This window comes from Cyprinodon tularosa, unplaced genomic scaffold (assembly GCF_016077235.1).
Source record: "Cyprinodon tularosa strain WSP-4 unplaced genomic scaffold, ASM1607723v1 ctg626, whole genome shotgun sequence".
NCBI lineage: Eukaryota > Metazoa > Chordata > Actinopteri > Cyprinodontiformes > Cyprinodontidae > Cyprinodon > Cyprinodon tularosa.
The window spans coordinates 248,308-320,396 of NW_024039370.1; the positions used below are offsets into that span (position 1 = coordinate 248,308).

General features: G+C 40.9%; 1 protein-coding gene across 1 annotated transcript; it reads right to left on the reverse strand.

Annotated features, from left to right (window-relative positions):
• Positions 1 to 26,192: 26,192 nt before the first annotated feature.
• Positions 26,193 to 27,051, reverse strand: LOC119798485 (extensin-like; the record flags this gene model as incomplete). Its single annotated transcript, XM_038307979.1, has 1 exon — positions 26,193 to 27,051. A coding segment is annotated over one exon (720 nt), but the record flags the coding sequence as incomplete, so codon positions are not given.
• Between the last annotated feature and the right edge of the window lie 45,038 nt (positions 27,052 to 72,089).

Genomic DNA, 72,089 nt, shown 5'->3' on the forward strand with positions numbered 1-72,089 from the left:
TTAACTAATTTCATATTTTATCACTAAATAGCTTAATACAGACATAATATTTAGTGATATGCAGCCTTATTCTAGCGTAGACTTCTTCAGCCACAGGACTACGACGAATAGGCACATAAATAACGCTAAATCCGGCAGTATAGGGGAATCAAAACCATTTCTTACCTCGAAATAGTCAGAAATACGTTTCTGCTGCGTATTACTAGCCATGCCTAAATGAATGTGAGGTGGCGGAAGCTTCTGGGGGAGTAGCCTAGTTTTTTATGAAATATTAAAATAATGAATCATTAGTTTATATCTTATACACAGCCCATCATTATAATCCCATGTCAAACACAGTCTTTTAAAAAATAAATACATAAATAATTTCATGTTTTTAAGTACAATATTATGTTACTCCACAGCCCCCCACCATGGGGGGCTGATGCTATGACGAGCGAGGCTGCAGCCCCCGCAGCACCCCCCTTCCCGTGCCACTGGGACCAGCCCCCGGAGCTGACGGTTCAGTTCGAGTGTCCTCCTTTTCAGCAGCCCAAATCTGGTCACCCTACAACTACGGTCCGTCAATTTTACAGAAAGAAATTTATTTCACTTGCACCCCCTCCATGCTTCTCTGTTTTCGTATGAGAAGAGAAAGAACAAAATGAATCTCTATTTGGGCACTAAGCGATTTTCCCACGATGGCCGATTGAATTTCAAAAATGTTTGATTTTCTCCAGACCTGACAATTTCTGACGGAAAGGTGGTTTTGAGAGGCTAAATGCCGCTCGTTACCCCCTGTATACTACTCTATGCATGATCCATGATCAGGCTGAAAATCGGCTTAATCGAAAAATTCTCGCATGACTGAAAAAACAGCCAAAAAAGGGCAAAATATTGTACAGTGTATGTTTGGTTTAAGTCTCCTAAACACTGAGATTTCAGCATGGGTGAAAACTTCTGTGTTGTCCTACACACCCCGGCCCACTTACACCTTTTTTCACTCCTGGAGGAATGAGCTAAAACACCAGGTAAATATCGCTAACAAGCTTTTAAATGAATTATCCAACATGATTGACCCAGATTGGTATTTTAGCAATTCCATTTTTAAAATCTGAAATGATACAGGAGTAATCTACATTTCTCTTACAGCATAATTATTCTTAAATACAACAAATTTAAACGCATGCTTGTTTTGAGGGGTTGCTTTCAAGGAAAAGAGTCGATGCAATCAGCTGGTTTTCTTAAATAGAAAATCTGACTTAACCAATCTGACGATATGATCTAATTGAATTGTCTCTGTAAAGTGTCTTGAGATGTGTTGTGAACTGGCTCTATATAAATAAACTGGATTTAATGATATAATTTTTATTTTAATTAAACCACCTAAAACAGGAGCCTAAGAAAAACAAGTTATATATCTTTTAATGTGTTAGTAAACATATAGCTTCACATATACATGTAAATGTATCTGTCTCTACCTTGAAAGTGGCAGGAATCACATGTAGCACCTTTGGAAAATGGAGAAAACAGAATTGTAATCAATTTGAATGCTGCCTACAAAGACCATCTTGGTCCTTTGTGACAATGCAGAGGTGCAATGGCTTCTGTAACACGTTGAAGACAGCTTTCATCCCCACACACTCGTATGTCAGAGCACGTCTGTTCTATTTTTACATTGCTGTTATCTTTTCCATACACACTGACATCCAGTGTTTGTTTTTTTTGTGTTTTCATATCTTTGTTTAAGGAAGTAATTAATTTCTAAAACGTATGGCATTCCATTCTGAAGACATGCTCACTCATTGATTATGTTTTAGTATCTTCTTGTCTGCTAAAAAGTATTTGAATGAGAAAATAAATAAATAAATATATGTATATATATATATATTGGTTCATTATATATAATTAAAAGTGGGCAAAAATTTGATAGAAAATCAGTCTAACTTCTTATTAGGATCGAAAATAAAGATCTCAAAGAGCCAAAAAGGCCCCACTTGAGGGTCCACGAATTGCAGGTTTCAGGCCGACCAACCGATTACTGATCTTTAAAAAGCCTTGTCATTGAATTGTTGTAGGTGTTGATAGCTGTAGGCAGGAAGTATCTTCTGTAGTGGCTTGTATTTTATCAGGAGAATCATTTGACTGAAGACAATCTGTTGTTTGAAAATCTTCTAAAGAAGACTCAAGTCAGTTTGTTTTTATAGTGCCATTACCATCACATGCCATCTCATGGACTTTTACAGAAACAATTCATCAAGTAGATTGGTAAAAACTAAGCTTTCCATCTAAGGAGAGAGCTTAGGGCATCCAGTCATTGACTTTGTAGGATTTGTTCCTGAATGAGCTTTAGGTAGATCAGTAGACCTTCGGTTGCATTGTGTAACTGACTCTACAGCAATCCCTCACACAAAGCATGTATGTAGCAACAATGGAGAAAAACTCCCTTTTAAAAAGAAGAAGAAACCTCCAGTAGAACCAGGCTCACTGTTAGTGGCCTTCTGTTGAGGCCGACTGGCGTTCAAGGAGACAGAAGCAGAGATACAAAAGGAAGAAAGAATGACTGTAACATAAATTCTTTCTATCTTAGAAAGGGTAACGGTTAACTAGTGCTTCTTTCTTTGAAACATTCAGTTAAACAGATGAGTTTGAAACATTACTAAACACTGCAAAACAGCCCCAGCTTCATCCTCTATAATAGATGTTGTTGATAGCAGCAGCCCAGGTGACACTTCCCGACAGGATGGCGTCACAGCCAAACAGGAAATGACAAAAAGAAGCAACTATGACAAGAAAATGAATAGAGAAATTACAAACCTGTACTTTAGAATTGGAGAATAGAAAAGTGGTCCCCATGTCAACCATACAGCAGCAAAACTACAGACAAAGCTGAATGTGTGTAAGTGGTAATATTGTTAAAATTTACCTTTAACAGTGCACTTTGATATCTCTCATGGTTAAATTACCTGTTAGGGCAGCTTGGTGTGGACTTTAAACAGCAGGAAATGGCAAGTGCAGAAACACACAATGTTTTTGCACGAACAGCTAATTACTTTTGCCATTTACTGACATTTTTATAACTAAGTTCCCATACCTGCATTCTGCCATGATATTAATCAGAATTGCACTGAGCATGTGTACATGTAAAACGAAATACCTGCAGTTTGCAACACAAGTTGTGGGGGGAAAAAATAGAAAGGACAAAGATAAAAAAAAAGGACTGGTTTAGGTAATCAGCAACATTAGCATATGTTAAAGGAGCTGTCTAATAAAAGTTAGAGAATCCAGTTTATATTGAAAAATGAAAAAACAAAAATTGATGGAAAATGTTCAGAATATGTGTATGTGGGTTAATAACCTGTAGAATAAAGTACAGTATATTCACACGTGCATTGAAGATTTCAATAGTTTACAAAGATGTGTGAATACAAGTTACAACTCTTCACCAAGAGATAATGCCCTAAAACAGTAACACTTTTTTCATGATAATTCTTCTTTCTATGGAAACTATTAGATGAGATGCTTTGATATTTATTTGCATGCATAGCAACTGCCTTAATCCAAACTAACAATGTAAAACCTTAAAGGTTTGCATCTTGGAGCCATCTTCCCCAGCTGCTTTTTTTTGGCCTTTTATCACTTTTTTTCTCTTTAGGTCATGCAACATTTTGTCTATCTGCAATACGCAAAGAGGGGGGAACCACACATTAATCACATGGACAAAGAAAAAGAAGGGTGCCATGATCGCAGCCCTGATGAAGTGAGTAATCAGATCAGCTGGGGGCTATGATCAAAACAAAGGGAGAAACGAATCAAGAAAAAATTGTGAAAATATTATCGTGAGTAAATAAAATGATTTGATAAAATGGGCATTTTAAGAAAATGTGTTCAGAAATGAATGTTTGACAAACTTTTCAAGAAAAACAAAAGTTTTCATAGTAATTTATAAGGTGTACACAAAAGTTGAAAGATCATTATTACTGTGTACTTGTCTCCATAGAGACAAGGGAGAAAGAGCAAAAAGTGAACAAGAAGTTACTGAAAAGGTACAGTTGAGAGAATGAGTGACGGCAGAAAAGAACTAAAACCTGTTTAAAATCTACAAGAAAAAAAAGGTATTTTCCTTCAGTAGAAATCCTTAAAACAGCAAAAAAAGAAAAAAAAAATTACCTGAACTAAGGGACTCAGCAATTTCTCCATGACTGAAACTCATCCCGTCTCATTTAAATTAATTATTCTCTTCTATCCCTAAAGGGGTCAGGGGAAATGTGGGAGTCCAATTTGCATGTAACAGTTGAAGTAGAAATATGATCTGAATTGTGTAATAATGTCTGAATGCAACAATTAGTAGATACAAACTAACCCATAATAGCTTTATTCATCAAACTTACATTGCACCCCAAAAGTTGGATAAATATACCCAATGCTCTAAGTGGCATAGAGGTTCATCTCTGCACAGTACAGGGAAAACACTCTGGGATGACCTTTCCAACATTTTATATAGGCACTTCTGACACTTAAAGTTTCATTAGACCCTAAGACGCATTTATTAGGGGACTTCACAAATGATAATTCACTGTTAAGTAAAATCATGCACAAAATTGTGAGTGTCGCTAAAAAATATACTGACTCCCAACTCCAGATTGTTGTGGCATTATTGTTGAAAGCATGGAACATGAAATAAAAAACAAAACAAGTATTACTTTTAGAAAGTAAAACATGCAATATTTCTTGCCACAATAATGGAACAAACCTCTCTCCATGGTTGCTAAAAGGATCTTAGAGATTAATACTTGTGTCTTCCTTCAAAAGATAACCTACTCTCAACAAAGGCCTTTTTAAAAGCTTTTGTTAAGATTTGTGAGCCTTTGTTTGTGTAGGAATCAGACCACGACATCTGTTCGACTGTATAGTTTCATATACTATTGTGTGTGTGGATCTGGAAATGGGTTGGAGTTATTAATTAACTCTTACCTTTTATTGCAATAAATAAACAAATAGGAGCTCTTAAAAAACTGTCGACACAGACATATGAAAATGGTTCAGAAACCACAAATTTGTATAGGAAGATGATCCACAGGCATTTCAAGGCTGGACTATTGTAATTCTTTACTATCAGGAAGTCCACAAGCTGTAGTTAAAAGCCTTCAGCTGATCCAAAATGCTGCAGCCAGAGTTCTAATGAAAATTAAAAAGAGAGATCATATCTCTCCTATCCTGGCTTCTCTTCATTGGCTTCCTGTTAAATCCAGAATAGAATTTAAGATCCTCCTTCTCACATATAAAGCCTTAAATGGCCAAGCTCCATCTGATATCAGAGATCTGATTGTTCCTTATGTTCCTAACAGAGCACTTCGCTCTCAATCTGCAGGTTTACTAGTGGTTCCTAGAATTTCTAAAAGTAGAATGGGAGGCAACTACCAGTTTTAGTCCGTGAGGCAGACACCCTGTCTACTTTTAAGGTTTAAAACTTTCCATTTTGATAAAGCTTATAGTTAGAGTGGCTCAGGTTATCCTGAGCTATCTCTATAGTTATGCTGCTATAGGCTTAGACTGTTGGAGAACATAGGGACCCCTTTTTCATCATTCTGCTTCATTCTATCTCTTTTCTCCCACTTTGCGGAATCTGTTAGTTCAATCTCTAACGTTCTGCTCTCTCTGCTTTTTTTCATAGTAGCTTCATCTGGTCTGTTCCTGTTTGACTGTGACTCCATCCTGGACAGAAATATCAGCTGTGCTGCTGCAATCAACACCTTTGTTTATAGATGTAGGTGTTTGGCCTGTTTTTCCAGTGTATACCTGTTTCTCTGACTAACTGTATGTGCTCTCTTCTTTCTCTGACATGGGATGAAGAGCTTTACATTTGCCTTTTGTATCTCTGCTTCTTTCTGTATATCTTATTCTGGCTCCTTGAACCCCAGTCAGCCTCAGCAGATGGCTGCTCACACAGTCTGGTTCTGCTGGAGGTTTCATTCTGTTAAAAGGGAGTTTTTCCTCTCCACTGTTGCTAGAAGCATGCTTAGTGTGAGGGATTGCCTTAAAGTCAATGAGTCGATGTAATCAGCTGGTTTTCCTTAGATAGAAAACATTAAATCAATTTGACTTGATCTGGTGAACTGTAAATTGCCTTGCGATCACATGTGTTGTGAATTGGCACTATAGAAATAAACTGAGTTGAACTGATTGTGTCACATTGAGCTCTTTTCACTATTCCTAGCACCAACAGAATGCCAGTGACCCTCTTCTGGATTAAACTGTTTTATAAGCTATTATATTTTATCCTTATCCAAGATTGACAATAATTCCCATTTCCTCTATATACTTAGGTGATTTTTTCACTGACAGTACTCCTTATTTTACTAAGAGATTTTGTATCTGTTTAGTATTTTGTCCATTTTTTTGTTGATGTAAGCAAAAGGCATAAGTAGGGCACATCTGAACTGCTGACATATGTCTAACATCTGGGCAGAGTAAGCTGGGTTAGTTCACAGATAGAAAAAAATATATATATATTTGTGTCTCCGAGGAGTTGGGAAATGTTCAGCAGTGAGATCCTCATTATAACTGCATCTTTGACTTGTTTGTCTTTTAGGAGAACTGCAGAGTAGTTTTATTTTGGTTTCCATTGTTCCATGAACAGGAACCTTAGGGGAATATACAAGCTCCATAAGGTAATGTAAGTCGTCATTGTGTCATAAGTCCATCATTTTCAGAGTTTTCCTGCCAGGGGCGTCAGCAGAATACAGTGCTTACCTATAGCAGAGCACAAGGGGGCATACAGTAATTAAAATTGTGTTGGGCAGGAAAAACCATGGAGTCATGAGTCATTCTTGTGGTGTAAATAAATCACATTCTTTCAGATTGATTTTGTTGTAGTGGTCCTAAAGTCATCTGAAATGACTCTAGCTTAGCTCTTGTAACTAAAGTTTTTTTATTTTGTAAAGTGCCCTTCACATTGACATGTTTTCTCATGAGTTTGTTCTCTGCTTCAGTACTCTTTTTAGTTCAATTTATATCTCTATCACCTCAGCATAAACAGACTATGTTGGACATAAAGGCAGGAGGCTTCCTCTTGGCAATGTTGGAGGACACACCACAGACCAATCCCAAAATGTTGCCGATGTTACTGCAATGTTAGTGGAGATTAGTGAAACCTGCTACAGTAAGTGCATTTGTAAGATGTAGACCAGCATCACATATTTACATTTATTGAAATTTGTTTATTATGATATGTAAATGGCCAAGTTAAATTATTCTGACTTGTGTCCGCCACTCAAAGTGAAAAATACATCATGTTTGTCTTGATTTTTTTTCTCTTTTTATAATAAAAAAATAAATAAAAATAATTTGGTTCAGTTTTTTTACATAAAAATTGCAAATGTATACAATATATAGACATACAGCCTAACAATTCGTGGAATCATTAGACAGCATGGGATTCATCCCCACTGTATGCTGATGACACTCAGGTATATCTGTCTATAAATCCAGATGAAACAAACCTTTACATACAGGCAATATAGCACTGCCACATTAATACACGAAAGTCAATTTCTGCACATCTATTGTTATCTGAGTTTTATTAACTAACAAAGGAAGACTCGGACAGAAAAAAAAATCACTTTTTTTGCAAACTTTGCTCAGCGGGACTTCACAAACAAGTCCATACCTTAGCCACGTCCAATTCAATTTTAAAGCCACACATCGAGTTAAAGCATTCAAGCTATCTGGGGAAACATCGGCTACTAAATGAGGAACGTAATTATCTGATCCAGATAATATTACCAAATCCTGAAAGTTCCTTTATGTTTCTGAAATTCTGTGTAGTTAAATGTTTCATTGCACACACAGTATACCTTGACTTCATTGAGTATTTTCCATTTTTTTCTCTACATATTATGATCACAAGGGTGAAATATGACATTTTAATTTGTAGGATTGTGGCTTAATTTACCAAACAAACTTGAACTAGTTCATTTATAGGTTTGTGAACTTTTAGTTAATTTTCATCTCTGTGAACTGAACTGTGAGCTCGTTCTTTTTCAATTATGAAGTGGCACACGATTACTTACCAGTGTCTTGACTTTGGCTTCCTTTTCTCTAGTGATTGGGTCATAGCTCTATGGATATCCTTCCGTTGGATATCCCGTGCATCCTGTTCCTTGAACTTCCCTTACGGTGTGCATCTCACTCTCATCTGACTGTCAGTCTTCTCATTTCTACTGAAAAGAAAGTAACCAACAAGCATTTGAACACTATTCTGTTTGTCAGTCTTTGTCTCAGAGAATTAGCCTGGAAACCCTTCCTCTAGCAGTAGTAAGGTCATGCCTCTCTCTCTCTCTCTGAGGTTCCCTCATTTTCAGCTCTTGAAACAATAATCCACTTACCTCTCCTCCTCCGTGCCCAGTAGGGATGGGAATCGAAAACCGGTTCCTGTTAAGAACCGGTTCCGTATTTTTCGATTCCATGGCATCGTTTGGCAGCTCACTGAACGATTCTTTTTTCGATTCCCGCAGCACCAGAGCCTAGAGCGCCGGCTCTGGGGAGCACGACTTACGTCACGTTTTTTACGTAAGTTACGTAAGTTACGCAAGTTACGCAAGTTACGCAAGTTGGAAGAACTATTCGAGGAGGAAGACAACGAGCTGCGGTCACTTTGTGAATCAAAGCCCCGTCTTTCCTTAGCCCAGAGGGTAGATCAGGAAATCCAGCTCTATAAAAGCTTGCCCTCCATCCCCTGCAGGGATAGCGCCACACTGTGGTGGTGGAACAAGCAAGATGTGCTGCCCTTGCTATCTGACTGGCTGAAAACTACCTCTGTGTGCAGGCTTCCTCCACCCCATCTGAGAGGGTGTTCTCCACGGCTGGAGACACCATAAGCCCTGAAAGATCCCGTATCCTTCCAGAAAAAGCAGATATGCTCATCTTTCTGCAAAATAACTGTTAATTTTCCCGACTACTGTTTTATAATTAGTATTTTTTGTTATTTAAAATAGGTTATTATCCCATCATTTGTTATTAGACATTGTTGGTTATTAAGTTTGTTCTTGTATATTTATTTTTCATTTAAACACAGATGTTACTCCAGTTTCACATTTCCTGTGGACATCTTGATCTTGTTGAGTTTGTAAGATTGTGCAATAGTTAAGTAAACAAAGTTGATTCTGATAATCAAACTGTTTGTTCTCCTTTTTCCCCCAAATTGGAATCGAAAAAAGAATCGATAAAGAATCGAATCGTTTCATAGAATCGAAAAGGGAATTGGAATCGTGAAAATCTTTTCAATTCCCAACCCTAGTGCCCAGAGAGACCCCTAGGGGAAAATCTAAACATCCAACCTCTTCTCCAACCACTTTCAATAAACCTGTGAAGCTGCTGTTTCGATAATGGTTGCCTTCTCCATAGTCAATGATGTAAAAAACATTACACAGAACAGATTTGTCACAGCATCACAAGTTGAGTCAGAGCATGGAAAAAAAGGGCCTCCCAGTGACTGAAAAAGCTGAGTTGAAACACTTGGTTTATTCACATCGTGCAGACTAAAAGTTGTTGACTTGTCATTTCAAAGTGAAGCATGTGCACCCACATTCACATTTAAACTTGTTACCAATGGCGACGGTGTGGCATTTAAACCATGTCCTCCATCACATTAGGCTCAAGCTGGCCGTCTGAAGATGAGCTGATTATAAGCGACCTGAGGGAATTGTGTTCAGTAATGGCATTGATTTGTGTTTGAGCGAGTGTGTGGATGTGTGGATGTCACACACCTTCACAAATATGCTCTAGCTGTGACTCCATCCATCAGTCTAATTACAAATGAATCCAGTTAATTCTTCATTATCATTAACCTTGACAACTCCCCCCTCTCAACCCCCCTAAGAACACAACCATCTGGTAATTCTTTCCAAACTTGCTAAATTTAAGTATTTTAAATCTCGATGCATGCAAACACACAACACCAAGGAAAGAGACAACAAGCCACACTATCTCCTGGCATTTCCAGCACTACAGAGGACTAATGTTCATCTCTCTCTCTCTTTCTCTCAGAGGAGGAAAGCAGAGCGATAAAAGTCGGAGCCTCACACGTCTACCTTGGTTAATGAACCCCTGCTGCTGGATTCTTGTTAATGGATTAGTCCATTATGATTAGTTCATGATAGCTGCGATGCCAACTCTCCGCCTGACATTTGTCATTTTACATGTGGGATCGAGCCTTCCTCATTACTTTGCTTCAATCAATCGATGAAGAGAAGCGGCTCAATTTGAACCTGATTGATGAAACAGAAGATAAATGTCTTTAATTCAGTTATTTTCAACATATTGTGCTTCTTGCATAAGCTGATCTGCAGATAAAGAGATATAACACATATCAAGTTATTCACTATGAACTAAAGATTCTGTTCTCTGTATTGATTATCATGTAAGAATTGTTCTTGACAAGACCCTTTTGTAAGCCTTAAAAATGTGAAGTTAATTCATGTTTAGCCCTTTGAAGTCCTTATGAAATCGAGCGTAACCAATTTCTTGGAAAGTAGGTGAGATTTTGGGGGTTCTATACGGGGCCAACAGGAGCCAGTGCCCTTGTAGAACTGGTCCTGGCCCAGGGGCAGATCCAGATGGTGGTCATGCTCAACCCTAGACCATCACTGGCCGCCCCTGTGGATGTAATTCACCATCTGTAGAACGAGTGTGTTATACCTTAATGTGGAATGTCGGCTTTACATTTCAAAGTTGATATATTAAACAAAAACTTGGAGCAAAAATTAAGGCAATACTGTCAGGGCTCCAGTAATTTGAGGCAAAAAAAGCAGTTAGATTTCTCAGGGCGTTTTGTTAATAGCAGACTCAGGTAGATGCCGTTGGCCTCTAAGGGAGGAACCTCTGTGGGTGGACACAGAGGGTTGGTTATCACATGTTTCTGGAAGTGGATGATGACAAACGAGTAAGTCACTAACCTGGTCTTGAAGATGAGTCTGAGTCCAGAGATAGAGAATGGTTCTCGCTGCCTTACTGCCAACATAACAAAGTGGTCACTGCAGAGTGAGGCACAAACACAGGGGTATCGGAGGTCAGAGGACAGGCCGGAGACCAGAACCAAGCAGAACCAAAATCATGACAGCTTCAGGTAACAAATTGTTCATTGTCATTGGAAATTACAATTATTTAAATTAGTACAGAAACCAGTAAATTTGTAAAATGTTGTTGCTGCTTTTTCTTCAATATGATAAGGAGCAATAAATGGAAAAGAGAGACAAAAGTGGGATATTCGTGAGATGTTAAATGTCTTAATACAGTTTCATCTACTGTAGTCATATTCAACACAGCTACATCTGTTCAGCAAAGAAGTACTAATGTGCCATATTCCTCTGTCTCCATTCCCTGATGTATGACGGTTTAAGTATTAATTACCCTTTCTCATGGCTGCATTTTATTCACTGGATTGTCTCTAATTTCAAGCTTGTATTAATGAGATGTTCAGTATCTGTTTTTCTGTTTCTTATTTACATCTTCAAAGCAAAAGAGGCAACAGCCTCTGTTACCATGGACACCCCCACATCCCCCCTGAAGCTACTGAGTTACTCGTCTTATATAGGAATAAGTGTCACATAAAGTGACAGATCTTCATCAATTTGATAACTCATTATCTTTTAGAACAGCTTTTATATTAGAGTATATTTGACACATTATGAGAATGAAAATGCACAGATGAATATAAGGCATGGTGTAGTATTCTTCACTAGTTTATTTTAAATAGCTTTTGAAGGCAAATTACCTTATGAGAAACCTTTACTTTGTCTAAAATCAAACTATCAGAGATCTTTGTAGACCCCCATGAGTCTGGTTGTTGCCCGGGCAGAATTTTAAGATGCATTAAAATCATATTAAACTGTTCATTTGATTCAACTGTGGGTGTATAGTACAGCATATTGCAAAATTTAAAAAGAATCTGAAATCCACACAATCCACAAATAAAACTGTTTTAATTTGATCAGTGCTTATTGATCACAGTGAAAAGAATTGACGACTCTTATGAAGATATTGACTGAAGTTCAGCTAAGGGACAAATACCTTATTTTTTAAAATTACAGAATGTTGTACATCTCGAATCAGTTCCTTTATATAGCACCAATTCCCTACATGTCTTCCCAGGGAATTGTATAGAGAAACTACAACCAGATCAGATAGTCAAGATTGGTTAAAAGTGTTCTATCTAAGGCAGTGTTTTTCAACCCACGTCCTGCATGGCACGCTGCCATGCATGTTCTACATTGTTCCCAGTTTTTACACACCTGGTAACAATTGATAGCTGATTAGCAAGTTTTGCTAGCTGCAATCATTTGAATTAAATGTGCAGACAATGTGCTTTGAGTTTTCAGAAACTATTATTACTGATGTACATTCTGAAGCTCTAGGTATGACTATGAGAGAAACTGGACTAAGCACAAAACTAACCCAACTCTAGCATCTATGTTTAGAGGTTTTGTTAGCAGAAGCCCAGCTGATGTTTTCCTCCAGCACAGTTTCACAGCAAAACAGAAAAATGCCAAATGAGGCTACTAGTATAAAAAAAAAGCAGAGAGAACATAAAGTGAGCGGTTGTACCAATAAATACTACAGAGTAAGAGAATAGAAATAGAATCATGCAGAATGATGAAAAGTGTTCCTTGGGTCCTCCAGTAGTCTATGCCTACAGGAGCACAGACTACTGTGTCTATGCTCCTGTAGTCTGCTCAAAATAGCCATTGTTAGATTTGGAGTAAAACACTGGAAGCCTAAAAGCCTAAGACCACAATCTAAGCTCTAAAGGAGGCATAATATTTTGAGGTTATTTTCCTGTGGGGGGATCGAGTCTACTTCCGTTGCAGGATTAAAGGCTATAATAATCACTTATGGTACGTTTACACCAGATGTGTTCTGGGTATTAAATCATCTGATTTACATTTAAAGTAATTTTATACTCACTTCCAGCCTCTATAAACTGCAGAGGGAAATCCCCCACTGGTTGGCAGCTGCAGAGGGTTCCCCACTGGGGATTTCAAGCACTGCCAGCCACCGGACAAGAACTGCGTATTTTTAGTGACTGCACAGATTATTATTGGAGGTAGAATTTCTTGCTTAAAAATGTGTTAAAACTGTTTTTCCAACTTATCAAAGTAAGTAAAGCCAAGATAATCTCTAGCTTGAAGATACAGAAGAGAGCACAAGTAGGAGATTGGAACCAACCAGAGCATCCAGAGCATTGAAACGTCAAAGCAACTTCTGTATCTGAATCAGCATCAACATTTTATCGTTTAAGTGTTTTTGACATACATAAAGCATTCACTCTGAAGGCAATATTAGACTATACTTCATACGAGGTAAGATCAAATCGATTTTGTTCAACTCCCTCCTCTTTGACTCTAAATTACTGTATAATTGTAATGTCGGCATGATGAACATACAGTAGCAGCCGCTGATGGCCATGTGTCTAGATGAGTCAGTAGCCTTTATTTTCTCCTTGTCCAACTTGGTAAAGTGCCATCTGACCATCAACAGCAGGCAAGGCGACCCCAAAATTTCAGTTGCCAGGAGTAAGACATATACTCAGTAGTAATCTATTTTTCTGGTACATATGATATAGTGTAACAGAATCTCATCTGGGACATTCTCAGTCATTGGATGTGCAGAGGGAGTTCTTCCAAGCCTTTGGGTCCTAGCAATGAAATGAAAGGCTGTTGTTTGGGTCCAACATGGTAAGTTCTGTAACATGCTACAAAAATATGTCATAGTAAAAGTCTCCTTCTCAGTCTGTGCATATCAGTCTGCATATCCTGTATAATGACTACACCCATTCTGTATGAAGATGATTCAGATGAGACAACCTTCAGTGTTTCGATCATACAAAGGCAGTACTTGGTGAGAGGTTCGGTCTTCTTTGATACTGTCACCAGTCTGTTATCACTGTGGCCCCCAACTCACTTATTGGACTTCTTTTCCAGTTCTGTGAGTGAATGCGTTTTCTTTCTCAAAGTGACTAATGAACTTCCTCAAATGATTTGTCATTCCTACGAAGTGTTTCTCATCCCTCACTGACATTTCTGGGCTCTAGTATTGTAGTGATTGCTTTCACCTTGCCATGCTCTGCACCTGCTCCTTAAGCCTCTAAGTACTGTATATTAGAGTAACTTTAATTTAACATGCAATCATCACCTAAAATATTTGATCCTTCCTAAAGCCACATGAACAACCTTTGCAGTCACTTATCATGTTCAGTCTGTGTAACTCACCATATACAGTAGCAGCCATTCAAAATGGCCCTTCCCAGTCAAGCGCAAGCCGAATGGCAGCCCGCTTCCATCTGGAGTGACCCCGTCCTTCTTGTGGGCTTGCATATTCTATTACTCTGAAGCACACTTTCACTGAATTACAGGGTCTGACCAGGAGCAGGCGCTTCTCTTTAGATCTTAATGTCTACAAATCATGACAGAAAGAATAGTTTATTACAGAGATTGATGATTAAAAAGGAATCTTAGGGAACAAGCCAAGGGCCCATCAAGGAAACTGGGGAAATTCTGAATGGCTACTGTAAGAACATGACCAATGTAACAGATGGTACCTTCAAAACTTTCTATAATGTGTTGTGTTAAACAGTTGATAATATTCCAGTACATATAATATTCCTGTATGCCAGACCTCAGACAGTTGGGACAGTTCTGCTGAAAAATGTAAAAATTAATGCTATCAAGAAAAATTATTTAGGGAGTTGTATCTGCCAGAACCCTGAGGTGTTGTTGAATTTGAAAAGGACTGCGTCCAGCCAGCTGATGTATCTCTTTTCTGTCATGTTGACTCCTAGATCAGTGCATATATTTGTTTGTTTCCTTTACCTTTGAGAATGACCTTAGGACATGCACACCATTCTGTGGGTTGCTAACTTTAGAGATAACACAAGAAAGGGAGAGATATCACTATTGAAAGAGCAAAATGTTTTGTTCCCACTTGAAACACAATAGTGTACTCAGCCTTCCTTACCAGTGCTTAGGCAACTGAGAAAGTCCTGTTTTACTGCTTTCTGTGATCTTCACCAGTTGTCTGTCTATCTGATGTAGTGCTATTGATCCTTTGCAGCTAAGCAGCTTAATCTTTTTAACACATACATATATTCGTGCTGTGTTCCATATCTGTTCATTAAAGTTCCTCAAAATATGCCCGCTATATTTAAATGTTGTCCTCCAGGCCCTTAAGGCAATCATTGCTTTAGTGATTTTGCAATGACACTGAAGCGGTTTGCAGCCGAGTGTGAAGCGGCCAGGATGAGGATCAGTGCCTCCAAATCCGAGACCATCGTCTTGAGCCGGAAAAAGGGTAGAGTGCCTTCTCCGGGTTGGGGACTATGTACTGCCCCTAGTGGAGGAGTTTAAGTATCTTGGGGTCTTGTTCACAAAAGAGGGAAAGATGGAGCAGGAGATCGATAGGTGGGTTGGTGCGGCGTCTGCTGTGAAGTGGGCACTGTACCGGCTGTTGTGGTAAAGAGAGAGCTGAGCCAAAAAGCAAAGCTCTCGATTTACAGGTCGATCTACATTCCAACCTTCATCTATGGTCATGAGTTTTTGGTCATGACCGAATAAATGAGGTCCCAGATACAAGCGGCTGAAATTAGTTTTTTTCCGTAGTGTGTCTGGGCTCTCCTTTAGAGATAGGGTGAGGAGCTCAGTCATCCAGGGAGGACTCAAAGTAAAGCCGCTTCTCCTCCACATAGAGAGGAGCCAGATGAGGTGGCTCGGGCATCTGATTAGTAAGCCTCCTGGATGTCTCTCTGGTGAGGTGTTCCAGGCACATCCCACCGGGAGGAGGCCCAGGGGGAGACCCATGACACGCTGGAGGCACTATGTTTCTCGGCAGGCCTCGGAGTGCCTAGGGATTCCCCCGGAGGAGCTGGTGTAAGTGGCTGGGGAGAGGGACGACTGGGCCTCCATACTGAAGCTGCTACCTCGCTACCCGACCCCGGATAAGCAGAAGAAGATGGATGGATGGATGGATGGATGGATGGATGGATGGATGGATGGATGGATGGATGGATGGATGGATGGATGGATGGATGGATGGATGGATGGATGGATGGCAAAACAGCTTAACAATGTAGACCTTCTAGGAGGCTGTAGAGTCTAAAAACTCTCCATGATAAAAGAGTCAGTTTTGTAGATGTAAAGGAAATTAAGTTTTTAAACATATTAATTGGACCAAAATAAGGATAAATGAATTAGATAATTAAAATTAAAATGATAACGCCCCTATGGTTCCTCTTCTATCAATTCTGGATAACTGAGTTTTTCTGCACATCCTCTCTCTGTCTTGTGTAGTACTATTTTCTTGGGTGGCTGATCTTTTGAAAACTAAAATGCAATGCTTTTTTTCTTTTCTTTTTTGTGGACCTCCTATTGGTTTGTAAGGTAAACCTGAAAGCTTTAAGAATTTAGATATTTGAGTTGCTTTAATTAGTCCTAAAATCCAACGGGAGATTATTACAAGACACAAAGCAATAATTACTTAACTTCTGAACAAAACATGGACTAAAACTGGGACTAAATCAAGTGGCCGAATTAGAGCAAACAAGGGGTAAAACTAATTAAAAGACCACTGGGTATAGAGAAAACAAACCATTTGATGTCAATTTTGTGTGATCGTACACCCAGTCTCCACCTTGATAATTTAAGCTAGCTGCTGTATATTTTATGCATATTTACTCAAGTAATTGATTGCTTAAAATCCTCATTAATTTACATTGTGAACTATCTTAGTCCAGATAAGATAAGATAAAAACGACATACCTTGTAATAACTGCTCAGAAATCCCGGTCTTATTTAATATCTGGCACAAGTCCTTCAGCTTTGCTGCTGTCAGGTGGGCTGGTGCAAAAATACAGACTGGATATGAACCTGGCATGTCCTCTGAGTTAGCATTAAGGTTGTGTTAGAAGCCTGCATTTTTATCATCATGGTATTTTTAGATATGAATAAGTTGAATGGAGTTGAGTGTTAATGTTTGTCATTTTTCATTATGAAAAATTGATGAAATGGTGTGAGAGCATGTGAAAACATTGAGATGTGTGAGTCTCACGCCTAATGGGGGAGAGTTGACAGCCCTATGCTGGTCAATTTGGGACTACAGGCATCTGGAGAAGAGCTACAGACAAGCTAAAGATATCCCTTATAAAACCCAAAACAAATAAGGGTGTGTACAGTAGTAGGTGTTCGAAATGTACCCACTTTCCTTGATGGGTCCTTGGCTGCTCCTTGGCTGGTCCTCTACAACTCCCTTTTCATCAATCTCTGTAATAAAATATTCTTTCTGTCATGATTTGTGGACAATAAGATCTAAAGAGAAGCATCAACTCCTGGTCAGACCCTGTAATTCAGAGAAAGGATGGAGTCAGAGTAAAAATTATGCCTTGAAAAGAGAAGGCCAGTGGCTGGAAGTTGGAGGGGATTTCGTTGGGAGCTGCAGGGAAATTGGCTGGCATTTTACTGGGAAGGGCCCTTTTTAAAGGCTGCTACTGTAGTTCTGCATCTTTCACACAGTGTAAACATGATGAAAAGTATCTTAGTTCAGCTTAAATCCCAAGATGTTATAACAGCATCCGAGAGTAAAAGGGGTTGAAGTCAAATGTGTAATTCAAAATGTGTAAATGATGAAGAGGTTGCAATACTTTTAAGACGCATTGCATTTAATGTTTGAAAATCTTCCGAGAATGCCCTTAGTTGCATTGTTCCAGTTGTTTAAGCTGCAAAACTCTTGAGACACCTAATTATATGTTCTGCCTCAACAGACTGAATATCTGTCAATAAAGAAAAAAAAAACACTGCACTCACCACTGGTACAAACTGATAAAAGTTTTAACACCTGCTGTCTCGCCAATAAGTAGTCACTGTTCTACACACCTTTATTGCAGATATGTTGCGTGAGAATGAGATCTGCTCTATTTCTATAGAGCTTATATTCTTATTTTATGAGCATCTTTCATCTGACAAAATTAACCACAGGGCACAACCATCTCTGATAGATATCACAGGTAAAACAGACTCACTCGCTGTCCTGTCAATTTCTGATCATTGCAACACTGAGTTGTGACAGAATATCTGTTCAATAAAAAAGCATTGGATCATCAGGGAGTTAATTTAAATGCTATCTCAAGATTTTCCCTGACATGTGTTCTGAATTCCTCTAGAGGGGGTAGTGTTGTTGGACTTTGAGACAGACAGCTAAACAGGTTACAGTAGCAGCCATTCAAAAGTCAATCGCCAGACAAATGGCAGCCAATTTCCCTCCAACTCCCATTAACATCACCTCCAACTTCTAGCCACTGGAGTGACCCTTTCTTGCACATTTTTTTACTCTGACTCCACCCTTTCACTGAATTACAGGGTCTGACCAGGAGATGAAACTTTTCTTTAGATCTTAATGTCCACAAATCATGATAGAAAGAATATTTTATTACAGAGATTCATGTTTAAAAAGGAATTGTAGGAGCCAACCAAGGAAAAGCCAAAGACCAGCCATGGACCAGCCATGGACCGGCCAAGGACCTGCCAGGGACCTGCCAAGGACTAGCAAAGGACCAACCAAGGACCTGTCAAAGACCAGCCAAGGACTAGCCAAGGACCAGCCAAGAACCCATCAAGGAAAGTGGGAAATGTTTAATGGCTACTGCTGTATGCAGCTGTGCAATATAGATTAAACACATGTTGCCTATTTCCAACCAATGTACATTTGGGCCAGTTCATCGCACTCTAATCGAAGCCCACTACAGATGCAGGGCTAGGGCCACTTAAGTTGATAAATGTTTTAAAACACCTAACAGTACTGTTTGATTTACACTTTTTAGGAAACATTGTGTTTAGTGAAAACTTGAGATTTCTAGGGATAAATGTTCCCTTTAAGCTGCATGCTTGTGAAATAAACCTCTACTTCTGTGTTCTCAGTGCACAAAATAATCTATGCAGATTATAAAATAAAGTCCAATTGTTTAACAATTAAAAATCAACAATGAAAATACGAGACACAATTCAACAAAAAAAATGGCAATTTAAGTCAGTTTTGTTAATAATCTAGTGATATTTAACATGATTTTTTATTTATGGATATTTATGAAATGCTTTAACTATTATATAATTTACATTAGTAGCAATACAAAAAACTGTGTAATTAAAGAGTCACAAGAAGAAACTAAGAGTTGCAGGAATTTCTACTGTTTTACAAGCTACAACACAAATGTCATGGTTTTTAAGTGCAGAACTACATGAAGACCTAACACACATACAGAACTAACACAGAAGGCAAGAGCAGTTTCAGAGGTTTATTAAACAAAGAGCAAAGAACACGAATACTGGAAGCTGTGGCTCGGTAGAGCAGACGGTTTATCGCCGCAGGCAGGACTTGATCAATCTGCGGTGAGAACAAAAGTCAGACACTGAGATCGGGAGAACGAGTGAGGGGAAACGTTAATTCAACCTACCACCGGATGAAGGAACCGGGCCTGGGGAGTGGAGAGACGGACTCAGTGCAGAACCTTCCAAGATGTTGGCTGGTGACCGAGATACAGGTGGGTGGGTGATGGAAGTCTGTGAGGAGGGGCCCGAACAGCGGCTGAGGAGGAATCCGGGGGCAGCTGATGGAACCAGAGGGACTTGACAGGGTCTCCAGCCCGGCTTGGTACCACCAAGAGAGCTGGAGGGATTGTTCGGAGGTGCATTCAGAACAGTCGGAACCTGAGATCTTCCACTGAAGATGTCAGAGCACGAGGAATCGCTGGAAAGGTTTTCCATAACAAGAAGTGACCTGGGAAACACAGGAGACTAGGGTTAGTGCAGGAAAAAGGCAATCTGTCACAGACATAAGCCTCTAAGCGTACCAACAAGGTTAACACTCTGGCGTCCATCAACTGTCAGAGCGCTGCTTATGTAGTGCGGCCACATGCCGCTGAACGAGCCACAGGAGTGTACCATGCCCACCTGTCAGCTCCAGCCACTTGCGGAGAAGGGAGAGAAAGCGAAACCCGGCAGAGTCAACAATGTCATTGTGCAAAAATATAAATGCTTTAATGCTAACAAAAAGTTATGTCTGAGAGGTGTAATGTCAAATTATTTCAGAGCAACTCCCCCACCCTGGCTAAGGCAAGACTCTTACATATAGCATATTACACATGAACAGACAATTTTTAGCTTTTTCATTGAATACAATTCAGCTTATTCATATAGCGCCAATTCACAGCAATTGTAATCCTAAGGCTTTAAAGTTTTCTATCTAAGGAAAACCAGTTGAATGCATTGACTCATTGACTCAAAGGCAATTCCTCACACTAAGTATGCCTGTAGCGACAGTGGAGAGGAAAAACTTTCAATAGGAAGAAACCTCCAGCAGAACCAGGCTCAGTGTGAGCGGCCATCTGCTGAGGCTGACTGAGGTTCAAGGAGACAGGAGCAGAGATACATAAGGCAACTGTAAAAAGCGACCTGTCCAGGAAACACACAGCCAGGCAGACGAGCTCAGAGCCAGTTCCCATGTCAGAGGATGAAGAGAGCACATCCAGTTAGTCACAGTCAGAGAAACAGGACTACACTGAAAAATAGGCCGATCTCCAACATCTATAAACAACAGTGTTGGTGGCAGCAGCTAGGGTTGCGCCAGGAATTTTTGGGCCACATGAAAGAAATTGATATTACTGCTGGATTCTTTTTTATTTGAAAAATATAGCAGGACAAATCTTTTCTTTTTCTTTTAACTAAACGATGTTTTTTAAAATAACAATTTTTATTAAAATATGTTTATTAAAATATGTTATTTTAATAAACGATGTAGCTCTCTATAACCTGGGCTTACACACACACACAGACGTATGTATATATATATATATATATATATATATATATATATATATATATATATATATATATATATATATATATATATATATATATATATATATATATATATATATATATAAAAGGTATACATATATACCTTTTGCCTAAGAGTGCACATCTGATGTTGCTCACACAACAGTGGTCCTCTGTGTACTCAGGGGGCTTGTATGTATGCCCAGACACATGGAAAATTAAAGGAGAACACTACAAGGGAGTCTTGCTGTGGCTTGAGGGGAAAGATGTCAGGTCACAGGACAACAACCTTTCGGTAAAGAATGAACTGTTGTTTAAAACATGGTGATACATCTTTATGTTATGTTATTTCCACTACCAGCCAAGCATGGTTAAATTAGAAATAAACTCAAATTTAAGCATTTGCTGTAGAAGTGAGGAATAGCGTAGGTTAAGAATTGTTTCTGAGGATGTTTTAGTATGGTATATAATACATTTTAGTGTAAATGGATTTTGTGCAGTCATATATTTTAGAAAATCATTTATGAAAACACCTTTCTCTGACTGTATCGGGAATCATTTGCAGTCTCTAAGCTGATGGGCACATACAGGAGCATGAAGAGATGGCTGTTGAGGGAATGAACTGACTAGCAGTGGTGAAATATAGATGTCAAGACCCATTTTTTATGCAAGGAAAGTAATGCTTGGAAGGGTGCTAATGTTAGCCTGTCTTGCTATCACTACACCCACCATAACTCCACCACACGGAGTGATTCTAACCAGCCAGATTTGAAAAAATCACTAAAACAGTCTATTAGTCTGGAAAGGAGCTAGTAGAATCCAATATCAAAGGTAGGATAAACACAAACAGCAGAAATTCAATTCAATTATATACTGACACATGTAATATATTATTTAAATGCTTGTTATTCATCATCATATATGAACTGAAAGTCTAAATCTTTGTTTGCTTTGCTTTAGAAATACCTATTTCTGATTATATAGGAGTCGGTGTGTGGAGATCTTTTAAAGAGGAGGAGACGCCCCTTAACACTTGTCTTGTCTCAAAAGTGGGGTAAGCCATCTTGTATGGTTTGGCTTGTTGGAGCAGTAGCTAAGGTCAGCTAAGGACTCAGTGCAGCATATAACCCAGTGCAGGTGGTAGACTGCATCCCATGTAAGTAGCACCAACAGCAATTCTTCCTGCTGAAGAAGGGACGGCCTTCTAGCCTGATAAACCAGTCTAAATGTGAGATCAAATGTGTAATTTAGTCTGCCGCAGATGAATGAGACATCGGAAGATTGTTGATGAGAACAACCCCTTGTTTTTCAAATCATGTCAGTGCCCAATGGCCAATGCCCTGACCAATGAGTGTAACTGACTGTGACGTAGTAAGTGCAACAGAAATCTGGTGATGGTGGTGGGAGGGGTGTAAAGAAAGGCCATGGCCGTTTCTCAATTCACTCATTTTTGCCTACGAGTTTGTTCTAGCCTGGATCAATGCCCCAGGCCCTAGAACTAGCGGGAAATATATGCACAGCTCTAGAGCACGTTTGCACGGTATGACTGCTAGTTACAGCTGGGTACAGAATGCATGGGCTGGGGTTCTTTTTCTTTCACCTTTTCTCACTCATTGCACTCTCTTAATTTTCTGTCTTCCTTTTCCTTATTCGTCTGCTTCTTCCCTGTGGTCCACACAATCACAAGCACACGGTTTGATGCTACCTGGGTCTAGGTATAACTATTTATTTAGAGGCATGTACTTTTCATCTTCTCACTCACACCTATGGTGAATGTAAGGTTTGTGACATGGAATGTGCATGGGGCTGGCACCAGAGAGAAACAGCTTAAGATTTTTAACCAGCTTAAAAGATTAAATGCAGATGTTGTCTTATTGCAAGAAACCCATAAATCAGCGGCATCTATAAGTGATCTTAACTCCCCTGAGTTCCCTGATGTGTTTGCAGCCTGCTATAACTCGAGACAGAGAGGGGTAGCTATTTTAATCCACAAAAACCTCAGTTTTACTTTATTAGACAAAATTATAGATCCTGAAGGCAGATTCATCATAATTAAAATATCTATTTATAACCAAAAGTTGTGTATTGTCAGCATATATGGTCCAAATGTTGACGACCCCTCATTCTTCCACAAAGTTTTTCATTCACTTTCAAAGCACGGGGATTGTTCTCTAATTATTGGGGGTGACCTCAACTTTGGTCTAAATGGAGAAATGGACAGGTTGAGTACAACAGGGACCCAGCGCAGTTGGCAATCATTAAATGTAGTCAAACAATACATGAGTGATTTTGGTCTTTGCGATGCATGGCGATCTCTTCATCCTAACAGTAAGGAATACACTTTCTTTTCCAATGTCCATCATTCCTACTCTCGTCTGGACTATTTCCTAATCAGCAGCTCACTGCTGTCTGATGTCTCAGATGCTGTAATCCATCCTATTGCTGTCAGTGATCATGCTCCTGTTACTTTAACCCTAATAAATAAAAAAATAGCCCCACAAAACAAGAGCTGGAGATTAAATACATCACTGCTTAAAGATGAAGAGTTTCTCAAATTTTTCAAGGAAGAGTGGGCATCATACTTGGTGTGCAATGATTTACCAGGAACATCAGCATCTATACTATGGGAGGCAGGGAAAGCAGTGATGAGAGGTAAAATTATTTCATTTTCATCTCATAAAAAAAAGTTAGAACAAAAAAAGATCCAGGAATTAGAGGGGAAAATAAAGTTACTAGAAAGCTCGCTAGATGAGGAAAAGTTAGGGGAAATCCGTAAAATAAAACTAGAACTAAACGAATTTATTTAAAAACAAAATAAATTTTTAATTCAAAGACTTCGAATTGACAACTTTGAACATAGCAATAAGTCAGGAAGCTTCTTAGCTAACCAGCTAAAAATAAACAAAGAAAAAACGACTATATTTGCAGTTACAGATTCAATTGGTAATACATTACAGGATCCGGAGGATATTAACAATGCCTTCCAAGATTTCTATAAATCTTTATACACATCACAGTTAAATCCATCAGATAATGATATCAAGCGATTTCTGGATAAAATAACTCTTCCTAAATTATCAGAGAGTCAAAGAGCGACCCTGGACTCACCGCTGTCTACAGCTGAAGTTCAGGAAGCATTAAAAAACATGCCAAATAATAAAGCTCCAGGTCCAGACGGGTTCCCTACTGAGTTCTATAAAGAGTTCTGGGACATTCTGGCCCCAACGTTCCATAGAATGCTGCAGGAAACTCTAGATAATGGCAAATTTCCAGTTAATATGAATTCTGCCACCATTAGTCTCCTGCTTAAGCCAGGCAAAGATCCTATGTTTCCGACCAGCTATCGTCCCATATCCTTAATTAATGTGGATATTAAAATAGTCTGTAAAGCTTTAGCAAAACGGTTAGATAAAGTCACTCCTCTCATAATCCACCCAGATCAAACTGGTTTCATTAAAGGGAGGCAGTCAGCTGCTAACACACTGCTGAATTTAATAGATTATTCCTACAGCAAAAATCTTAAATCCTATATATTGTCCTTAGATGCAGAAAAAGCATTCGATAGAGTAAACTGGAAATTTTTATTTGCTACTCTACATAAATTTGGCTTTGGCAATTCCTTTATAAATTGGTTAAAAATATTATACAGCTTCCCAACAGCCTGTGTCAGGACAAACAATCAAACATCTTCCAGTTTTTGTCTCCAGAGGGGCACCAGACAGGGATGCCCACTCTCCCCCTCACTTTTTGCTATTTTTATTGAGCCTCTGGCTGCTACAATCAGACAAACAAATATGATTAAAGGTATAAAAGGCATGAAAATGGAGCATAAAATTAGTCTTTACGCAGATGATGTATTACTTTATCTCCAGCACTCAAACACTTGCCTCTCTCAAGTGATTAGTTTACTAGAATCTTTCTCAAAAGTCTCAGAATACTCTATAAATTGGTCTAAATCTGTAATACTACCAATTAATTGCTCTCTACAGAATCCCTCAGGTCTACAATTGCAATCAGGAAATATCAAATATTTGGGAATTACTGTGTCATCTAAACTAGCTGAGTTACCAAAACTCAACCACACCCCTCTTTTAATGAAAATAGAAGAGGACCTAGAAAGATGGAAATCGCTTCCGATCTCCCTTTTGGGTCGGGTAGCCTCAATTAAAATGATGGTCTTACCCAGAATTAACTACCTATTTTCAATGATCCCAAATAAACCATCAACCGAATGGTTTAAATCTCTAGATTCTTCCATCTCTAAATTTCTTTGGAAGGACAAACCCCCTTGTATCAGCTTAAAAACACTACAGAAAACTAAAGACAGAGGGGGACTAGATTTACCTAACTTCCAATACTACTATTTAGCAAATAGATTACAATACATCTCTAAATGGATAAAACATAATCCCTTAGATGAGCCCTGGATAGACACAGAACAGGATATATGCAGTAATATAATAATCTCAGATTTGCAGTTTATTAGCTCTAAGATCAAACGGCACCCATGTTTCAAAAATATTAACATCAGCTCTTCCCTGACAGCATGCGTGGGAATTTCTAAAAATAACGAACTCATCACTTATCCCGTGCAGTCGTACACCCATCTGGAATAACCCTGACATTCTACAAAACAATAATGTGATAAACTTTCCGTACTGGAAGAATAAAGGTATTACATATCTGGATCATTTGTTTGAGGGTACGGAGTTTATCACATTCGCTAGATTAAACTTGCAATATGGCATTAACAAAAATAAATTCTTAGAATATGAGCAAATCAAAGCTATAATTAGAAATAAATTTAAGCATATTGATGGAGGTTTAATAATTCCAACTAAAATATCAGAGTTTCTAGAGTTAACCCCCCCCAAACTACTGTCTAAGTTATACAGGACACTGACTAAACTGGATGATACAATATCTCTTCCTATTACTAAATGGGAGGAGGATTTATCAGTCAGCTTTGAACAAAACATCTGGGCTCAGTTATGTCTAAGAACTTTTAACATGACCAGAAACCCCAATTTACAATTAATACAATACAAAATCCTCCACAGAGTGCACTATACAGGTCAAAGATTATTCAAGATGGGTTTTGCGCAATCTAACATCTGTCCACAGTGCACAGGCAATCGACTTGATAATTATTTTCACGCGTTATGGTTATGCACGCCGGTTCAGAGATTCTGGGTACAGGTATGTAAGGATCTATCACTGTGCCTGGGTTGTAAAATCCCAATTTCCCCTTCAGTTTGCTTGCTGGGTAACTTTGAGGGAAGCTCTATGGGAAAAAAATCGGTTTGCTTGGCATTCACTGCATTATGTATCGCAAAGAAAACTATCCTCATGAATTGGAAGAGTAAGGATAAACTCAACATCAATCAGTACAGAGATCTGTTGTTGGATCATATTAATCTTGAGACAGCATCTGCATCCCCATCAGACCGATCTCTCTGGGCTCCCTTGATCGGCTCCATCACTTAGTGTAGTGGGGGGCTATGGGGTGCGTCTTGTGGGGCGCGGGGGCTAGTTCGGGGGTCCTTGGGTCCTGGGGGCTCGGGGGGGTGCTCGGAGCGGGGTGCCTGGCGGGTCTGGCCCGGGGGACTGTTGCCCCCGTCGGGGCGGGGTCTGGGGCGCCGCGGGGGGGTCCTGCGGCGGCCGCGTGCGGTGCTCTTGGGGGGTTCCGTGGTGGCGGACGTGGGCTACTGGCCTGGTGGCTGTGCTGCTGCTGGGTGGGGCTGGGCGCCGGGCATCGGTTCTTTTGTGGTGCTGGCCGGGGTGCTTCTGCTCTGCGGGGCGTCGGGGCGTGCCTCGTCTTCCGGTGCCGGGTTTCGGTGGTTGGCCGTGGCGCTTGCCGTGGTTGCGTCGTCCGGGGGGGGCGTGGGTGGTCGCGCCTGTGGCCGGGGTTCGTGTGTGTCTGTTGTGGGCTGGTTGCGGGCGTCGGGGGTCCCTTTGGAGTGCCCCCGGGTCGGGGTGTGGCTTCGCTCTGTTGGGGCGGGTGCCGGTGGCGCGTGGTGCGGTGCATCGTGCGCGGTTTGGGAGTGGAGGGTTGCTCGGTGTTTGGCGGCGGGGGGGGGACGGGCCGTGGCCGGCGTGGCCGTCCTCCTCTCGGCGGCCTGTGGGCGGTGCGGGGCCGGAGCGGGGTGGGTCGTGCTGCTTTCGCGCCGGGCGCGGCGGGGGTGGTGGGGTCGCGTCTGCTGCTTTCTTTTTGCTGCTTGTGCCGGCTTCTGGCGGCTGGGGCGGCCTTGCTGCTCTGGCTCTCTGGCGTGCGCCGGGTGGGGCTGCTCTGTCCTTTGCTTTGCCTTGCGGCTGTGTTTGCTGTGGTCGGTGGGGGCGGGGTGGTTTCGTTGTGTTTTTGGGTGGGGGAGTCCGCCTGGGGGCTTGGTTGGTGCCGTCGGTTCGTCCGTGTCGGCCTTCCGGTGTTTTTTCTGTTGGGGCTGCTCGGGCCCCCGCATGCCGGCGGTGCGCTGCCGGGGGGATTCCTGTTCGGCGGGCTTGCCTGTCTCCTGGGAGGGCAGGCATGTTGACTTTTCTGGGGAGGAGCATCTGGGTGGAGGGGTCCTCGTGGTGTGGCGGTGGGTGTTGGGCACTGGCTTGTTTGCGACCGTTCTTCTCCGGTGAGGGGGAGAATATTATAATTTTTTTGTTTTTGTTTTTGTTTTTTTTTTTTTTTTGTGTGGGAGGGGGTGTGTGGGGGGGGGGATCGGGGCTTGGAGTGGGGCTCGGGATTTGCGCTTAGCTGTGTTGTGTGGCTTTCTTCTTCTTCGGATTGGTGCTGTGGGACCGGTGTCGGGGGGGAGTCGTTCGGGGGCCGGGGTCGGGGTGGGGAGTGCTGGCGCCGGTGCCGGGGGTTTTTGGGCATTGCCCGGCCCACTGCGGGGTGGGTCTGGGGTGGCTCCTTGGGTCTGGGATCCCTGGGGCGCATTGCCCTTGGGCGGGGTCCCCGGTGGGGGTTCGGGTTCTGTGGGGAGTGCTGCTTGGGTTCTGGGCCGGTGTCCGCCCGGCTGTCTGTCCCTGCTGCCACGGCCTCTGGTGGGCCGGGGTGCCTCGGGGCCTGCGGGGCTGGGGGGGGGGCATGGACATTAACACCTATGGCAAGTGCTTACCCCCTCACGGGTTTGCACTCTGTAAGTGGGGGAAGGGGAGGGAGGGGGAGTAGGTATGATCTCGGCCTGGATGTCTTCTGTCGCTTGTGTGGTGAGTAGCTTGATTGTTATTGTAGGGGAGGGATTACATCTCCGGAGGGGGGGTGGGGGGTGGTGATAGAGGGAAGAAGATCTTTGAAGGGCTTTGGGTCTGGCTCCCTGTCTTGGTCCTGGTCCGTGCTGCCCCCTGGTGGGGCTTCGTCCGGGGTGGGGGCTCTGCGTGTTGCGCGTTGGCTGGCCGGCTGGGGTTGTCCCTCCCCTTATTCATTTATTTATTTATTATTATTATTTTTTTTTCTTATCTTCCTTTTATATTTTTTTATTTTTTTTATTTTATTTTTTTTTATTATTATTATTTTTAATTTAATTAATTAATTTATTTATTTTTTTTATTTTATTTATTTATCTACTTATTTTTTTTTTTTATTATTATTTTTCTGGATGGACAGGACGGGGGGAGGGTGGTGGTGTCGGCTCCGTGCCCGGCTGGCTGGTGGGTCCTGCTGCCGGTCCCGTGCCCCCGGGCTATGGTGGTGAAACTGGTGGGGCCCCCTTCTCTGGGGGGGCTCTCGGGGAACAGGGGTGCCTATTGGAGTCAGCGGGGGAGCTGGCTCCCTGGGAGTGCAGCAAGCACCCCAGTCCTTTGCTCCCCATCCCCGAAATCCTCCCTCTGCCTGCTCCATCACTCGACCACACATGTAGGTTTTTGGGGAGGGGGTCGTTACTGGAGGGCCACACCTTCTGATGACGTCCCCCACCCCAATTTTATTTTGCATTTTAGACACTTCCATCTACATCATTTTCACAACACACATCTATGTAGGGCATTTTCGGGGGGTGGGGGTCAGGGCCACCGGGGGGGGGGCTTATTTTATGGGCCTCACCACGGTCGGCCTCCTCCATCCCCTCTCGCATCTAGACATTGAGGGTTGAGGGTTGTCGAAGGGGGGGGGTGTGCTGGCACCGTCTATCTCCTGGAGGGGGGGTGGAGTGTGCCGGACACCCCCTCTTGGTACTCCCAGTTTTAATTGCATCTGAGAGCAACACGCAACAACACCACATTCGAGCGGGCGCAGTGAGGATCGGGGTCTTCTCACACCCCTGTTCTGGGGTGCGGGTCTTGGGTCCTGTTTTGGGCTCCGGTTTTTCCGCTCGCACTTCTCCTCTTGCCTATTTATTTTAATTGTAATTATTAATTAATTTATTTATTTACCTATTTATTTATGTTTTTTTTTTTTTTTTTTTTCTCTTCCTCGGTGGGGGGGAGCGGTTGCGGGCGGGTCGGTGTCTGGTGTCCGCTGTCGCATTATCGGGGGCTCTTTTTTTTTTTTTTTTTTTTTTTTTCTTTGGGGGGTTTGGCATGTCTGTTTTCTCGGGGGGCGGGCGGGCCTGCTGGGTGGGGGTCCTGCTGGCGGCGCGCCGCTGGTGTGTGGGGGTCCGGGCGGCTCCGGCGGGGGTAGTGTTGGGGGGCCGGTCTGGGCGGGCTGGCTGCGCTGGCTAGGTATTCGGGTGGGTTTTCCCTCCTGGAGGCATGGCGGGGCTCTGTTCCCGCTGATCGCGGTGGGTGGGGCTGCGGGGCGGGTGGGGGCCTGGAGTGGCTATGGCCGGCGCGTGGTGGGGGGCCGGGGCGGCGGAGCTGCTCTGGCCGCGTGTCAGGGCCTGGTGCGGGCTGCGGGGGGGGCGGCGGACGTGGCTGGGCTGCTTTAGCTTCGTCCGGTGGGGGGGCGGCGCGGTTCGCTCCGCTCTGGCTTTGTGCTGCCCCTCGGGCTGCTGGGGGGGGTGGTTGCGCCGGCTGCGGTCTGCTCTTCTTGCGGTTTTGCGCCGGGCGGCTTTTCTGCTCTCGGGCTGATTCTGTGCGCGGTGTGTTTCGTTGCGCGCTGTTGGCATCGGTCTTGGTGGGGTGGGGCTGCGCTTTTGGCCGGGTGGGCGTTTTGGGGGGGGTCCCGCGGCGCTCGTGGCCGGTTCGCGGCGGATGCGCATGGGCCCCGGCCGGGGACGGGGCCGCCTGAGTGTTTTCCTGGGTGGTGCGGTCGCGGTGGGTGTTGCGGCCGGTCGCCGGGGCTTGGTGCGGGGGGGCGGGGCGTGTTTCGGTGCTCTGTGGGGCTGGGGCGTTTCGGTCGGCGCCGTGGGGGGGCTTGTGTTCGGTGCCCGGCCCTACTTCGGGGTGGCCGGCTGCCGGCGGGGCCCGCGGACTCGTCCCCGCAGCTCCCCGGGGCGCCGGCATGGCGGTGGCTGGGGGGCTTCTTCGTGGCTGTCTCTCCTCCTGCCTTGGTGGGGTCTGGTTTCCGGGGCTGGCCCCGCCTTGGTGCCTTCGCTTCTGGGGTCCCCTTGGGCGCCTGGGGCTTTGGGTCTCCCGGCGCTGGACTCAGTGCTCTGGGGGGTGCGCCTCTCCGGCTCTCCACAACGACTATTGAGCATTTTTTTCTATGGTTAAAACTTTACATGCACAAGTTCACCCTCACAAACAACTACAGGTGCTAGGCTTCAGGTACTTAGAGATTCACTTCCAAACAGAAACCCCACATTCATATCTTCAGGTAACACAGAGTACATGTCAGACTTAATAATATTACTTTAGCGATAGTTTCAAGGTGTTGCTTTATTGTATATCTCGTACCATGTTTTTTGGTTGTGCTGTTCTTTTTTCTTTTTTTTTTTTTTTTTTTCTCCATCTCATTACAGGTGTTGAAGCAGACTGAAAATGTTTTGTCATTGTCTCCTTCCTATCTCCTCTTTCTTTCATCTTTTGTCCTGTTTTTTTTCTTTTTCTTTTTCCTTCTTCTTCTTCTGTTTTTCTGCTCTACTTACATTGCAGTGTCCATATGAACTGTAAAACTCCCTGCATAATTATAATAAAGCAATTTATATACATGAAACAAGTGGAGCGGTATGGCAATTGCGATACCGCTACACTTGTGAAAGTAAAATCTGTTGGGCTCCTTTTGGCATCAAGACAATTATTCTTACTGCCACCTTGCCAGACAGGACACTGTAAAAAAAAAAAAAAAGAACTAGCGGGCCAATCACAACACGGAGGGATGTTTTGATTTTCTGGAAACAAAGTGGGTGGGGTTTTGAGGGCAGGGCAACAAAGCTGCATGACACTGGAGAAAGCACAACAAGGAAGATGGCAACAACTATTGAACAGTTCTCATTTGACTCAGTTTTTGAATCAGTTTTGGAAGGATTAGACTTGGGGTTTTCGTTGAAACGTGAGCAGGAAGAGGCTCTACACACATTCAGTTTTAAAAAGGAGGTATTCGCTGCTTTACCGACATGTTTTTCGCAATATTGATTGACAGCTGTCACACTATGCTTGTAGCGACAGTGGAAAGGAAAAACTCATTTTTAACAGGAAGAAACGTCCAGCAGAACCAGGCTCAGTGTGAGCGGCCATCTGTTGAGGCCGACTGGGGTTCAAGGAGACAGAAGCAGAGAAACAAAAAGCAGCTGTAAAAGGCGTCCCTGTCCAGGAAACACACAGCCAGGCAGACGAGCACCGAGCTAGCTCCCATGTCAGAGGATGAAGAGAGCACATCCAGCCAGTCACATTCAGAGAAACAGGACTACACTGGAAAACAGGCTGATCTCTAATATCTATGAACAAAGGTGTTGATCGGAGCAGCACAGCTGATATTTCTTTCCAGGATGGAGTCACAGCCAAATAGGAACAGACTAGGCGAAGCTACTATGAGAAAAAGCAGAGAGGGCATACTGTTAGAGATTGAAATTATTATGATCCTTTTGATTTTTGGTCAGAGGTTAGTAAATAAAATACATAAAGTCTCTGCATTTGTTAGCTCAATCTGGGGAGATACTGTACAGGCTCTACTTTATTTGTTGGACTCCTTGCTGCAAGTACAAAGAATGATGATCTCAACAAGGCAGGTAACTGTGGTTTTTCTTTTAGTAAGGTGATTATTGGAGTTTCTCCTAACCCTAACCACCTACTGACCACAGGAGAAAGGGACCAGGCTCCTGCTACCCTTCACAGATTGATCGATGAATGGTTTAATGTAATCTGCTTTGCATTGTTTGGGATGTTAATTGTTAAAACCTTACTTTTGTAAATCTAATACAAGACATTTCATACTGGTTTTAGAAAGTGGATATCTGCAGAACACAGGCCAGTACCACTGATGTGAAACAACACACTCGTATGTAACTAACCATGAAATTGAAAATGGTGCTTATTGTTGAAAATAAATAAGCTGGTAAATGCTTGCATTAATAACCTCATAATGTTAAAGTCACATGATTAAAGCAAGAATGGATTCTACCTTTTTCTGCAGTTTTTATTTAATTGGTGCTGAGAATTAGCCTGAATACCTGAGATTGAAAGCCCACTGTTTAGAAGTTTTTTTTTTTCTAATTGTGTCATAACAAAAAAAAAGAAAAAAAAAGCGGTTAAGCAGCTGGAGAAGAAGTAAATGTCTAGTTTTATTTTCAGTGATTCAGTTACGGTGTCACGATCAGTCTTTAACAAAAGGTTGAATTTTCTTAGATTAAATACAAGAAAATTGGTAAATATGAGCCTCTTTGAGTCACTGAGGTCTGATTTACTCATAAGAGGGTATTAAAGATATTGTGAAGGATTTTTTTAAAAGACCCACCCTCTCCACTTTGAAAAAATAATGCGTGTGTGAGAGCATGCACAAGCCCATTTCTTCTAGTGCAAGCTGTATTTAAAAGTTGCTGTTCTCATAGCTCATATAGCATGCTGTGCCCAAACGTCCTTTGTGACCCCTAAATCCCTCAATCACTATACAGAGTGGGGAATATATAGGGGACTTTATAGCGAACTCAGTTAACTTACTGTTCGGACAGATGATCACTGTTTTTTGCTCCATTGGTCACGTAACTCCTCCTTCCCTGTGCGATCTTAATTAGTTTCCGCTGTTGAGTAGCAATAGCCTATGGCAACAGAGGGCCGCTGTGACAGCAAATCCAATGTTTTGCGAGGAGAGCTTTTAGCACAAAGCATTCTGGGATATATCTACCTCTTTTGAGGTCTTTCTTTTATTCTCATACAGAAAGGTGAGCTTTAATGACTGTCTGAAACCATAGCTAACCACATATATACACCTGAAAGTGCACATATGCAGAAAAAGATAGCTAACGGGGCGAGCACGTAGGATGGCCTTACGTAAACCTATCACCAGAGCGATTGTGTATTAGGAGGACCACTTAATTAGATGATCCAACTGGAAATGCAAGATCATCCTTTATATCTTTAATATATCATGGTTAGGAGAGAAATCAGTTTTCTAATCAATTCATATGGATAAGGTTAAATGTACAACCTTCCAAAGTTATTTCGGATGTTTGTGTGTTTTTCAGTAAAAGTTGAATATAACGGATAGGAAGCTATGAGTCTCAGTATTTAGGCGTGGATTTTTCTCTTTTTTTCATTAATAGAGAGACAGGCTTGAAAAGTTCTGTCTTGGCAACTAGCATGAAGTTTCCTAGAAGATGTTTCACCTCTAATCCAAGATGTTTTTCAGTTCTAACTATTTGTGGGGAGCACTGAGATTAATATACTGTAAGTGGAACAAATAATTATGGGTGGAAAAAAACTAAAGGTGGCTCTGATCCCTCCCACTGGATTGGCCGTGGAGGTCACCTCGGGGTTTTAATGGTCGTAAGGGGGTTCTGATGGCTCGTTAATTCCCTGGTCAGGGTGGTTTCAGTCACATGCCTCAATGAAGTGTAAATCAGGTGAGGGCGGGTGAGAGGTGAATCTTCAGAATATTGTTCTTAAAAATGCTTTGTAAGTAGGTGAAAGGTAATGTCTAAGACCACCCCGTCTGTTGAGAGATATTTTATCCAGGTTAACAAAGACGGCTTCCTTAACCCCTCGCTCAAGCCATCTTCCTTCCTTGGCCAAAATATGGACAAACCAGTGTCCTTTAGCCTTTAGCTGAGAGCAGTCCTGAGGAGTCCCCCACCCACGTGTTCAGCTCTGCGCCTGTGTAGCGCTTTCCTTTGTCACTTTAATTTAAAGGTCTTTGCACTCTTCACTACTCTCAACGGCATAAAGCACATTGAGGACATAGGGACCCCCATTTCATCATTCTGCTTCATTCTCTCTATTCTCCCAATCTGCACACAATGTTAGTTCTTTCTCTAATGTTATGCTCTCTCTGCATTTTCTCATATTAGCTTTGCCTCATCTGTTCCTTTTTCCTGTGACTCCATCCTGGAGAGAAATATCAGCTGTGCTGCTTCCATCAACACCTTTGTTTATAGATATTAGAGATCAGCCTGTTTTCCAGTGTAGTCCTGTTTCTCTGACTGTGACTGGCTGGATGTGCTCTCTTCATCCTCTGACATGGGAGCTGGCTCGGAGGTCATCTGCCTGGCTGTGTGTTTCCTGGACGGGGCCGCCTTTTACAGCTGCTTTTTGTATCTCTGCTTCTGTCTCCTTGAACCGCAGTTGGCCTCAGCAGATGGCCGCTCACACTGAGCCTGGTTCTGCTTGAGGTTTCTTCCTGTTAAAAGGGATTTTTTTCCCTCTACACTGTCGCTACAAGCATGCTTAGTGTGAGGCATTGCCTTCGAGTCAATGAGTCAATGCAATCAACTGGTTTTCCTTAGATAGAAAACTTTCAATCAATTTGACTGTATGATCTAGTTGAACTGTAAAGTGCCTTAAGATGACTTGTGTTGTGAAATAGCACTATATAAATGAATTGAATGAATATATATATATATATATATATATATATATATATATATATATATATATATATATATATATATATATATATATATATATATATATATATATTAGGGATGGGCCGATTTATGAAAACCGTCAGAATCGTTCGGTTCGACTGTCTCGGTTCGGTTCGCGTGTGTTTCGTTCGGTTCATGCGCTGCTCCTTTTTCTCATAGAGGAAGCGATTACACTCCAGAGCAAAAGGTGGCGGTACTGAGACCAAAGCCAACCGCCAGTAGTAAACAAGAAGAAGAAGAAACGAAGCAGCTTAGCCGGGTGTAGCAGAAAAAAAATCAGTTGTTGTGGAGAATTGTGTCGGACTGGCGAGTGGGAAAGAACAGGAGTTGGAAGACGTGCCAGCAGCACTTTATAGGTCTGCTGTATGGGACCACTTTGCATTTAGAGTGACCTACGATGTGGCTTCGTCCGCTCCCCTCTGAGTTCCTTGGAGATGGTAGAGAGCATGTAACCTGACAACAGCCAGATGCATGTGGCGGAGCGAGACATGAGCGAGACATGCATCTGGCTGTTGTCAGGTTAGAGAGCATGCGCCAGATGATTCAATTCAAAGCAGCAAAACATACGGAAATGATCCAGGGTTTCCGCGGATCATTTAAAATAATTACAGTCCATTATTTTTGGGGGGATTTTTTTCATTAATTTCATAATTTTTTATGGAATTTCGGTGTAACAATCAACATGTATCGAATCGAACCGAAAACCGTGACCAGAGACCGTGAATCGAACCGTGGATTTTGTGAATCGTTCCACCCCTAATATATATATATATATATACACTCACCGGCCACTTTATTAGTTACACCTGTCCAACTGCTCGTTAACACTTAATTCCTAAGCAGCCAATCACATGGCGGCAACTCAGTGCATTTAGGCATGCAGACATGGTCAAGACAATCTCCTGCAGTTCAAACCAAGCATCAGTATGGGGAAGAAAGGTGATTTGAGTGACTTTGAACGTGGCATGATTGTTGGTGCCAATCTGAGTATGGGCTGGTCTGAGTATTTCAGAAACTGCTGATCTACTGGGATTTTCACGCACAACCATCTCTAGGGTTTACAGAGAATGGTCCGAAAAAGAAAAAACATCCAGTGAGCGGCAGTTCTGTGGGCGGAAATGCCTTGTTGATGCCAGAGGTCAGAGGAGAATGGCCAGACTGGTTCGAGCTGATAGAAGGGCAACAGTGACTCAAATAACCACCCGTTACAACCAAGGTGGGCAGAAGAGCATCTCTGAACATCTCAGAATTTGGCGTCTACAACATGAAAGCATGGATCCATCCTGCCTTGTATCAACGGTTCAGGCTGGTGGTGGTGGTGTCATGGTGTGGGGAATATTTTCTTGGCACTCTTTGGGCCCCTTGGTACCAATTGAGCATCGTTGCAACGCCACAGCCTACCTGAGTATTGTTGCTGACCATGTCCATCCCTTTATGACCACAATGTACCCAACTTCTCCTGGCTACTTTCAGCAGGATAATGCGCCATGTCATAAAGCTGGAATCATCTCAGACTGGTTTCTTGAACATGACAATGAGTTCACTGTACTCAAATGGCCTCCACAGTCACCAGATCTCAATCCAATAGAGCATCTTTGGGATGTGGTGGAATGGGAGATTTGCATCATGGATTTGCCGACAAATCTGCGGCAACTGTGTGATGCCATCATGTCAATATGGACCAAACTCCCTGAGGAATGCTTCCAGCACCTTGTTGAATCTATGCCACGAAGAATTGAGGCAGTTCTGAAGGCAAAAGGGGGTCCATGGGGTACCTAATAAAGTGGCCGGTGAGTGTGTGTATATATATATATATATATATATATATATATATATATATATATATATATATATATATATATATATATATATATATATATATATATATATATATTTATATAACTATTTTGTCACCCCTCTTGGGGTGGTATGTGTCATCCTCAAGTTCAGGTCCTGGGAGTTTGAGGGTTCTGCTCAGTATCTTAGCTGTTCCTTGAACTGCACTCTTCTGGACAGAGACCTCTGATGTTTTACCTGGAATCTGCTCTAGCCACTCTCCCAACTTGGGGGTCACAGCCCCCAGTGCTCCAATTACCACTGGCACCACTGCTTATCTTACTTTCCTCATATTTTCTAGCTCCTCTTTCAGCCCTTGGTATTTCTCAAGCTTCTCGTGTTCTTTCTTCTTGATGGTGCTGTCGCTTGGGATTGTCACATCTATCACTACTACCTTCTTCTGCTGTTTGTTGATCAACACCATGTCTGGTTGGTTAGCCATCACCAGTTTGTCAGTCTGGATCTTGAAGTTCCATAGGATCTTAGCTCGGTCATTCTCAACTACCTTAGGAGGTGTCTTCCATTTTGACCTTGGGACTTCCAGCCCATTCTCATGGCAGGTGTTCCTGTACACTATGACAGCTACCTAGTTATGGCGTTCCATGTATGCATTTCCTGCCTGCATTTTACACCCTGCTGTTATGTGCTGTATTGTTTCAGAGGCATCTTTGCACAGTCTCCAGTGGGGGTCCTGCATGGTGTGGTAGACCCCAGCCTCTATTGATCTTGTACTGAGTGCCTATTCTTGTGCTGCCATGATTAGTGCCTCTGTGCTGTCCTTCAGTCCAGCCTTTTCCAGCCACTGGTAGGATTGCTGCGGCTTTTCCCTCCATGATGGTTCTCCTTCATCTTTCTTTTCATCACTTTCGGTTTTCTCCTGCCTGAGGTATTCGCCAAGCCATTTATCTTTGGGGGCCATCTTTCTGATGTACTCCTGGATCTTAGTTGTTTCATCCTGGACAGTGACACTCACTAGCCCTCGGCCTCCCTGGTTATGCTTGGTATACAGTCTCAGGGTGCTGGATTTGGGGTGAAACCCATCTGATGAATGGCAGGGTATATGTATTGATGGCCTGGCTCTTGCTTTTCCCATTCAGCTGACTTTTCAGGACCTGCCTTACTCTTTGTAGGTATTTAGCTGTGGCGGTCTTTCTTGTTATCTCCTCGTGGTTTCCATTAGCCTGTGGCATCCCAAGGTATGTGTAGCTGTCCTGAACATCTGTAATGTGGCCTTCTGGTAGTTCAACCCCCTGGGTTCTGATCATCTTCCCTCTCTTTGAGACCATGCAACTGCACTTGTCCAGTCTGAATGACATTCCAATGTCGTTGCTGTAGATCCTGCTAGTGTGGATCAGTGAGTCGATGTCTCGCTCACTCCTGGCATACAGCTCGATGTCATCCAGGTAGAGGGGGTGACTGATGATTGTTCCACTTCGGAATTGGTATCCATAGCCAGTCTTTGTAATGATCTGGCTGAGGGGGTTCAGGCCTATGCAGAACAGCAGTGGGGATAGTGCATCGCCTTGGTATATGCTGCACTTGATGGTGACTTTTGCAGTTGGCTTTGCGTTGGCTGCCAGACTTGTTTTCCACAGCTTTATTGAGTTCTTGATGAAGGCTATTAGTGTCCTGTTGATGTTGTACATTTCCAAGCATTCCTTTATCCACCTATGTGGCATTAAGTCATAGGCTTTCTTATAGTCAATCCAGGCAGTGCACAAATTTGTCTGCCTGGTCTTACAGTCTCGAGTGACTGCTCTATCCACCAGTAGCTGGTGCTTGGCTCCTCTGGTGTTACTGCCTATTCCCTTCTGGGAAGAGTGCAAGTATTAAGAGTAAGAGCCATGTGCCTACTCATCTTAGCAGCTATGATGCCTGACAGGAGCTTCCATATGGTACAGAGGCAAATTATTGGCTGGTAGTTGGATGGGATTGTTCCCTTCTGGGGATCCTTCATGATCAGAATTGTCCGTCCTTGTGTTAACCATTCTGGGTGGGTCCTCTCCATCAGCAGTTGGTTCATTTGTGGTTAGTTTTTTTATGTCAGGGCCTGGTGCTGTCCAGCTCTTCATACCTGCCGCTCTTTCTTGGACGTCTGCCGTTGTAACGGTTACTGGTTCTTGTTGTGGGAGATTGCTGCGATCTGTTCTTAGATACACTAGGCACTGAGCCTTCTTCTTCTCCTATATGTTCCTCCAGTACTGTTCAGTCTCAGCCCTGGGTGGAGCTGATCTTGCCCAGATAGCAGGCGACACAGCGCCAGATCCGTTTTCAGACCGGCAGATCCGCATAACACATCTGTTTTACTGCCTGCCCCCAAATCAGAGAGAGCGAATCACAGTCAGTTTACAGATGGTTTGGAGCCGGGGATATGGACTGAGGCACAACCAGAGAAAGGCGATAGAGACAGTACTGCGGCTGGTGATTATGAAATTAAAATCATATCCAAAGTTGATTCCTCATTAAGGTAAGCCAAAGTTGTTCAAAAAGGCATGTAAGAAAATATATTTTCTTTAGTTTTGTAAAATATAAGTGCCGTTGACAGCTTTGAGGATCAAAAGTTAAGCTAATCTTTAATTGTGTTCATTAAAATCCATCGAGAGTTTGTGTGCTTGGTCTGTAATAAAAAAAAAAATAGCCATAGTAAAAAACATTTCACGTTCAGACTCAAAAAATTAACAGATTTTATCACTTAAACGTTTAGCATTTATGGGGTTTTGGCTAGGTGACTGCAAAGCCTATTTTAAAACTATCATGACAAACCCGTTTTTAAATCAGTTAGTGACTACAACTCTATGAGCATGTAGATCAAAAAGCGTTAAGAGATTAAATGTAAGATAAAACAGCGTTGATACAACGCAAATTTACCAAACTAGTGCAACTACATCTCCCATCATGCACCGGACAAGATGGCGCTAACAGTTGACTGTGTCTGCTAAAAAAAACTGTTCACTGTCCAATGCGGGTGGGAGAGTTTACATGGTAGGGGTTTGTTACACCTGCAAATCAATAATATAATGAATTTTGTGGGAGATTAAATTCTAAAGAGCGATCTGGGAGGAGTAGTTAAAAAGAAAATCAGCGATGTGGCTGTACGCTGCACTGAGTTGTGTGTGAGTTACATGTGTAATAGAAACTACAAGTTATTTCACATGTAAATGTTTAATAAAGACTTCAGATGACAAACAACCATAAGATACAAACAAAGTTTCAACTTTAACTTCCTTATCACATAAGCATCTTAATTTTTCCCATGCTTATTATGAGAAGAGTCTAACTTATAAACTATGCAATGGTTAAACAGAGGGAAAGTTTAAATGTTTTAAGTCACCCATATTGTTCAGTAAATAATCAGCTTAAATCCAATACATCAGAATTAACCAATAGTTAGTAACTCTTTTCTAATGAATAGTCTGCAGCTTTATTATTGTTAGTAGTGGTAGTAGTTGTAAAATATATTATAATGTTTATCTTTTGTCTCAATGAGTTGCACATTAATTAATAAATGATGTGTATTTTGTCTTTATAGGAGCTGTAAGGAAGAATCCTGCATCTGCTAGTGCAGCAGATACAGAAATTGACAGCTTTTCTATCTGGTGGTTCACCCTAGCTTGTGACCGTGCAGGTGGTCGCAAAGAACGGCAAAAATCATAATCCTCATCTTAACAATCTTGATCTTGTGCGAGTTGTGATGTTTAGAGATGAGTTTGTTGTGTGAACACAGCTTTCAAAAATAAACAATCAGTTTAATGATTATTAAAATACATTTATACATTTCATATTGTCAGTTATTTAAATAAAAATGGTTAAATAAAATAAATAAAAAATAAATGGAATAAATATGGTTAAATGATATGTTCTCATAATAAATCATTTATTCAAAAAATGCTGTTATGTTCCTTTTTTCTAAAGATGCTTTTAAAATGCTTAACTGTTTTTATTCTTTTATTTTCTTTCTTAATATCACTAGATTTAAAAAACACTCATAGTTTTTGAAAGGTATTTCTTCTGTTATTAATATTAAACATTTAGAGGGTTTAATAAAATGAGGCCTGCAGTGTAAAAGTAGCCAAAGATTCCTTATCCGGTGCAATTCTGGTGCAGAATCAGAAGATTAGAGGCACATCTGGCCCAAATCCAGAGCAGATCAGGGAAAACGGGCAAATCATCTGGTATGGATCCGGCCCGTAGATGACCCTCATCAGTAAAACGGGTTCATATCGGTATTGGCCCGTTGTGCTAAAAGACACTGGCCCAGATGCGTTGCGCAGATTTGGTCCAGATGTCATGATGAATCTGGGCTGGATCCGGGCCAAATACATTTTGTTATCTGGGTGTATTATTACCCTGCCACTGTGAGTACACTTTGGATGGGTTGGTGGAGAACATCTGGTTTATTCTCCTGGCTTCTGCTTCTCCCTTGTATCTCTTTAGGCGGGTGGCCAGGGCGGTGAGTCTTTGTTTGGCAGTTTCTAGAGCCTTAGGAATCGACAGCTTGTTGTGCTTAGGTAACCTCTTCCCTACACCTTTCTGTAGGTCAGAGAGCTGACCTAAAGCTCTCTTCGTGTTGCCTTGATCATTGCCTCCAGCCCTCTCCTCCATGGGGGGTAATGCTCTTTGTGGCCTGTGGTGTTTATCTTATAGACAAGCATCTCTAGGATCACTGTAGCTATGGCGTAGATCAGCTCATTGGTCTCAGTTATGTCTTTAGTAGGGATAGTATGTAGTGCTGCATTTACATCTTCTAGAAGACTTTCAGAGGGTACTCTGTCATTCAGCCTTGGCAGTCTTGGTCGTCTTACTAGGGGATCCAGCTTGGCTACGATCTGCAGTCGTAGGTCAGCCGCCCTTACGTTTAGTGGGCTTGTTGTTGTTATTGGGGCTTGGGATGTCTGAGTGTTGTTCACCTGTTGTCCTGACTCCCCCTTGCCGCAGCATGTCTGTTGTACCTCATCAATTTCTAGTTGTGATAAGAGCTGCCGTTTGCGGATGTTAGAACACTAAGTTAGGCGTTGCTTCTTTGTTAGTGTCGATGATGGATTTCAAGCATCAACATATCCCATAATCTCTGCATGTATCCTCTCTCACTGTGGTTGCTTGTATAGTAGCATTTCATCAGGTCCAAGTTTTCTGCTCTAGTCCATGTATGTCTTGTTCCAGTAGCCCATTTCTCATCAAGTCCTGGAGTGTGTGTGTCACACTTTCAGCTGTGAAACACATCCAAACCAATAAGAGGAACAGACTGGATATAGAGAACAGCCTGATATCAGCTGTTTTTCACACTGCTCTATCTGAGCTCATCAAAGCAGCCCAGGGGTCTGGATGAAAACAAAGTAAACTTAATTAAGTTAGTCTGACTTTAATCTTTGTTCCCAATTCATCGGGATTAAATATGATTATAAGAAAGTAACTCAGAGGAGCTCTGGTTTACAAATACAGGTGAATATTTAATTTTGTATTTATTTTCTTTACTAACTTAAATGCAATGTATTTGGTTTTTTAGATGGAAAGCAAAAAAGCCTAATAATAAAATGCTCAAATTAAAAGATTAAGTAAAATAGTTTTTATTTTAAAATCAGTTATTGTACGTTTGACGTTTGGACAGTCATCAATACTTCTGACTGAGAAGAACTCATGTTAAGACAAAATTCGCAAAGCAGTACACAAGTCAAAAAGGTTGGCAAACACTACTTTAGAGAAATAATCTCATGTGGCACTGAAGGTGTTTGTCGCAGCAGTAATAGAAATTAAAACAATATGCAGAAACCTCTCTTTGACAAATAGGAATTCTGAAACTTATTGGATTGGAGGTAGAAAGATATCAAAGAGAACTGCAATAAATAGCTTAAGTGCCAAGTACTAATACAAAAAAGATCACTTCCACTTTCACATTTAAATGAGTTGTTGTTAGTTTTTTATTTAAATATCTAACTTAATTAAAGAAGTTCTTGGAAGTGTTGAAGATCATGGAAGTGCTAATCTGCATTAGGACCTAATCAAATAGGTTTCTAATTTTACATTAGACCTTTCTGATAATGAAAGAACTCTCTATAAACTTCTTGCAATGTAGTTGTTTTATGTATTTACAGGTTAATGAATGTAGTTAGGCTGTTTTTGGTGTAAAGTCTGATGATTTGTTCTAAGTGATGCTTTGAGTTCCTCTGCAGCCTTTTTCAAAGCCACTTTCAAAGACCCGTCAACCCTTGACAGGATTAAGCCAGAATAATGCAAGCAGAAAATGACAGAATAAGTTTTGTGACATGACATGAATGTGAAAAATTTAGCTATTTCTTTCCCAGCAATTACTTTTTGTCCACTGAGTTGGACTAAAATTGTCCTGAGGATTATCTACATCCCAGGCATAAATTGCTGCAAAATATTACATATTATTCCAAATAGTTGCTGAAAAGACTTTCCACCTAAAAAAAGCAATACAAATGTTTTGAAAACAAAATTTTTTTAAAATCTGGTTTTAAAAATTACTGGCTTACAGGAAAAGAAAAGGAAAGCAGCTAAAAGGAAAGCAGCGAACTTCTTTGCAGTTTTTAGCTTATGCTATGGCCATATTGAATGTATTGATGCTCAGTTCCAATTCTCCACCAGAAGAATGTAGACATTGCACAGTAGCACCATATTTAAAAGAAGGGATGATAAATACGACTGTCACTACAAGTCTTCAATAAAGCTTTGTTGGAAAAAAAATAAAAACCGAATAGTGGATGCCTCTGTGTTGTTATTAAAGCATTGAGTGATGGAAGCTAACGTTATTATGACCACAATGTTAAAGAAGAAGTAAGGTAAGGAAAAACCAGCACAAGCTTTGAAAGGGATCTGCAGTATATGTATGATCTGGTGAACTGTAAAGTGCCTTGAGATGACATGTGTTTTGAATTGACGGTATAGAAATACACTGAATTGAATTAAATAATACCTCTAGACCAGGGGTCCCGGATTAACTGACCACGGTCCAGATCCGGACCCACCTACTGGCTAATCCAGACCAGACCTGATTCAAAGCATTTCTAAATTACTGCATGTTGTGCGATGACAGTATCTAAACGACACTTGTGCCACTTCTCTTATTAATATGGTAGAGCCGTCCGGAGCATCTGGGACCAGACTAAATAATGATGCAAATAAGCCAATGAGCTGCGTTAGTTTGGGTCACTGCAGTGAACCACGACACAGCAGGCAAACCTGTGGCAAGCCGGGCGATGGGAAAGAAGAAGACGAGAAAGTGTGGACTGCTGTTAGAACTGCTGTGAACTGGTGAAAGAAAAGTAAAATGGCGTACTCAAAGATGACCCTGCACATTTAGAGTATGTTTGGCTCAACCTACTGTTGTGAAGCAGGATTCTCCTCCATGACCATAATCTCTTTTTAAAATAACAGAAGATAATTAAAAATGACCTTTACTGGTTGATGATTTTCTTTATTCGGACCCTGCTGATTTTTATTGGTTACCCCTGTTTTAGAACAAGTTAGTCCTCCCACTCGATTAGGTATAATCAAACTTTAACATATTTAGCCTGACCATTTTTGACCAATCTTTCAGTAGCAATAGGACAGCAAAAAGTTATTAATTTATGGCGTACATAGAACACCATTAAAGAAAAAAATGTTCCTTATGTTGCTGCAACAACTCTGAAACAAAATAGATATTCTGCCCTCACTGTTAAAGGTCATGATCATAAGCGTCGTTAGACCTATTTAAGGGTGGCTTCAGTCACCCTTTCTTTGGCATTAGCCACCCTATAATTATTTTGCGATTTAAAAAAAAATATTTTTTTTTTCTGTATTTATTTTTTCCTCATATTTTCCCAAAACAAATGCAGTAAAGCACCGAGTAAAAGCCATAAAGAAGACAAGTTAATCTAAACAATCATAGGCGTAACTTCCTTAAGGACCGGTGTGGACATGTCCCCACCAATATTTTGTACACGTATTTTGCTTTCGGTGCTGTGTATATCTGATTAAAACCCCATTAATGCCGCTCCTCGGAAAGAAAATAAAAAAAGTTCTCCCCGCTGCTCACCGTCCACAAACCCCGACAAAAAACTCAGAAAAAAGAATATCTGTTGCCTCTCGCTTTCTCCCCATCACCCCCCTCCAACCTCTCCCCATAACATTTGAATTGAAGATATCCGCGGGTGACGGGTCGGGTTCGGTAGTCATCCTAACGGGTTCGGGCGGGTGCGGGTTGGTAAAACTCGACCCATGCAGGTCTCTAAGCTACACTACATTCAGTATCGTTGCCATAGAAACAGACAGCAGCGCCAATATATCAGAATTATACTAAAACACACGCAAATAATTTCCCACATAAAAAACAGGACTTTCAGTCCATTACAGTTTTCCGTTTTTAGAGGGTTGTTTATTTTGCATTTATTAAGTGATGGCTGTGGTATATTAGCTTTCACTGCTATAAGCTTTCGCAGCAGTGATTGATTAATTTAAACACCTGCTCTACTGATGGTCTATCGGAGTTGGTGTTTAGGTTGAACATAAAGAACACCTTTTATTTGAAGCTTCTTGTAGCTACTGTTTTAATCCCGGCTTCACAGTGAAGCCGGGATTAAAACAGTAGTGCTTGCTACTGAATGGCAACACTATCAAAGTCAGGAAAAAGTTTTAAGTGAAGCCGGGATTAAAACTTTTTCCTGACTTTGATAGTGTTGCCATTCAGTAGCAAGCACTGCGCCCCTTTTTCTTTTATATGTACACGTACATTTAAGATTTAGCGTGTTAAGTTGACAACTCATGAGCAAGCTGCTTTTTGCAATCTAGCAGGAAGGTAAGGATAGGATCTTGCAGGTGTGACGTCACTCTGCAGGGGGTCCAAAGATAAAAGATTTAAACAATTTTGGCATTGGAATTTCAGATTTAAGGGAGTTAGAAAGTTCACTTAGTAAAAGTGCAAATAATAAATCTGATTACCGATTACTTTTAAGCTGGTTGAACATACTGCGACAGACTGGTGACCTGTCCAGGGTGATCCCACCTCTCACCCAGAACGTGGCTAGAGATATGCACCAGCACCTCCTGATCCCACTGAGGGATAAGGTTAAAGAAAATGGATGGTTGAACATAGTCCGCTCTCCCAGGTTCTATCAAATCAGTGTTGATACCCTCAGGGGCGGATTTAGGACATTTGGGGCCCTAGGCAAAGACAGGCAGGGGGCCCCCTGAGAAGAAAACCCATAAAACAGACCCATTCAACAGATAGAGAAATGTTAATAGAATAGACATCCATTATTTGTTCTAGGTTTTGTCCCTCTCTTCTTGTCCCTTTTTCCTCTCTATTTATCAGCGTTCTGATGGCATTTTAGCCAAAGGATTTTGATCAAAAACATAATTAATGTGCACAAATAAGGATTAGTTGTATTAACTATACATGGAAACAGAGTTTTATGGGGCCCCCAGAACTTGGGGCCCTAGGCAACTGCCTAGTATTGCCTAATGGTAAATCCCCCCCTGGATACCCTGCTGGTGAATGTTCTTGACAGAAAGACGGAGTTGCTTAATCATATTCTGCTTAAGGTCCCATAAGATCTTGTCCGAGTCCTGGTTTAAAAGTAAATTAATTTTAAAAAGTGACCCAAAATTGACTGTCAATAAATGCTCTAGAAAATTGATATATTTATTGGATTTCTTTGATTTGTACTGTCTGTTTAGATTTATGTGATATTTTTTGCACAAAATATATAAGTGAATATTGTAACAGTTATGTTTTCAACTGTAAGCATTAAATTGATAAATGTTATTCGCATTTTTTTGGCTTTATCCTTTCCAACAAAAAAAAAAAGGCATCGCGCAGGTAGCTCCCTTTCCTTATGAGCCGTCCCCACCAACTTTCAACACAAAGTTACACCCTTGTCTTAGACAACGCCTTAGCAGGTGCACTGAAAAAATTCGGCACGCGCTATGCGTGTGCATTATCTTCTAGGGGCTGAGCCACCCTTGTCTCTTAAACCTAGAGACGCCCCTGGTCATGATGCAATGATTTTCCTAGATGGATGTGAGGCAGGGAAGAAAGTCTCTACTTAAAACTAACATCTCACAGTTTATCTGAAGTATATGAAAGCCTTTTAGCTTGATTTGGCATAGTGGATTCTTTTACCCCTCCTTTGATTCATTACAAATGTTTCCTGGCATCTGTCCTTTGATCCACCTGCTCGTCCAGCAGATGGATCAACTTAGGGCCGGATGAACCTCCTAATGCTGTGTTAGGTCTGGCTGTTCTGTGTCTCTCTCCAGGGCAATTTAAAACACAATTTTTGGAATGAGCCACAGAAAATTGAAGGGGAAAAAAACCTTCTGCCAGTATGCTGTGGCTGCCCCAGCAAAGAGGGTGACAGATTTCTGTTCAAACACACTCTGCAAATAACGTGTGAACTGACTGATGGTAATTAAAGTTTATTGTAAGACTGCGGATGAGAGTCATGTGTGCTGCTTAAGCTCGGGAAACATCAATGAAAAATCTTCTGGGAGATCTAAACCATGCTGCGTCGCATGACAGCCTAAAATATCACTGAATTTTTATTCATCTAAAGAAAGACTGGCAGAAAATTCTGAATTCATAATTTGAAAGACTCTTAGCTGGATACAGCTGTGTTTTTAGACTGTGATATGTGATGAAGGGAAAATTACTGGACAAAAACTGGGTGGGGGGGATTAATAGACAAACTACTGGATAAAGCTATTATTATTTCATATCTTGAAGGGTTGTATCTACTTTTGCAATTAAAAAATTAATGTTTTCAAAAAGGTATAGTTTTCTTCTGCAAAAAATTAGACATATCTTATCCAAGGGTGCTACTGGGAAAGTCAATGTCCATGCTTTTGTTACTTCAGGGCTGGGCTATTGTAATTCTGTAGTTTCAGGAAGTCCACAAACTGTAGTTAGCAGCCTTCAACTCATCCAAACGCTACAGCATCAGTGCTGAAGAAAATTAAAAAGAGATATGTCTGTCTTTTCTTCTTCTTCTCTTAATTGGCTTCCTGCTAAATCCTGAAAAGAATTTAAAAGCTTATTGTTACAGTTGTTATCAGGTAATCCTGAGCTATCTCTATAGTTATACTGTTGGAGGCTTAGACTACTGGAATTGGGGGACATAGGAACCATTTTTTTCATCATTTTGCTTAAAGGAAAAGTCTGGTCAGCAAGGAATAATAAATGGATCATTATTTATAACTAAAACTAATACATTCTGAGTGATTTAATGATTTTAGCGCTAATCAGTAAAAAAATAAAAAACAATAATTTTCGTCATGATGACTAAGGGGCCATTTTTGTCCAAATATAGTAACCCCTCCCTCCTGCCATCTTCCAGCAGTGACGTCACGGTGCGGTAAGCCTAGCGCCATTCTCCCTGCTTTACAAGCTAAATCAATGGGAACTACTAGACACATCTGCAATCAACAACAATTATTGAAGATTTCCAGAGGACTTCACCATTGAAATTCACCAGAGCTATAGTGAAACTGACAATGCCCACGTGCATGGCAGTTGGATGTTGGAATACATCAGGTAATAGTTAAAAAAAACGTTAGTTATTTCCCTTTTCCGATTCCTGATCCTCCTCCGACTGGTTCACCGATGGATTGCCAATTTGAAGATGGAGGATTTGCCATCGGACTTCTGGCCAGAGGAAAAAACATGTAATATGTAGCCGACATTTGGAAGAAGAATGTTTTGACTTGGATGATAGCACGTTGTGACAAACACCAGATGTAGATACAGCTCTAAAGTAGTGTTGCCATGAAACAAGTATCGGGCAGGGCCCCGATCCAGGACTAAAATGTTGGTATCGTATCGGCGAGTACCGACAAATAGGGCACCAATACAATTTTGAGAGTGAAAAGTTAATTCTACTTTTGTCATCCATTCCAGGTAGGCAATAAAAAGTTCTGTTGGATTCACTTTGTATTAGTCTTTTTCCTGCTTCAAAAGGGTAGGCAGCAGCTTCACAAAGCCATGATGGCAATTATTTTACATCCAAGTAGTTTACAGTTCTTCATATATACACACACACATCAATTTAGAACTGATAGTATCAGTATGATATCGGTATCGGCCAATAATGCACAGCCTGGAATCGGGGCCAAAAATGGCATCGGCACAACGCTAATCAACAGCCGATGCCACACTGTGACATAACAAACAGGTAGGTGGCAGTAGTGTTCTTTGACAAACGTGGATGTCTACAGTAAAGCACATTCATATTAAAATTATTCTTTATTAAAAACCCTTATCATTTATTATTATAGCCAGTTTCACACTGCACTATTTTGCGTTGATCCGTTGCTGCTTGTTATGACGCGCCTGGCGGCTAACGTACCTGTCGATCGCGTGTAAACGTGATTCAAACGATCCTCTTGCAGTACATAAGTTGTTCCAGACAGATGAACCATTTTGTGCATTAAAAAAAATCATTTATTCCACAATGCACGGCCACAGGGATAACAACGACTCCGCCACAGCGGTCAAAAACTTGTATGCCCTTCCGGATTCAACACCTGTCAATTACCTGTCATCTCTTCATTTATATACTGGAGCCGACAGCCCCATCTAGTGATCACAAACAAAACAAACAAAAAAATAAATAAATAAAAAGAAACAAAAAATACACATATTTGGCTCCAATATTTATTGAACAGTATGTGATAATTTCATATTTTAGGTACTTGCAGTAGTTTGAATTCTGAATATGACCAGATTGTACAAGAAAATATTGTTCATAATAAACCTATATTAGTGGTGGTGGTAGTGGTGGTACCTACAAATAAGCTAATTTCAGATTATTTTGTTCCTTTGATCATTTCCATAGAAAGACAGGTTGGTCAGCTGAAATTAAGGCACCAGAGAAAACTCTTCCTTCTAATGCAAGCAGAATGCAGTAATACCCCATGGCTAAGGACATCCGCTGCAATTTCTCTCCTGTCCACAGCATGATCACAGAAGCGAGAACAATATTTGCTTACAGGTGTAGTCACCTCGATGGGAATGGACAACCTGGCAGACACCGGCAGCCATAAATTGCTCGAAACGTTTCAAGCGATGGTAAGATTAACCCTGCGCGCTGACACATCTCTATCAATGCAAGTCATTTGAAACGAGGGGGCAGCTCAGTGTTTGCCTTGTGTCTATCATGCAGCGCTGGTGACAATAATCAATCTGACATGCCATCTGCTTTTGCTCCACAACCATCGGCATTTCCAATCACTGCCAGGCACATTCTTTTCTTTTCCTCCACTTCTCTGCCTACAATACCTCTGACTTCCCCTGTTTACCCCTTTGTTGCTATCTCAGATTTCCCTTTAGCACTCTACCTCTCAATGCTGTGTTTCTATTATCAAATATGCCACTAATTAATGGAATTGTACAGGGAGAATAGAAAGCAGATGGCTTCATTGCACAAACAAATATAATCACATCCAAAACAGCAACACTTTCAGTAACGATCAGCAGGGCCGTGCAGAGACCACTAAGGCAGGTGCTCAAAAAAAAAAAGGGCACATCTTATCGCATTTTAGGACAGAATATTAACAAAGTCACATAGCTTTCAGAGTTTAATGAACAATGATAAATTACAAAATTGTGAGACATACAATCAAAGCTAAGGGAAATCTCTACATAGAACTATGCATATGTAAAATATTTTATTAGTAATTTCTTTCTGCAGGTCTATTTTCTTATAGGAAAGTATTACAATATTCAAACCTGCAATTTAGCCAAAGATGTACATCAGAGCTGGACCACCAGACATATTTTGTCTTTACAGAATTAAACTGTAAAAAATGCATACAAGGGCACAATGCAACCTTTTAGTGTACTGTAACCTATAAAAAAGAATGTCTGCCTGGTTTGCTGTACTGACAGTGGAGATGGAGACGGTCCATTCAGAAAAGCTGAGCTGCTGCATCAAACTTTAACTAGAACTGCAGAAAAAAAAGAACAAAACAAACATTTTATTAATGCATGTCACCATGAGAAAAGCCTACTCTGTTTGTGTCTTAGTGTATTTTGTAAGTACCTATATACATTTTCTTCAATCTTTCCTCTTCGTTTTTTCTTGTCAGTTTCTCTTTTCTTTTTTTCCTCATTGTCTCATCTTTTCTGTGTTGAGTGAAGGTCAATGTCTTATTTATTTCAGTCTCTTGCCTTTCTTTTCCCCCCAAACTAAATCCAAGATTATGATCCAAAAACGTATTTTCCGTCATGGTGATTTAACTGTTTAAAAACAAATTTCCAACTTTTAAGCATTTTTGCTATTTTTGTTCTCTTTTGTCCACAGCAGCAGTTTTCTGTTAGCCATGTCTTTAAAAATGTTAATAACCTCACTGTGAATGATTGGCACATCCTTCTCGATTGCCAACAAAAGAAGGTCTGACAACCGATCCTCCTTGCATAAGCTGCGCAGTTTTGTTTTCACCAGCTTCATACATTATATCTATCATATATCTATCATGGTAGTTCTGGATGAGTTCTCCTTCAAGATACATTTACCTAACGCTAGAATAAATGCAATGTACATCATGCAGCAAAGGAAATTAGAAAATCAGACATATATCCATTATGGAGATAATAGGTTTTTGACGGGCGATGTGCCCCTATTGCATAAGTAATACTGAAGAATGTCCTACTATCATTAACGACACAGGGAAGCTTTTTAGTTATCTTGCTTTGCTAGCAAAGTCATTAGCTAGCAGCTAGCTCATAGCACAAGAACAACAGCCTAATGTCTGTATGATAAAAATACTGAATCGATAGATAAGAACAGCTTTTCCTCACCTGGCTGTCTCCTCCCGCTCAGTAGTTCTTCAGAGAAAGGCGCGCAGCGTCCTATACTTTCCTCCGTTTAAACCGCTACTCTTTGCTAAAGTAGAGAAATTATATAACGTTCAAAGTTTTCCGTTGTCTGACAAGTAGGAAGCCTACTCCAGTATTTTCACCAAAAATTATGTTTTTTAATTCACAAAAAAACTGTTCTGTAATCATTACAGAACAGTTTTTTGTGAATTAAAAAACATAATTTTCAATGTAAAAGACTAAAAGCACAGAGTAAACAGTGTTTTAGATCAAACAATACTGCATCATCCATGGGGCTCATTTGGTTTCACTTACATCTCTATTCAGGTTGACATTGGAGAGGCGGTGCAGACTGAAGACATAGCCATCCGTCCGATCATGGTTGATCTTGCTTAGGGCCAAATGAGCAGCGGCCACAGTGTAATGTGGAATGTTCGCTACCTTTAGCTCCGCAGTTAGCCGCCTTATCTGACTGTGCGAGAGGCAAGTGCGTCGTCACCGGCAAAAGGTCAAAGGTAACAATGTGACCAGAGGGCTTATTGTATTGTTTTTCTTGCCCAAAAAAAAAGATAATAATAATAATTTCAGTACATGTGTCAAATAAAAAAAAAAAAAAAAAAAAAAAAAAGGGACCAAAAGGGCACATTGGGATCATGCAGCAAAAGGGGCAGGTGCTCAAGCCCCCTTAGCCCCCCCCTCTGCACGTGCCTGACGATCAGTGCATATTAAGCCAGCTCATAAACACAGCAAACTAGTATACAACCCTGTTCGCTATGGGGACGAAGGAAAACTGTCCCTCCCTGTGGACTGAGGGTGCTGAGACAAAAAAGAAAGCAACATCTGTTGCCCATATACAGTACCATTGTTGCACTCAACTGTAAATTGTTCAAGTCAAGAAATTCTTAAGTGACAATTGCTTTCCTTCTTGATAAACCTTATAGTTAGACTCGCTCAGGTTATCTTGAGTTATCTCTATATTGTTATGCTGATATAGGCTTAGAATTCTGGAGGACATAGGGACCCCTATTTCATCATCTCTAACCTTCTGCTCTCTCTGCTTTTTATCATAGTAGCTTTGCCTCGTCTGTTCCTGTTTGGCTGTGACTCCATCCTGGAGTGAAATATTAGCTGTCTGCTGCCATCAACACCTTTCTTTATAGATGGTGGCGATCTGCCTGTTTTTCAGTGTTGTCCTGTTTCTCTGACTGTGACTGGCTGGATGTGCTCTCTTCATCCTCTGATGTGGGAGCTGCCTCGGAGCTCGTCTACTTGGCTCTGTATTTCCGGGACGGGGGTGCCTTTTACAGTTGTCTCTTGTATGTCTGCTTCTGTCTCCTTGACCCCCAGTGGGCCTCAGCAGATGGCCGCTCACACTGAGCCTGGTTCTGCTGGAGGTTTAATTCCTGTAAAAAGGGAGTCTTTATAAATAAATAAAATCATTTCAGAAAGAAAAAAAAACAATTCAGACCTTTCCTAGCAGGCCCAACTCTATGATCTATAACTGAAGTTGTGGATTTCAGCATCCCACCTGATATTTCTCTCCAGGGTGGAGTAACAGCCAAACATGAACAGGCCAGCTGAAGCTACGATGAGAAAAAGCAGAGAGAGCAGAATGTTAGAGGATGAACTAAGGACTTCTGCATCGTGGGATAGTAGAGATAGAATGAAACTGAATAAGTTGAAGTAGTCAGCGTAATGCTATGTTCACACCGCCCTCGTTTGGGGTGCAAAAAAAGAACCTGCTGCTTCATTTTTGAAGCTTGTCCACATTAAGGTCAGATGTGCATCAACAGCATCCTTGATGCTACCTGAAGCGTGTTCCTGAAAAGTATGTGCAGATGCATCTGATTCTTTCTGTGTTCAGGGGCACAGAGTGGCTTTGCTCTATTTGCTATATTTTAAATGAGAAAGTCCACCTCAAAACATCATCAGTGCACAGCTCATCAAGATTATGATCCTGCCTTAAAATATTATTTTGCTGTCTGAGCCCCTTAGATCCCCACATACCAAGGGTGGACTGTCATTGGGTATTCCCAGCAGCAACTGGAGGGTTTCTGCTACTGTTCATTGTGGCTGAAAGTAAAGGCTGATTTATACTTCAAAACTAGATCGTCTGCGTAGGTGTCGCAGTGAACTAAAAGATGTCCCCGCCCCCACTGCAGACACTCTGCTGCACCTCTCCCAAATTGTAGGTGACCGCAGAAAGTAACTCAGACAGGGGGCCAGCTTGTTTTATATCTATGACCGCAAATGCGGAAAAAAACTTGTGAATTTGGACCAGCTAGAAGAGCGAGGTGCGCGAGCACACTGCCATCTTTTTTGCACCTGGATCCCAGCTCTTTTTCGCCTTCATGTCCCTCTAGACCCACAGAGTATAGCGCAGGCCACGCTTCAGAACTGAGCATATATCAAAAATGTCTGCGTCAACCTCACTGTGACACACTGCTGCGGGTTGTATAACCTGCCTTTAAATGTTAGCATTTTTTTGCATGTTTTTGGTACAAACTACAGGCTTTAGAACAATAAAAGTGAACATATTTTGCCAGCTGGTTTGCACATTTTAAGGTAATTTATGCATTAATAAACTGTTTCAGAGGAGCCATCATAGTGATGTGCATCAGCAGTACTGTGTCTGTCTCTCTGCCAGCTCCCAGATCAGCTTCTCTGATTGGTTGATTTGGTGCATCGAGCAGCAAAAATTAAAGTTTTCCAACTCCAGCAGCTGCTGCTTCTGAAGCGCATCACTCACCTCAGATGGTCAGAAGCTCATGAGGCACTGCTTCGATGCTGCTTGGATGCATCATGATAGGCGTCAACCATATACTTGAATGGAAACCAGCTGCTTTTGCTGCTTCAATCGTGTGATGTGTAAACATAGCATAAACCTACAGCAGTATAACGAGCTATAGTCATATATGTAATATCTATAGTTATCTATAGTTATCTAAAGCTACCTTTATAGAGCTAGCTCATGCACTCTATCTACAAACTACCGAAAATGAAAGTTTTAAAAGCTGACAGGGTGTCTTCCTCACAGACAAAAAAAAAAAAAACACAGGATAATTGCGAAACCTCTTTGATATGTGTATAAAACAAGAGGTCCTTAACAGAAACACGACCAGGGCTTCAATTACAATTTTACCAGTTGGGATCATATATACATACATATATATAGTGAAAACTATAAAGCCTTAAATGGCCAAGCTCCATCTGATATCAGAGATCTGATTGTTCCTTATGTTCCTAACAGAGCACTTCGCTCTCAATCTGCAGGTTTACTAGTGGTTCCTAGAATTTCTAAAAATAGAATGGGAGGCAGATCTTTTAGTTATCAGGCTCCTCTCCTGTGGAACCAACTACCAGTTTTAGTCCGTGAGGCAGACACCCTGTCTACTTTTAAGGCTAGGCTTAAAACTTTCCTTTTTGATAAAGCTTCTAGTTACAGTGGCTCAGGTTATCTGAGCTATCTCTATAGTTATGCTGCTATAGGCTTAGACTGCTGGAGGACATAGGGACCCCCATTTCATCATTCTGCTTCATTCTCTCTCTGTTCTCCTATTCTGCAGAATCTGTTAGTTCAATCTCTAACGTTATGCTCTCTCTGCTTTTCCTCAGAGTAGCTTTGCCTCGTCTGTTCCTGTTTGGCTGTACACCATCCTGGAGAGAAATATCAGCTGTGCTGCTTCCATCAACATGCTTGTTTATAGATGCTGGAGATCAGCCTGTTTTCAAGTGTGGTCCTGTTTCTCTGACCGTGACTGGCTGGATGTGCTCTCTTCGTCCTCTGGCATGGGAGCTGGCTCGGAGCTCGTCTGCCTGGCTGTGTGTTTCCTGGACGGGGTCGCCTTTTACAGCTGCTTTTTGTGTCTCTGCTTCTGTCTCCTTGAACCCCAGTCGGCCTCGGCAGATGGCCGCTCACACTGAGCCTGGTTCTGCTGGAGGTTTCTTCCTGTTCAAAGGGAGTTTTTCCTCTCCACTGTCGCTACAAGCATGCTTAGTGTGAGGGATTGTATTTGAGTCAATGAGTCAATGCAATCAACTGGTTTTCCTTAGATAGAAAACTTTGTATCAATTTGACAGGATGATCTGGATGAACTGTAATGTGCCTTGAGATGACATGTGTTATGAATTTGGCGCTATATAAATAAACTGAATTGAATTAAAAACTGGCCCTCGCATTGATGCTTGTGGTAATCCAGTGGTAACCCTGGAGAAACTGAAATTTGTCAGATAAATAACAGTCAATTCCTACAGAATGTTCAAGCACTGAGACCTAACAGGCCATGAGAAATCATTAGTGACTTTAACCAGAACTGTTTCAGCGGTATGATGAGCTCTAAAACTCGATTGAAACTCTTCAAAAAGGCCATTATCACACTTTTTTGACAACTACTTTCTCAATAAAATTTAGATTAGAAAGAAATAATAGATCTGTATAATAGTCATTATAAATAATAGGCTATAATTGACCAAGTCTAAGGAAAAGGTTTAGCTGAGTGGTCTGAGGGTTAAACTGTTCTTTTTTGAAGGACACAGTGCTAATTCTAGATCAATAGAATCAATTCAAAAATGCCTTTGCTAAGTAAATCAGATTTTATCTTGGAGTTAAATCTTTTTTTGCCTCTCATCCGGAAACGAGTAAGTCACGCATACACTCGGAGAACATTTAAAATCCTCAGAGGAAGGCAGAACAGCTGTAAGGCATCAGTGCAAACCCAACAGCTTCGTTCCGCCCACAGCAATCTCCCCGCCTGCTAATTACAGACTACCTTTAACGTATATATCTGCACATGCACGTCTCCACTTGATGCTGAGAATGTCCTTTGAGCTGTAAACGCATTAGGGGCTTTTTTTTTCTTAACCCTGCAATTGAAATTTTCTTTAAGCAGAAATTCTATAAATGTCAGCAGTGAAGAGGTTATACAATTACATTTTACATTTAAAATGTATCACACAGAGTAAAATTTGGATAAAACGTAACTTTTAATGGTTGGATCAAATCATTTCAGATTTTAGGCTACTGTTGGTGTGACATGTTAAGATTTTAAGGTAAGAGGTATCTAAAGTCTATCAGCAGCTTGAGCGTCGAGGTAAAGCAGCATTGACTGGTTGCTAACCTCCAGCCACTTTTAACAGCTTAGAAACATGCAGTCATATCAGACAGGCACTCTCTCATTATACAGAAAAACTCTAAATGCTAAAATACAGTGAATTAGAGTGGGTCCTTTTTCTGTATAATTAGTTCAGCATTAGTTCATGCATTTTGTGTAATGAAAAGTCCTAAAAAGAAAAGGTATTTGGACAAAGACATGGCTGAGTAAACGTGGCTACTACGGTCTGTCAATTTTACAGAAACACACCATTTCTCTCGCACCCCCGCCATGCTTCTGTGTTTTTGTCTGAGAGGAAGAAGAAGAGTCCTTGTTTATGCATGCCCACTGAGCGATTTGCCCACGAAGGCTGACTGAATTTCAGACATGTTTGAAACATGTTTTTCTCCAGACCTCACGATTCCTGATTGGGAGGTGGTCATGAGAGGCTGATGTGTTATCATTTCTCATAATTTCATCATCATCAATTTTTAAATAGTTTTACAATACTGCGCTCGGCCATTTTAAAAGTGGAAACCAACTATTTTTTTTTCTGCCTTTCCACTTGCAATGTTGATCACTGCCCCTCTGTGGTTTTTGCGAGTACTGCACCTAGATCTGCATCAAGTATAAAAGGGCACAGTGCGTCTATGAGCACAAGGCAGAGAACCCAAAGCATGAGTACGTATATATTTTCTTTTAGAACAACAAATCACCTGAAAGGGGTAGAGGGCCACTGGAGTGGCTGAAACTCCAACCTTAATTTAAGCTAATCTAGCAACTTAGATTTTGCTGAGTAATATTTTAAAGTAGGAAAAATATGAAAGTTTCTTGAGTGTGTGTGTCATCATAATCTTGGGACTGATAACTGGCTTAATTACTCATTTCACTCACCAGTCTAACTCTGATCCACCTGCTCCTGACTCTATTTAAGCTGTTTGCATCCAGTCATCATGCCAGATTATCTCAGTCATTCTAAGCCAGTGGTGAGACTGTTTCTGATTTCCCGATCCTGACCTGTTTGCCTCTCAACCACTGATTCTGCCTGCTTCCTTCTGATCTCAGTGGTGAGAGTGTTGTTAGCGTTCCTTAGTGTTTTTGATTACCTGATCCTAACCTGCCTGTCAACCACTGAGCCTGCCTGTTCCTGTCCCGATCTGCTAGCCTGACCTGGCTTTGCACTATTGCTTGTTCTCCGTTTTCTTAGTTTGCAGGATCGGGGACATTCTGGGCGGCACCTGTCACTTCTTGTTGGCAGCCCACCGCTTGGATCCTACCTCGTTCTTTGAGCATGGACTGAAATGTTTAACCAGTTTATAACTCATTAGTTCATAATCATCCTGCGTCAGATTATCGTGTTCACTAACCTGTGTTTCTCTCCTGCAGGGGTTCCAGCATTAGATGCCCTAGCATCTACTACTGCAGATCTGCAATCTGTGCTTAAATTAACACCTTTTAAAGCTACAGTGTGTAATTTTCAGCGACATCTAACGTCCAGACTGCAGACCGCAGCAACATGAACATCTCCCCCCCACCGCTTCTCCCCACCCAACAGTACGGCGAGCGTTACGGGACAAAATGTCTTCCACGACGTCCGAATCACCTACCTTCTCAAGTGATGAGGTTTGTTTACATAGATAATTTTACAGATAGTATTTCATTAGTCTGTGTAGGGTATAGATTTCAGTACCGTCTCAGTTCATCTCTCTCAACTTGCCGTAGTTACTTTCGAGCGTAATGGGCGATCTCGCAATCGCTAGTTTGTTGGCTCTGCGCTGCCGTAGCGCAAAGATGTCTTCCTCCATGGCTGCGAGACCCGCTCCTATGTAATTATAAATAACGAATTCTCAGGCTGAGCTCATAGAGGATGATAAATAACATAGTAATGTATAATATATTACATTTCTGACTGTATATCCCTGAAATTATTACACACTGTAGCTTTAAGTTATCCTACTGCATGTCTTGCCTCAAATACTGGGTCTTCTTTTCTGAGTCATGAAAGAAAGATATGAAAAGCATTTGTGTTTATTATGGGATATCTTTTTTGGTATTTCTTCCGTGCTGACAAAAAAAAAAAAAAACAGTTTTGCCCCAATAAACCTTCTCTGTGAGAGGGCCTTGATGAAACATCATAATTCTCTTGAAACAATGATAATGCAGGTGTTGTGAAAATCAGGACCAAGGATATGTACTGTATGCCATGAGCTACTGCAGGAATCATCGGCTGAAAAGCTTTTGTGATGCAGTTTCCAGTCTTTCCACACCATTTCATTCTCTCAGTCACTGTCTGATGGGGTGGGTGTGTGTATGTGTGTGTAAGTTCTTATTAAGATACAAAATGGTGTCACAAAGAAGCAGACATGGCTGGTAGCTCTTCCTTTGTGAGGCCCATTTCCTTATTATTCTTCCATTTATTGATGTATTATACTCAGTCACATTGGCCAGGTTATTGTCTGTTTTATCATTTTGCTTCTATTGCACAGTCAGCTGTTCTGAGGCGAGATCTGCTCCTCACTGAAGCATCCCTTCATTTCTCTGAGTTTGCTCCTTGTAATTGTTTCAGGTCTGATACTGGGAAAAGGTGATCTGGAGGTAAGAGAGTGTCATGGTCCATTTGTTTTTTGTTTCAGCTCTTTTTTTCATATTTTTGTTCTTCTCTCTGTGTTAACCTTGTCATTTCAGGGTCATTACTCTTTATCTTGGATTAATTCTGACATATTTCTTCTCTACACTATTAGATTACCCCCCTATTTTATGTAGACATAGCTTGCATTTTTAATTTTAGTTTCATGCCCTCTTTTACACCTGAATGTAGTTTATGAATTGGCAGTCTTCCCTCAGTCTAATGTATTTTTTGGTGCTCTTTGTAGTGTAAACGAACACTTCAGATTTTATAATTAATTCACAAGATTGATCTCCTCTTGTATGTCCTTGATTGACCATAGATCAACCATCGATTTTCCATTTATCCTATGCAGGGGTCGCCCTCGCGAACCCAGCTGGGGTTTTTCCTCTGGTTCCTTCTCCTCCAGCTTCCAATGTCTCAGATATTCACTCAGGGCTTCATCCCTTGGCACCATCTTTCTAATGTCTGATGATTTCTATCTATCTATCTATATATATATATATATATATATATATATATATATATATATATATATTGACGTCATCCAGTAGACTTTCTGATGGTACTTCACTTTGTCTCTGTAACTGGCTTTGGGGTTGACTAGTGGACATTTTTAATCTTATTTTTCACGTCAGTCACTGCCTCGTTCAGGATGGTTGCACTAATATGGGTGTTGTACCCAATTTCGGGTTGAAGGGGTTTTTGTTGATCCACCATTGCTAGAACAGTGGTTTTGTAACTCATCAATCTCAAGTTGTGAGAGCAGTTGCCATTTATTGATGTTGGAACATTGAGCTACGAGTTGTTTCCCTATGGGTGTGGACTGTGCGTATCGAAGGGACCATTTTCTGCCATGTAGCCCCTCTGACTAGATTTACTGGACTAGTAGCTTTCTAACAGAGCCCTGTTCTCGCATATCGCCCATTTCCTTCTTTTTTCAGTAGCCCATTTTTTAATCATTTGACTTCATTTGACTCAGACCTTGTTTGGCCAGGTGACGTCTGAGATGGCATGTCATTCCTTTAATTGTCTCTCATCATTGTATGAATTGGGAGACTCGGGACAGTGACCCCTAAACTTGAGGAGTGGTTACAGCACATCCCTGGAAATACATCAGACATCTCGGTCCAGAAATGTGCAGTTCTAGGAACAACAAAGATACTGCACTGAATCCTCAACCCGAGCTGGGAGGACAAATTTGAATTTTTGAAGACTCAGCTTGACTCAAAAACATCTGGGCTAAAAGTCCAAGGACTTCTCCTGAATGAACAGGGTAAAACCTTTTCCAAACAGTATGGAGTCATCTTTTCTAGGCATTGGTCGCTCTACACCTTAAAACCCGAAGGGGTACCTTTTAAAGTAAAAGTCCGATCACCAAGGAATAATCAATGGATCTTTATCTATACCTAAAACTAATATGTTTGCGGTGATTTAAACATGACCCACCATGTTTTGAGAGGTTTGAGTTTTGAGAATAACTCAGAATGCATAAAAAACCCCGGTAAAATTTTTACCGATATAGACATGTTAGACATAGCTAGAAAGCTTAGAATCTCCACAATTTAACCACAAAGTTTATTTTATAGACACAGTGAGCACTAAAAGCACAATTAAAACAGATATAGCAGCTTGTCAAAATGTAAACAAACAAGGCAGCCACAGCAACATACCTTTGAAGGCGTCCACAAGCCATTTTATAAATCCAATCTTCAATTGTTTATACTCGATTCGTCCATAAGGGTTCACAGATTAAAAGTAATCCCGCAAATCCGTAATAAAAATATTCCATAATGACAAAATCGCCCATAATATCCGGTTGCTGACATCAGAAAAGTTTGCTGGTCATAGCTTGTTCTCAGCATCTTGCTAATATTTAATTCTAATACTTATTTCCTTGGTTGTTAGTCCACAATGTTTGGTATGGTGTTTCACATCGTCTTCTTATCCACAAGTTGTAAAAATTCCTTGTTTTTTTTTCACAGAAAACAAGCAAACTGGAATAACAACCATTAAAGGCAATTGGCCTCGTTGAATAGGCAAGGTTGAAGAAAATAGCCCCCCACCACCAACTTACAAGGTTAACAGAAGAACTTGCTTATTCAGCCAGGCCAAAAATTTCCTTCAACGACCCCCCTTTCAGAGACATAGAGAGGTATGGGGCATTGCAGGCTAACAAAAGAAGCCAAACAACCCCCATTCCAAAGGGGTGGAGGCATATGTCCATTCCTCTTTGCATATTTTTAAGGCTTTGTTTGGCTACTGTATAAAACCTGGAACTCAACATTACTTGTGACGTTTTGAATTGAAAAAGCTTCCTGGATAGGAAGCAAAAAACGTCTTTAACTTGGAAACAAAGTCCAGTGGATTGTTTTTAAACTTTTTCGGAATGTTTATGTATCCTTGTGTTATATTTGAGACTAAATTACATTTTCTTTTCTATTAATGTGTTGAAGATTAATTTCCTTTTATTTTATTTTTCTAATTTAAAAAACTGTTACATCTGTTCATTTCTCTATCTCTTCACTCTTCTGTGTGCCTAAATGGACATTCTTATTCATATGGTGGCCAGAGCGGCACCAGCTTCATCTTACATGGTAATGCTGGAGGTTGTGTGAGAAGGCCAAGAATATGTTGACTGACTTTTAGATAAAACGGGAAAGACAGCAAAAACTCTCTGCCTTTCAGGGGGGTCTTCCCCTGGAAATGGCCGGAGATGCAAGGACCTGATAAATGGTGAACTCTTCCTCTGCAATTTGTGTTTGTATCAATGATTTTGTTAAACACAACTGGAATAAATACTGTTAATATTTAAACTGTTGCCTCCTTTGTGTACACTATCTGAGAAACAATTCCTCCATCGGTAAAAAGGGTTCTACAACAACAGATGTTACTTTTACTGCTGTAAAATCCAGGGTGGAATTACTTAGAAAGTTAACATTGAACTTACTCCTAAACTGGGTACTTTTGATTCTGTTGTTTTAATAATAATCCATCCAAACCTTCTAATCAGTTTTTTTTTTTTTTTTCAACAAATCAAACGCGCATCTACACAGCACAGCGTTCACAGACCAGTGAGATGCGTTCGCTGCGCGTCAGAAAGCTATGGTGCATTCGGGAGCATTGGAACATTTTAAACTTACAAGAATGAGGCATAAAACAGAACTGTATTTTACTGAACTGTATTGTATTTTTTTTTTTGTTTGTTTATGCATCTCACTGGTCTGTGAACGCTGTGCTGTGTAGATGCGCGTTTGATTTTCCACTTAAGAAAAAGCTTTGCAAACTCCAAACTCACATCGGCTATCACGGTTTAGTGTTGTGTGTAAATAACAAGAGACCACAACAAATAAATCAGCCATACCATGGTCAAAATCTTTGGATTTAATGTTGTTCAAAAAATCCGCACTTTTGTAAATTAATCTGCCAAATAACCACAACTTTTTTCCCACGAGAGGTATTTTTAAACGTTTTTATATCATTAATATAAGAACCTAAGCTCCATTGAACATATTTTAATCCTGGAGATTAGATGAATGGTAGGACAAGTTTTTTCTTTTAACAGTTCAAACATTTTTTTTGTATGTTGACATAATTTTTTTCTCAGTATATATGCAGCAGAATTATGTGCTATATTATTAGCTTGAGAATGGGTAGAAGATACTAATATAAATAAAATATTTTGTAGTGATTATCTGCATTGAGTATTCAAAAGGGATGTACAAATAATCATCAAAATGGGCTTGCACTGATGAGCATCAACCAAGAGGTCTCAAATAAAATCTCATTTGATGATACCATCAACGAATTTGCCATTAGGAAGTCCAGACGAGTCAAATTTTAATGCTGCATCAATTTTGAAGGTGAATAGAAATACCTGAAACAACTGATAGATAGAACTACAAGAACTTCAAACTTTTAATTTTGTAATGGTATTCATAAAAGCACTTTTGTTTGTAGAGGGTTAATCCTTTCTTTAATCACTAATCAATGTCAGAAATCAGGGTAAATATTAATACTTATAGCAAATCCACTCACTGAGTTCACAAAACTAAAAGAACAAACACTGCTTTGCACTCAATTTGCAATTTTGTAACACACTTTGCACAACTGTAGGCACAATTCACCGCACAGCACTCTTTGTGGAACTGTAAACACAACACAATGAAGCACTAAACAGATGCTGAAAACAGTACTGGTATTTCGCACGGCAAAATTGAGGGGAGGGGTTGGGGGGCGCAAAACTCAATCTCGCCTAGGGCAACCAAAGGGCTAGAACCGGCCCTGCTTGGTACCAATTGAGCATTGTTGCAACGCCACAGCCTACCTGAGTATTGTTGCTGACCATGTCCATCCCTTTATGACCACAATGTACCCAACTTCTGATGGCTACTTTCAGCAGGATAATGCGCCATGTCATAAAGCTGGAATAATCTCAGACTGGTTTCTTGAACAATGCAATGAGTTCACTGTACTCAAATGGCCTCCACAGTCACCAGATCTCAATCCAATAGAGCATCTTTGGGATGTGGTGGAACGGGAGATTCGCATCATGGATGTGCAGCCGATAAATCTGCGGCAACTGTGTGATGCCATCATGTCAATATTGACCAAACTCCCTGAGGAATGCTTCCAGCACCTTGTTGAATCTATGCCACCAAGAATTGAGGCAGTTCTGAAGGCAAAAGGGGGTCCAACCCGTTACTAGCATGGGGTACCTAATAAAGTGGCCGGTGAGTGTAATATCCGATGGCATCTCACCCATTGCCTTCTGGAGTGCTGATGTTCTAAATGCTCCTGTACAATGCAAATATCAACGCTTTATGTTGCATTAACCCTTCCTTTTTAAAATGTGGTTTTGCTGCTAAACCATAAATGATGCCTACATAGTGAGTGTTTGATCTGATTATACCTCTATAAATTTGTTTTAAAGCAATTGTATCTGCTTCCCAGTCACTGCCTTCCAAACATCTCATAATATACACATTTTCCATAATAATAATGATAATTATTAAACACTATTGATCTAACACTGGAGAAATCTACTCTCTGCATTTAAGCCATCCGCTTTGGGAGCAGTGAACGTTGAAACAGTTTATTGGAATGTGAAACTGCTGCAGGTTGAGAGAGAATCGTGAGATGTGAAAGTTGAGTGACAAGGCAGAAACAGGGAAAAATGTTTCCAGTGTTGGGTTAGGGTTAGGTTTGTTAGATTAGACATGACTGGCATGGTGTGTTGCTGTTCGTAGGTTCTGCTCAATGGTATCGCGTAAATTGGTGGGTCGACCCTGGTCTCATGTTCCAACAGCATGCCGATCAGAGTCAAGGCAATTTTAACAGAGATCACTTGCTTGTTGTTTCTCCTGGGTTTACAGTGAGCTGTTCCCACTGCCCCTAAAAGCCAATTGTTGCCGGATTTAAACAGTTTTTTTTGCCAGTTGGGAAGGGGTTTATGACAGGGCAGATAGAGTTCAGGCAAACTCAGAAAATTAGGAGGCAGAATTCGTGATGTTGGGCTACAGTCCGTCTGCTCGACACAGCTTTGAGCGAGCAAGGCCTCATTGCTCACACTTTGTGTTAAGCTTCACAATAAATTTCAATAATCCTGGTCTTTCAATTATACTGAAATTATAAATAGCTTCAGAATCACGACAAAGACATAAAAATAAAGTTTATATTAAGCTCTTGTTTAAAATTGATTCAGAATATTTTGCTACATGCACATAGATCTAAAATAGCCAGAGACACACACACATTACAGACACACATCTATACCCACCACAGTCATCCACCGAGTAATTTGTTTACACAGCACATCTAAACTGTCATTGATGCTTCTCCTTTAATGCCATCATCTTCATCAGTCAGAACCACAGGAGGATTGTGGGGAACCTGTGGGAAATTCTGGGCAGCGGAGTTGGATCGAATCATTTTAACTATCAGAACTATTCCTGATGACCCAAAAAGTCTCTAAATGTTTAAAAATAGACCAAAAATGAAAAAAACAAATCCAGACATTGGGGGCCAAGGAAGACTGGCAAGAGTGAAGGATTTTTAAGTTTTTTCTGAACAGCACTGATGTAATAGCATCATTATCAAATGATACTTTCAATCTTTGGGTTTGATGTTAAAAAAATGTTATTGTGCAATTGTAGGCCTTTGCTACGGCGGCCCAGAAGGGTCATCCTAATTTTGCATTAAGACCACATGCTGTGGTCTTCCTCACTTACAGTAGCAGCCATTCAAAATGGCCCTTCAATGACCCAATCAAACAGTAACTGAATGGCAGCCCATTTCCTTGCAACTCCCAGCAAAATCCCCTCCAACTTCTTTGTTAACCATCAAAGATTGATGGTTAAAAAGGAATTGCAGAAGGGACCAGCCAAGGAAAGTGGGGAAATTTTGAATGGCTACAACTGTACCTCCAGCAAAGAGCCAGATCTGTCACTGCCCATTATCAGTGGTTTCTGCGGGGTTAGTGCATTTACAAGAAAGTAACCCCGAATCAGGCCTGCATTTGGATAAATCAAAGTAGACTCTTTTTTTCAGTGTTTTCAGGGCTGTTCTATAAAAAATCAATGGTTTCCCATTGATTCAAAAGTTTTTTCATAAGGAACAATTTAGCGGTAGTCTGGGACTTTTAAGTGTCACTTGTGCTTTTATTTAGAAATGCAAACAGTGAGACGTTGCCAGGAAATGACATGGGATTGCCAGGGGTGACGGCAGGTCAAAAGCGAAGAGTCATGGAGGCTGGTGATTTACTAAATTTTAAACAATGATTCCAGGAACTAACTAAGGTAAAAATTCAGTTTATTTATATAGCGCCAAATTCACAACACATGTCATCTCAAGATACTTTACAGTTCAACCAGATCATACAGTCAAATTGATACAACGTTTTCTATCTAAGGAAAACCAGCTGATTGCATTGACACATTGACTCAAATACAATCCCTCACACTAAGTATGCTTGTAGCGACAGTGGAGAGGAAAAACTCCCTTTTAACAGGAAGAAACCTCCAGCAGAACCAGGCTCAGTGTGAGCGGCCAACTGCTGAGGCCGACTGGGGTTCAAGGAGACAGAAGCAGAGATACAAAAAGCAGCTGTAAAAGGAGGCCCTGTCCAGGAAACACACAGCCAGGCAGACGAGCTCCGAGCCAGCTCCCATGTCAGAGGATGAAGAGAGCACATCCACTCAGTCACGGTCAGAGAAACAGGACCACACTGGAAAACAGGCCGATCTCCAGCATCTATAAACAAGGGTGTTGATGGAAGCAGCACAGCTGATGTTTCTCTCCAGGATGGAGTCACAGCCAAACAGGAACAGACGAGGCAAAGCTACTCTGAGGAAAAGCAGAGAGAGCAGAACGTTAGAGATTGAACTAACAGATTCTGCAGAATAGGAGAACAGAGAGAGAATGAAGCAGAATGATGAAATGGGGGTCCCTATGTCCTCCAGCAGTCTAAGCCTATAGCAGCATAACTATAGAGATAGATCAGGATAACCTGAGCCACTCTAACTATAAGCTTTATCAAAAAGGAAAGTTTTAAGCCTAGCCTTAAAAGTAGAGCGAAGTGCTCTGCTAGGAACATCAGGAACAATCAGATCTCTGATATCAGATGGAGTTTGGTCATTTAAGGCTTTATATGTGAGAAGGAGGATTTTAAATTCTATTCTTGATTTAACAGGAAGCCAATGAAGAGAAGCCAGGATAGGAGAGATGTGATCTCTCTTTTTCATTTTCATCAGAACTCTGGCTGCAGCATTTTGGATCAGCTGAAGGCTTTTAACTACAGTTTGTGGACTTCCTGATAGTAAAGAATTACAATAGTCCAGCCTTGAAGTAACAAATGCATGGACTAGTTTCTCAGCATCACCTCTGGACAGGAGATTTCTAATTTTTGCAATATTCCTCAGATGAAAGAAGGAAATTCTAGAAACCCCTTTGATATGGGATTTAAATGACAGGTCCTGATCAAAAACAACACCAAGATTTTTTACCTTATTATCTGAAATCAGTTTAATCCCATCCAAATGAAGTGACTGACTAATCAGCTTATTTTTCAAAGACTCTGGTGCAAAGACTATAACTTCTGTTTTGTCTGCATTCAGAAGCAGAAAGTTAAGAGTCATCCAGGTTTTTATGTCTTCAAGACATGCCTGTAATCTATGTAATGGGTTAGCTTCATCTGGATTATAGACAGATATAGCTGGGTATCATCAGCATAACAGTGAAAATTAATCCCATGCTGTCTAATAACTCTACCAATTGGGAGCATGTATAGAGTAAGTCACATTAATTGTGTTGTAGCTGTTGATTTTTGATGGTTGCTGTTGTTGTGTTATGTTGTCTTGGCTGTTGTTTTGCTTTGGCATTGGTTGTGTTATGGTTCTAGTTGTTTTTGTGTTATGTAGTTTCAGCTAGTGTTGTGTTTTGATGTTGGTTGTGTTGCCGCTGCTGTTGTGCTGGCTGTTATGTGTTTTGGCTTCTGTATAAGGCTGACCCTTCTGGTCCAAGGTACTTTACAATAAAAAAAAATTAGACAGCGGTGCCAATAAGATGAAAGCGTAATGTAAACACATCTTGTGTGTCATTCATCTAATTATTAATCACTTCTCCAGTGAAACGATTCCTTTCAGTACCTATTTTCCCAAGCATCTCATAAAGAATGTAAATGAATGATGGAAATCAGTTGGTCTGTCTTTTCCTCTGTGCTGTCCTGGTTGTCTCCTCTGTCCTTGGCTCTGCTGCATGGAAATGCTCCCACTGAGCACAGAAAGGGCTGCTAATATATTTCTGTTTCCCCCCACAGGCACAGACAGGAGAGATAATTGTTTGGCTCAAGTGAGAAGGAGCAATCTTTCTCTGACAAAAGACTTCAAAACGAACCATATTGCATTCAATTATTTTTCAGATACAATAAGTAGCAGGAATAAAGAAGCTGCATAATTTCTGAAGGAGCACACCTTCTCTGCCTCTATATGACTTTCATTTCAAAAGATGGAGGGGAAAAGCCCAATAAAACATCCATCTAGGACAGGGTTGTCACACTCATTTTGGTTTAGGGGCCGCATACAGCTTAAACTGATCTCACCACACAAGTAAACTCTGTGCAAGAATAAATAAAACAGATAAAATTGGACTTATTGTCAATTTTTATATTAAACAAATTTCACTTTTTCAAAACATAGTAGGAATGATGCTGCACCATCAGTAGTCAGGTTTATGGCAGGAGACCAGTCCACCCCAACTCTGCCCAGCGCTCCAACAGCGGAGCTAAAATTTAATTTTTTTATTTTTGTGATGATTTTTATTGTTATTACACTGTCACAAATACAGAGCAACTAAATGGTCTCTCTACATTTAACCCATCCCCTTGGGGAGCAGTGGGATCCCATTGTGCAGTGCCCGGGGAGCAGTGTGGCATTAATAATTTGCTCAGGGACCCAGAGTGGCAGTCTGTGGTAGTGGGGCTTGAACTCAGAACCTCTGGATTACAAGCTAGTACCCTAATCAAATGAAATTTGGTGACTTTTCCTCATCTGGGCTCATGAACATGTATGTAAATCTGGCCACTCTGATGTGTAGTGGAGTGTCTGTGCAGAGTATGTATACAAATATGATGTTGTGGGTCATTTTGACCCGGACACTTTAATGTGGATAAGTAGCCATTCAGGTAAATAAAAATGGCTCTTGGATGTACTTTACTCTTTTCATTTGCCTCTGAGACCCAGATCCAGGTGTGGTAAGGGAGAGAACTTTCTTACACTGGTTCTTGTCACTGCTCTCACGTCATCTATATGAAAAAACTCACCAAAAACTGAGCTCCTGAAGGATTACAGCTGAGTAGTCTTTTTCACAAATTTTGTATTGGGATAGTGATGCAGAGGAAGAGGCTTCTAAGGCAGAAGATATTTCAGAATCAGAAGACAAAGTTATTGTTGACATACATGATCAATTCTCCTACTATGAGAAGGATTCAGAAGAAGAGTCTTCTATTATCCCCCGAACAAATAAAAGCCCAGGAATGAGGCAATCATCTTCCGCAAGAGTGACAACATCACCACACCAAAGTTGATGCAGACTATAATCAGCTAATTTGATAAAAACTCCTGGTCCTACCAGATTTGCAATCACAAGAATTGAGGAGATTCAGTCAGCATTTCTCAGAATGCCCATATCATAATATGGGCAACCTGAAGTGCAAAATCCAGCTATGCATGGAATATGCAAGTATATACTGGAAAGCTACCTCGAGGAAATGCTTAGAAGAATCAGGGGATGTGTTTAATGCTGGAGATGAATGAAGGGCTGCAAGTCATAACATCACTTGTGACAACCTCTATGTCCTACCTCCTTGGAGAAGAACTTCAGAAAAGAAAGCTGACCATGTTGGGAACAGAAGGTTCTTATCATGAATATAATGCAAGCTGATATATCTCTGAGCACAAAAAGGACTTGAAGGCACAAATGATCCTGGATTATAACTCAACCAGAGGAGGAGTTGACAATCTGGACAAAGTCACAGCAATATACAGCTGCCAGGGCAAGACTGCCCGCTACCCAACCAACATAAAGTGGAGACGGGTGAAGAGAAGAGGAGAAGATCCCATCTCTGTCCCTCTTGAGAGGACAGTAAAACAAGTACATCTTGTGTGAAATGTATGAATTCCATCTGCAGAAAGCAGTTACATTCTTACCATCATGTGGAGAACTTTAAAATTGTTGAATGTTTAAAATATTAGTAACTAGCGAATTTTAAAGGTAAATAAAAAAATAAATAAAAATTTGTGAAGAGGGAACATTTTAAACGTAAATAAAGTGTGTGAATTAAAACTGTATGGTTTGTCACTTGACTAAATGTTTTAGTAATCTAAAATAAATTGGCTATAGGTTTAACCTGTTTTCTTGACTATTTTGCATGTATTTACACAGTGCGGGTCAAAATGACCCGCAACATAATGAATATAATTTCTTTTCAACATAATATAAGGGTTAAGGGTTTGATGTTAACATTATTTGGTCAGCAATTAGTTAAATCGATTTCATCGCAGCATCACTGGCCTCTCCATCCAAGGGAAAACAGATAGCCGTTTCCAAAGACCCACCAACATTTTATTAATTTTCTCTTTTCTCAGTTCTCCGACTCCTTGAAAGTGCTTGTATTTTTCTCTATGCTGAGTATAATAACAAGTTTAAAAATGATAATTCATTTAGCCACGGGCCTGACTAAATAACTCAGCGGGCCAGTTCTGGGTGATACGTTTGACACCCCACTATCTAGGAGATAAAGTTCTATTTTTTTTACCCACATAACGTTAAATAACAGAATCTCCTTCATTTTAGATCATTTAAATTTCTTGCTTATTCTGATCTTTTAACATTTTTCTAGAGTTTGAATGACGCTTTAACATTTTGTAGCTTAATTTTTTATGCATTTGTTGCAATAAATTTTTCTCTTACTTCCATTAAAACAATTTTACAGCAGAATAATTCATCCATTGAACATGTATACATTTCTATGCCATAGTTTTTTTATTTTTCAAGAATTTGTAATGTAAATTGTCACAAAAAAAGTATGACATTGTCTGAAATCTTAGTATTACATTTCGTTTTCACACAGATTTTTTGTTTTTTTTTAATTAATGCAGTTACTGTATATAGAATTTCACCTTAAGATCCTTTCAAGAAACAATTCAACCATTTCATACAGTGAAATTGACTAATTACACCGACGCAATCAAAGACTCTGGTCCAAGGACTATAACTTCTGTTTTGTCTGCATTCAGAGGCCCAAAAGTTTAGTCATCCAGGTTTTTATATGTTATAAACACGCCTGTAGTCTATGTAATGGGTTACTTTCATCTGGATTTATTCATGATTTTATCAAGAGGTTTAACAGGTTTATTGAGTAGTTTTGTGGAGGTTCCTGTGTTGCTCTGAACACTGCTCAATCGGAACTGAAAGGTGAGGGGAAGACACTGCGGTTAGTTCAGGTTCAGTGGGAGAATTGATTCTCGAACTTGAAGAGGAGGAAGGGTTGGCAGACGCACGTTTCCAGATATTAGGTTTACTCTTAGACTGCAGCAGGTGAGGAATGTGTTCCGGTGTTTGTCTCATACGGAGGAGGGTGGACAGGGTTACCCAGAATGTGGTTGCTTGTAGATGAACGGAGAAAAACTGACTGCCACTGAGATTTCCTGTGGTACGTGAACGGACTGTTGTGCAGATGAATCCCTTGCTCAGTGTGAAGCTCAAACGGTCCCTTGGGGAAAAGTGGATCCAAACCTCCGGTTTGTTTCCTCAGCTCAGTTTGAAACTCAGTTGATCCTTCCAGGGAGAGAAGGTCCGAAAAACCCAGTTTCCTGCCGAGAGGCAAAGACAAAAACATGTTAACAAAACAGACCCAAAACTGGCAAACAATCTGGCGTCGAGGTAGTGGCAGTCAGCAGCTTAAGAACACTTAACGAGGTCACCCCTTGCAGGTGTGTGAGGAGGAGAATCAAAACCATGCGCCGCCTGGTGGAGGAAGGAAGACAAACACACAAAAACACAGACCACACAGACTGGATTCCTAACAGATTTATAGACAGATACAACTGAGTATTATCAGCATAACAGTTGAAATTAACCCCATGCTGCATAATAATTATACCAATTGAGAGCATATATATATATATATATATATATATATATATATATATATATATATATATATATATATATATATATATATATATATATATATATATATATATATATATATATATATATATATATGTAGAAAGAGAGAGAGAGAGAATTGGCCCTAGCACTAATCACTGCTGTACTCCATGAGTAAGCATGAGGAAGATTTATCATTAATGTGAACAAACTAAAATTTGTTAGATAAATGAGATTTACACCTGCCTGGTGCTTTTCCTTAAATTCCTACAAAATATTCAAGACTTTCTAAAAGAATATCGTGCCTAGAAATATCAATTA